We start from the raw sequence: 64,002 nt of genomic DNA, 5'->3' as shown, positions 1-64,002 counted from the left end.
CCTCCAGGGACAGGCACCCACTCAGGAGGGCTCTGCCCCACCTGTGGCCCCTCCACCCGCCATGCAGAGTACCCAGGTGGGGGGATCCAGATCCAATATCCACTCTGAGAAGCTTCCTCAGCACCCAGCAGCCCCCCTGACTGGACTGGCCACCCACAGGACTCCCCAGCAGTGCTGAAGGAGTGTATTCTGGTCCCAGTGGAGACATGTCCCCTCCGGGAGCCCCCTGACACCCTACTGGGGAGGTAGGAACAAACCTTGCATCCCCCAAGCTCACCTGGGGCTCACCACATCCTGCGGCACCTGGAACCACTCCTGCAGCTTGCTCTCCAGCCCCACGCCCACCTTGACCAGGTAGGAGCTGGGGTCCACGCAGCAGGCCCAGTAGCTCTTGCCCTGGGTGATGGCCACGTCACCGATGACCAGGTCGATGGAGAGGTGGCAGCTGGTCATCAGGCGCTCGGCGGCGAAGAGCATGGGGATGCCAGGCACGCTGCGCACCGCGCGCTGGTCCTTGCTGATGGCCAGCCGGTCCCGGTTGAAGCCCCAGCGGTTGTCCAGGAAGAAGTTGAGGACTGTGGGGAGCAGACAAAGGGGAGAAAGGTGAGCGTCACAGCACAGCAGGGCACCCCGCGCTGACCCAAGCACCCATCTGGGGTAGTCACATATCCTCTGAACAGAGAGAGACATAGTTCTCCCAAGATGTTCCTGGGAAGGTGTGAGAAGTTGTGAGAAAGCTCAGAGAAAGAATTAAAACAATTAATATCTCAATCTCTACACCTGGCAGGCAATCTCTGTTTGTCAAAGATGTTTACAAGAAGGAGCTGTCCCTTCTTGACCAACAGGTGAGAGAAGATTCCTAAAGGCCAATCAGGTCTTAGGTCTCCCATTGTTCCTATAAGAACAGTAGATTTCTAATAATAAAGTGCCTGTTTTCATGCCTTCTCATGATGAAGTCTCTACATCACCTTTGTCTGTCCTCGATACCCCTGCAGTGACAAGGTGACCCCAACCTGATCCTGTCCCCTCTCACCTGGGGCAGGTGGCGATACCCCTTTGATAACAATTGGTGACCCTGACGTGATCCCATCCCCTCTCACCTGGGGCGGGTGGCAATACCCCTTTGGGTGACAATTGGTGACTCTGATGTGTTCCTGTCCCCTCTCACCTGGGGCGTGCAGCGATACCCCTTTGGTGAAAATTGGTGACCCTGACGTGATCCCATCCCCTCTCACCTGGGGCGTGCAGTGATACCCTTTGGTGACAATTGGTGACCCCGACATGATCCTATCCCCTCTCACCTGGGGCGTGCAGTGATACCCCTTTGGTGACAATTGGTGACCCCGACATGATCCTATCCCCTCTCACCTGGGGCGTGCAGCGATACCCCTTTGGTGACAATTGGTGACCCAAACGTGATCCCGTCCCCTCTCACCTGGGGCGGGCGGCGTGTGCAGGTAGATGTCCTCGCTGTAGTCCCCAAAACCCGCCTTGTTGTAGCCCTTCACCCTGAGCACGTAGACGCTGTCGGTGTCCAGGTACTCGACGAGGGCGCAGGTGCCCCTGACCTCCTCCCGCCGCTGCCACAGCTTCAGCCCCTTGGCCTTGGCGTCGGTCTTGCGGAACTCCACGGTGTAGTGCCAGGCGGGCGGCGAGTGCTGCGGCAGCCGCCAGCACAGGAAGATCTGGTCGTAGGTGTAGGTGCGCTGCGTGTCGATGACGGGGGCCTCGGGCGCTGTGGGGAGAGGCAGCAGCGGGCGTCAGGCAGCATCCCCCACCCCGCAGGCAGGGAGGCGGCCGGACGCAGGGAGGGGGCATTCCGGGATTCCGGACGGACGGACGGACGGACGCACAACCAGCAGAGTCTAGAGGGGTCTGACTGCAGAGGACCGTGTGTCGGCACCGGAGGAGAGCGAGAGTCGGGGAGACAGAGGAGCTGCTGCTGTGGGGCTCCAGGGACCAGACAGGCCGAGTGCAAGTCAGGAGGGAGGAGAGAGAGAGAGAGAGAGAGTGGAGGCAGCAGAAGAGGAAGAGGAGGAGGAGGAGGAGGAAGAGGAGGAGGAGATGGGGATGGAGGGTGGTAGAAGGTACTGTCAGGAACAGAGGCAGGGTGGGGAGGGGAGATGAAGGTTGGCAGGTGGGAGAGGGGTAAGAAAAGGATGGGAATGGGGCAAGGAAGAGAAAGGAAACAGGATGATGAGGAAGGTAGAAATGGGGCAAGGAGAGGGATTGAAATAGGAGAGGAAGAGGACAGAAATGGGGTGAGAGTAGGATGGAAATACAGAGAGAAGGAGAATGGACATGGGGCAACAATGGGCAAGGACAAGGTGGGCATGGGATACAGAAAGGGAAAGAAATGGGGTGAGCAGGACGGAATTGGGGTGAGGAGGCAGATGGGAATGGGGTGAGGTGAGAAAGAAATGGGATGAGGAAAGGTGTGGAAATAGAGTGAGGAAGAGGAAAGAAATGGGGTGCAGTCAAGAACACAAATGGGGGAGGAACATGGACATAAATGGGGTGAAGGGGGACAAATATGAGGCAAGAAAGGGAATGGGAATGGGACAAGATGGGGAAGAAAATGGAACAAGGAGAGGGGTGGAAATGGGGCAAGGAGAGGATGAAAATGGAGTGAGAAATGGGATGGAAATGGAGTGAGACTGGGGTGGAAATGGGGTGAGACTGGGGTGGAAATGGAGTGAGACTGGGGTGGAAATGGAAAGTGGGGGAATGGAAACACAAGAGAAGAAAGTGGAAAAAGGGCAAGGATGGGTTGAAATGGGGCAAGGGAGAACGGAAATGGGATGAGGAGGGAGCAGAAAATTGGGTGATGAATGGGACAGAAGTGAGGTGAGGATGTGGACAGAAGTGGGCTGAGAGTTGAACAGAAATGGAGTGAGAAAGGGGATGGAAGTGGCAATAGGGGACAGAAATGGGAAAGAAAATGGAAAGAGCAAGAGGGGATGGAAATGGGGTGAGAGAGGGCAGAAATGGGGCAAGGAAGGGGATGGAAATGGAGCAAGAAGTGGGATAGAAATGGGGCAAGAGGGGGATGGAAATGGGGTGAGAGAGGGCAGAAATGGGGCAAGGAAGGGGATGGAAATGGAGCAAGGAGTGGGACAGAAATGGGGTGAGAGGGGGATGGAAATGGGGTGAGAGAGGGCAGAAATGGAGCAAGGAAGGGGATGGAAATGGGGTGAGAGAGGGCAGAAATGGGGCAAGGAAGGGGATGGAAATGGAGCAAAGAGTAGGACAGAAATGGGGCAAGAGGCGGATGGAAATGGAGCAAAGAGTAGGACAGAAATGGGGCAAGAGGCGGATGGAAATGGGGTGAGGATGGGGATGGAAATGTGGCGAGAGGGGGTGGGAGGGCAGGAGGAGCGGCGGCAGATGGAGGAGGCAGAGCCACCAGCTGCCAGCGCCGGCGGGCAGGACGGGGATGGAGGATGGCAGCGGAGCGGGGCCAGGGATGGGAGCAGGTTGGAGGGATGGAGGGATGGGAAGAGAGAGCGGGGTGGCTCTGGGGCAGGGGTGTGACTTGCCTCAGTTACTTCGGTGACGCCTCGGCAGCGGCCGCAGCCTATAAACAAAGAGAGGTAGAAGCAGGTCTGAAACGTGTCGCCAGCGGGTCTGGCAGGGCCACGCGGCTCCTGCCCTGTGGGAAGCGCCTGCCCGGCAGCGGGGCAGCTCCGTACTCACCCTGCGGCACTGCTGCTGCCCTCACCTGGCACCATGGCCCTGCCTGCCTGACCCTGGCCCGGATGCCCTGGCACAGGGCAGGGCAGGGGTATCTCTGGGGGCTGTTGGGGCGGGGGCGGTCCCTGACGGGGAGGGGGTACCGGCAGATCCGCGAGCAGCCCTGGGCAGCCGCAGCCGAGCTGCAGCTCCGAGGCGGGCAGGGACCCGCTCTGCCCGCAGGGGCTGTGCCTCAGCACGGGGCACAGCCGGTGCCCGGGTCCCGGTGCCTTTACCTCGGATGAAGGCCAGGTCAGTGAGCAGCTTCAGCTCCCTGCTGACATCCAGCTGGAAGTGGCTGAAGGAGGCGTTGGCTGCAGGACGGAAGCTCTGCAGCGAATCGGTGGCCCTGAGGATCCTGCAGCACAGGAGAGCGGGGATGTCAGGGTGCCACCTCGGGCATCAGAGGGTCCCAACGCCCCTGACAGCCCTGTGCCCGTAGCCCAGTACCTGTTGTGCAGCTGCTTGGCAGCCTGGACAAAGCAGGGGTGGTCAGTCTCCTTCAGCACCTCCTGGGCATAGCCCACCATGCCCGAGTTCTCCAGCATGGCCTGGTGCTCTCGGATCTGGCTGTGCAGACTGGCCAGCCGCTCCTGCTGGCACTCCTCGATGGCCTGCAGCAGCGTGGCCCGCTTCTCCTCCAGCATGGCACAGAGCCCCTGGATCAGCTGGGACACCTCTTCCTTGGCCTGTGAGCCGTTTACCTGCCGGGCACAGGCATGGCAGGGTCAGCGTGTGCACCTCCTGGGATCAGAGGGGACTGGTCGGGCTGTGCCACCCCTGCCTAGGGACAACTCAGGGACAGATGGGCACCCTCTGCCCTTACCTCTGTGTGCTTCACTGTCTCCTCCAGCTCAGCAATCTGGGTCTGCACCGTGTCCTGGCTGCTCAGGATGTAGGTGAGGCTCTTCGTCAGCTTCTCCTGCAGGAAGGTGATGAGATGTGGTGCCAGCAGTCCCCGCCCCACACTCCCCATCTGCCCTGGGGCTCTGTGGTGCCCCCAATTCCCCACAGAGCCCCAGCCTGGCCCCAGGAGCCCTTACCCTGAGGGCCTGGTAGGCGCTGAGCACCGGGGTGATCTTGTGGCTGGTGTGGGTGCGGCGCACGCGGCAGAGCTGGCACACCAGCCGCTGGCAGGTCTTGCAGTAGTGAGTCACCTCCTCCTTGTGCTCCGGGCACATCAGCCCCTGCACGGCCACAGAGGGGCTCAGTGGGGCTCTGCAACCCCTCCACCCCTGAGAGTCCCACCCCTGCACCCCAGATCTCGGGATCACAGAAATGTTGGGGTTGGAAGGGGACCTTGAAGATCATCTTGTTCTAACCCGCCTGATGTGAGCAGGGACATTCTCAACCAGACCCCATTGCCCAGAGCCCCACCTTGGCCTTGAACACTTCCAGGGGTGTGGCAGTCCCAACTTCCATGGGCAATTTGTTCCAGGATCACACCACCTCCACTACAAGAATTTTTTTCTAATTTCTAACCTAAACTTACTCTCTTTCAATCTGAACCTATTGCCCTTTATCCTGTCATTCCAGGCTCTTGTAAACAGTCTTGCCTCATCCTTTCAAAAGTTCCCTTCAGACACCAGAAGGCCACAATTTGGTAACCCCAAAGCTTCTCCTCTCCAGGCTGAACAATCCCAACACTCTCATCCCTAATCAGGGCAGGAGGACCCACCTTGGGGCGGAAGGTGAGGGTGGGGGGCGTGGGCTCATGCTGGGCTTTCTGAGTGCCCCAGGGGTGGTAGAGCTTGAAGCACTCATTGCAGAAGCTGGACTTGCACTCTGTGCAGCCCTTGGTGGCCTCCAGCTGCGGGGGCTTGCAGAACTGGCACATGATGGCCGCGCTGATGTTGATGGTCTGCCGGTAGCGCTCCACCACCCGCTCCAGGGTCAGGTTGCGGAAGAGGCTGCCCAGACCCCGCTCGCCCAGGTCCACGTCCCGCTGGCAGGCGGGGCACGGGAAGCTGACGGTCTGGGGGTGCACGGCGCCCCGCTTGCGCCCCGGGTAGGTGCCGAAGCCTGTGGGAAGAAGGCGGGGATGGGGGTCAGCAGGGCAAAAAGCCCCATCCTCACCTCCATCCCTTCCTGTCGTCCCTGCTCCCAACCCCTCCAGACACCCCTGTCCCTGTCCTTTCTTCCAGCCATCCTCACTCCCTCTGTTCTTATTCCCTCTGCCATCCCCTCCAGCCATTCACCTCCCCTCCATCCATCCCTGTTCCCTCCAGCCATCTCTGTTCTCATCCTCTCCAGCCACCTTTGTCTCTCCAGTCATCCCTGTCCCCTCCAGCTATCCCCCTCTCCGACAGCCATCTCTGTTCCATTCAGCTGTCCCAAACCCCTCCAGCCATTCCTGTCCCCATCTACTCAGCCACCCCTGCTGTCTCCAGCCATCCCTGTCCCCTCCAGCCATCCCCCTCTCCTCCAGCCATCTCTGTCCCCTCCAGTTGTCCCCATCCACTCCAGATGTCCCAATACTCTTCAGCCACCCCTGTCCTCTCCAGCCATCCCTGTCCCCATCCTCTCAGCCACCCCAATCCTCTCCAGCCATCCCTGTCCCCATCTCCTCTACCCATCCATGCCTGTCCCCTCCAGCCATCCCCCCTCTCCTCCAGCCATCTCTGTCCCCTCCAGTTGTCCCCATGCACTCCAGATGTCCTAATACTCTTCAGCCACCCCTGTCCTCTCCAGCCATCCCTGTCCCCATCCTCTCAGCCACCCCAATCCTCTCCAGCCATCCCTGTCCCCATCTCCTCTACCCATCCATGCCTGTCCCCTCCAGCCATCCCCCTCTCCTCCAGCCATCTCTGTTCCCTCCAGATGTCCCCATCCCCTCTGGCTATCCCAAACCCCTCCAGCCATCCCTGTCCCCATCCCCTCTGGCTGTCCCAAACTCCTCCAGCCATCCCTGTCCCCTTGCTGCCCCTCCTGCCAGCCCCTCCTGCCCCACCTGACTTGAGGAGGCGGTCCAGCCGGTCGGGTTTGGGGACAGCCCTGCGGCCCAGGCGAGGGCTGCGGGTGGACGGGGTGGCCGCGGGCGAGGTGGGCTCGGAGGTGGGGTCGCAGTACAGGTGGCCGTGCTGCAGCAGCACCTCGCTGGCACACACGTGGCACACGTTGTGGGTACAGGGCAGGGCCAGCGGCTGCTTGTACATCTCCTTGCACACCGGGCACACCAGCTCCCGCTCCATGTTCTTCATGCTGGTCTGCGGAGAGAGCGGGAGTGTCACCCGCTGGGGACACAGCGGGGCTGGGACCAGATGGGACCAGCACCAGGGCCAGGACCAGGATCAGCATCAGGGCTGAGATCAGCACCAGGCCCAGGAGCAGCACCAGGACCAGGATCAGGGCCAGGGCCAGGATCAACATCAGGGCTGAGATCAGCACCAGGGTCAGGAACAGCATCAGGACCAGGACCAGCACCAGGGTCAGGACCAGGATCAGGGCTGGGACCAGCACCAGGGCCAGGGCCAGGATCAACATCAGGGCTGAGATCAGCACCAGGGCCATGACCAGCATCAGGGCCAGGATCAGGGCCAGGACCAGCACCAAGGCCAGGATTAGCACCAGAACCAGGATAAACATCAGGGCTGAGATCAGCACCAGGGTCAGGATCAAGGCCAGGACCAGGATGAACATCAGGGCTGAGATCAGCACCAGGGTCAGGATCAGGACCAGGACCAGGATCAATATCAGGGCTGAGATCAGCACCAGGGTCAGGACCAGCATCAGGGCCAGGATGAACATCAGGGTTGAGATCAGCACCAGGACCAGGATCAGGGCCAGGACCAGCAGCAGGGCTGAGATTGGCACCAGATACAGGATCAGGGCCAGGACCAGCACCAGATACAGGATCAGAATCAGAGCTGGCACCATCACTAAGACTGGGATCAGGGCCTGGGACCAGCATTAGGGCCAGGGCCAGGACCAGCACTTGGGCCAGGATTAGCATCAGGGCTGGCTTCAGCACCAGTATCACAGCTGGGATCAGCACCAGGGCCTGGAATTAACACCAGGGCCAGGATCAGCATCAGGACCAGGACCAGTACTGGGACCTGGGCTGGAGACAAGGACTGGGACCATCATGAGGGCAATGATGGGGCCTGGGACCAGCACCAGGGACGGGATGAGGACAAAAACGAGGAGCAGCAGCAGGATGAGGATCAGGGCTGCCAAGGAGATGAGGAATGGAGCTGGGATCAGCAGCAGGGCCAAGATCAGGGTCTGTACTGGAACCACAGCCAGGAGCAGGGCCAGTGTCAGGAGCAGCACTGGGACAGGGGCAAGGGCTGGGACCAGCATCATGGCCAGGATCAGGCCTGGGAGCAGTCTGAGGAATGTCAGGGCCAGCAGCAGGATGAAGGACTGGGCTGGACTGGGAATGAGAGCTGGGGCCAGCACTGGCACCAGGACCAGCATCAGAGCCAGGATCAGGCTTGGGAGCAGCAGCATGGTCAGAACCAGGATCAGCACTGGGATGGGGCTGGGGGCTGAGGCTGGGATCACAGCAGGGTCAGGATCAGGCCTGGGAGCAGCACCAGAGCCAGGACTGGTATCAGGAGAAGGGATGGGGGATGATGAGGACAGGGGCCAGCATCAGAGCCAGGATCAGGCCTGGGAGCAGCAGCATGGTCATAATCAGGACCAGGTCTGGGATCAGAACCAGGATGCGACCCAGGCCTGGTGTGGGGATGGGATTGGGGCTGAGCCTCGGTTCAGACCAGTATCAGGACTGGCAGTGGAATGGGGAGGGGGGCTACCACTGGGATCAGCACCAGGATGGGCCCAGGGCTGGGATGGGGATGAGAACCAGCAGTGGGAATAGTGCCAGGATTGGGCCCAGGGCTGGAATGGGGACTGGGATGGGTGTGGGATTGGAACTGGGATGGAGAAGGAGATGGGGGCCAGGATGGTGATGGGGGCTGGGATGGGAACTGGAACTGGACCCACAGCAGAGCCCGGACCGGCCCCGTCGCTGGGACCACCGCCAGGACCGGGGTGGGCACCAAGATCGGGGCCGGGATGGGGCCACCCTCTCGGCACCCGGTGCTCCCGGCTCGACCACGGCTCGGTGTGGGGGGGTCCCGATGACGGGGGATGCTCGGGGGTCGCTGCGGTGAGTCGGGGTGCGGGTCCTTTTCCCGCCCACCCCTCAAGGGCATCGCCCTCCCCCCCAGTCCCCGCCGCGTTGCCACGGCGACCCGGTCCCGGAGGACCCCTGTCCGCCCCCCCGCCGCCACCGCGGCCGCTCACGCTGATGCGGACGAGCGCGTCCATGATGGAGGTGAAGGTCTGCAGGTCCTCGCCCTCGGCCATGGCTCCGCTACCCGCGCCCGTGCCTGCGGCGGCGGCGGCAGCAGCGGCGGCCGCGATCGCCCCGGTGTGTTGCAGGGAGCGGCGGAGCCGGGGGAAGGGCGGGGGGCGGCGGCGCGCATGCTCGGCGGCGCCCGCCCCGCCGGCACCGGAGGGCGGTGGAGACACCGGAGGGGCGGCACCGGTGTGGAATGGGGGGGACGGCGCGGGGATGCTGTCGCCGCACCCCCGCGCATCTCCCGACGAGGGACGCTCGGGGAGCGGCGCCGGTGGCGGGCTGCGGGCAGGATGAGCATGGCACCGGTACCGGCGGTGCTCCCGGGGGTGCTCCCGAGGGTGCTCCCGAGGGGGGTCCCGGTGCCGGTCCCGCTGCTGGGTGCGGGGATCCCGTCCCCGCGCTGTTCCCGTCCCCGCCGCCAGAGGGGGCTCCGAGACGGCGCGGACTTGCAGTGCCACTCCCGGCCGCCGGGGCGCGCAAGCTGTGAGGGGCGGGGCCTCCCGCGCATGCGCAGTGGCGCGGCACGGCGGTGCTGCCGTGTCCCGGCTGCGCGCGGGCGGAGTGCGCGTGCGCGGAACGGTGGCACCGGGAGCGGCACCGGGACGGGCTGGGGGCACCATGGGTAACGGGGGGGGGGGAGAGGGGGGCACGGGGGTTACCGGGGGGAACGGAGACAGGCGTCGTGATGAGAATGCTGAGGGCACGTGGGGTAATGGGGGCGTAACGGGGGTGACCGAGACGGGAGGAGTACCGGGGATAGCGGGGGGGAACGGGAAATGACGGGGAACGGGCGGTACCGGGGCACGGGGATAACGGGGCAGGGGGCAGTGGGGAGTGGGAATGGAGATGTGGCGGGGCAGGAGGGTGTTAGGAACACGGACGGGGTTAACGGGAACGGGGCGTACCGGGGATAGGGAATGGAGGTGTGATGGGGCAGGAGGGTATCGGGGGACACGGGGATAACGGGGATAACGGGAACGGGGGGTACCGGGGATAGGGAATGGAGGTGTGATGGGGCAGGAAGGTATCGGGGACACGGGGATAACGGGGATAACGGGAACGGGGGGTACCGGGGATAGGGAATGGAGGTGTGATGGGGCAGGAAGGTATCGGGGACACGGGGATAACGGGGTTAACGGGAACGTGGGGTACCGGGGATAGGGAATGGAGGTGTGATGGGGCAGGAAGGTATCGGGGACACGGGGATAACGGGGTTAACGGAACGGGGTACCGGGGATAGGAATGGAGGTGTGATGGGCAGGAAGGTATCGGGGACACGGGGATAACGGGGATAACGGGAACGGGGGGTACCGGGGATAGGGAATGGAGGTGTGATGGGGCAGGAAGGTATCGGGGACACGGGGATAACGGGAGCTGCGGGGCAGCTGCGCTGGGGGAACGGGGGCACAGCACGGGCCTGAGCTCAGCCCTGGGTCTGGCCCCGGTGCCGGTGCCGGTGCTGAGCCGGCCCCGGGGTGCAGCCGTAGGCACGGGCACGTCGCTGGCGCTGTCGTCGCTGCTGTCGCTGCTGCTGTTCGCAGGGATGCAGATGTACAGCCGGCAGCTGGCCTCCACCGAGTGGCTCACCATCCAGGGCGGCCTGCTGGGCTCGGCGCTCTTCGTCTGCTCCCTCACAGCATCCCGGGGCCACCGGAGGGGCTGGAGGGGATAGGGGGCTGGGAACAGGAGCACAGAGGTGGGGGGAGCAGCCCCCATAACACCTCCCCACTGCGCCTCCAGACTGGGCCTGATGCCCCATTACACCCCCTATGGGCCCCATTGCACCCCTAAACTGGGCCTGGTGCCCTCCTCATTGCACCCCCAAACTGGGCCTTGGTGCTCTCCCCATTGCACCCCCAAACTGGCTCTGGTGCCCTCCCCACTGCACCCCCAAACTGGCCCTGGTGCCCTCCCCATTGCACCCCTTTTGGCCCTCACTGCACCCCCAAACTGGGCCTGATGCCCTCCCCATTACAGCCCCCTTTGGCACCCATTTCACCCCCAAACTGGCCGTGGTGCCCTCCCCAGTGCACCCCCAAACTGCCCCTGGTGCTCTCCCCATTGTACCCCTAAACTGGCCTTGGTGCCCTCTCCATAGCACCCCCTGTGGCACTCACTGCACCCCCAAACTGGGCCTGATGACCTCCCCCCGCCACACCCCTATGGCCCTCACTGCACCCCTAAAGTAGCCCTGATGCCCTCCCCACATTTCACCCCCAAACTGGGCCTGGTGCCCTCCCCACATTGCACCCCCAAACTGGGCCTTGGTGCTCTCCCCACTGCACCCCCGAACTGGCCCTGGTGCCCTCCCCACTGCACCCCTAAACTGGGCCTGATGCCCATCCCCATTACACTCCCCTATGGGCCCCATTGCACCCCCAAACTGTCCCTGGTTCCCTCCCCATTGCACCCTCAAGCTGGCCCTGGTGCCCTCCCCACTGCACCCCTGAACTGGCCATGGTGCCCTCCCCACTGCACCCCCAAACTGTCCCTGGTTCCCTCCCCATTGCACCCTCAAGCTGGCCCTGGTGCCCTCCTCATTGCACCCCCAAACTGGCCCTGGTTCCCTCCCCATTGCACCCCCAAACTGGGCCTGGTGCCCCCCCCCACTGCCCCCCCAAAGTGGCCTCACACCTTGCAGCGGGCCCTTCCCTGCAGAGGGGGGATGGGAAATGAGGACAGCAGGATCCCGTTGTGTGCCTTAACTCCACACCCAGGCCTTCAACAACCTGGAGAACCTCATCTTTGGGAAGGGCTTCCAGGCCAAGATATTCCCTGAGAGTAAGTGATGAGGGAGCCCAGGAGGGGACACAGAGGTGACCAAAGGGCTGGGGGTGCTCCAGCAGTGGCACTGGACGGTCCCAGCCCTGCCCTGGAGCTGTGACAGCTCCCCTGGAGCTTTTCCTGGGTCTGGGGGAATTCTGCTGCCCCCCATCCCCAGGGGCAGCCCTGCAGCACCGTGTGTCTCCTGCTTCTCCACAGTCCTCACCTGCCTCCTGCTGGCCCTGTTCGCCTCTGGCCTCATCCACAGGGTCTGTGTGACCACCTGGTAGGTCCAGAGCTGCCCTGGGTGGGGGGGAGTGACCAAGGGGACACCAAGGGGGCATGGGGGAGGCTGGGCAGGGCCAGGAGTGCTAGGGACTTCAGGGGGCTGGTGGGAAGGGCAGGGGAGTGGGATCCAGGGGGAAATTGTTGGTTTAGAAAGGGCAGTGGAGTGGGATCCAATGGGAAATTGTTGGTTTGTTGGTTTCGGAAGGGTAAGAGAGTAGGATCCAAAGGAAATTGTTGGTTTAGGAAAGACAGGAGAATTCAATCAAATGGAAATCGTTGGTTTAGGAAGGGCAGGAGAGTGGGATCCAAGGGAGGGTGTTTAGGAAGGGCAGGGGAGGGGGATCCAGGGGGAAATTGGTTCAGGAAGGGCAGGGGAGTGGGACCCAGGGGGAAAGGTGTTGGGGTGAGCCTGGCATGTTCCTGCCCCCAGCAGCTGAGCAGCCTCTTCCCTTCTGCCCTCGTAGCCTCATCTTCTCCATGGTGGGTCTCTACTACATCAACAAGATCTCCTCCACTCTCTACCAGTCCACAGCGCCCGTCGCTCCTCCTGCCAAGGCTGTTGGCAAGGGCAGGAAGAGAAATTGATGTCCTGCTGCCCCTTCCTGGGGCAGCCCCTTCCCTGTGGCCGATCCGGGACTCCCCCCTGCCCAATAAAGCCATTTCTTTGTAGCTTCTTGTCCCCTGTGCCAACTGCCAGCCCAGTTCCTGGCCCTGCTGTGTGCCAGTGTGGCTGGAAGTGGCCCTGGAGCCTGGGGTAGGTTCCGGGTTGCCCAGGGGTGGCCAAGGGTGGGGGATGTGCTGCTGGCATCTTGTGTGCCCTGCCAGGGAGGAAAATCCCAGTGGAGCCAGGATTGGAGCAGACTCTGGAGTGGCCAGGGGGCTGTGGGGGTCCAGCCCCAGCTGCCACCAGACCGCTGGCACAGCTCAGGCTGCTGCCTTTTGGCAGGGCATCACAGACTCGTCTGTGCCCTCCGCACGACACCGGGGGGGCACCGGGGGTGCCCGGCTGGAGAGGGGAGGGTGGGAACGGTGCGGTTCCCGCAGCCGTGGGAGGGCGGGCAGGACTCGCTCCCACGCCGGGTCCCTGGCACCCCTCCGGCCGGACGTGGAGGAAACCAGATGCTTCCTGCGGCCTCGGCGGCGGCCGACAAAGCCCGGCGCTTCCTGCGGCACCGGGAGCGGGGCCGGACCGGGGCTCCCGGAGGGCTCCCGGTGGTGCCGTGCCCCGCCAGTAGGGGGCGCGTTCTGACGCCGCTCCGCCGAACTACAATTCCCGGCAGCCCTCGCGCGCGGCAGTGCCGTGACGTCATCGCCGCGCCGGGCGGGGAGCGGGACCGGCACCGGGAGCGGGACCGAGCCAGGTGGGGGTGGGGGTGGGGGTGGGTCTGGGTTCGGGTCTTTGGGGAGGGCTCGGTGCGGCTGGCGGAGGCCCAGGGGGAATTGGGGCCGCGCTCCGGTCAGGAGGTCCCGGGGGAGACTGGGCCCGTTGCGGGGCTCTCCGTCCCTCCCGGTTCCCTCCTCCTCACTTCTCTCCCCATCCCCTCTCCCCCCTTTTCTCCCCTGTTCCCCTCATGGCTCTCCCACTCTACTCTTTCCCTTCTCACACCCCTCTCCTCTCAGGCCGCCATGACCAAGCTGGCCCAGTGGCTCTGCGGACTCGCCCTGCTGGGCTCGGCCTGGGCCGCGCTGGCTCTGGCCCCGCCGGGGCTGCAGCCGCCGGCCCCGCTCCGCCAGGCGCTGCTGCCGCTGCCCGTCTACCTGCTCGTGGCCTTCGGCTGCTACTCCCTGGCCACCGTGGGCTACCGCCTGGCCACCTTCAACGACTGCGAGGAGGCGGCGGCCGAGCTGCAGGAGCACATCAGGGCGGCGAGGGACGACCTGCGGCGGCGGGGGCTGCGCCTGGCAGCACAATAAAGGACCGGGACGGTTCTGGCCGTGCTCTGTGTGACCCCGGGACAGTGCTGGCCGTGCTGTGTGTGACACCGGGACAGTGCTGGCCGTGCTGTGTATGACATCGGGACAGTGCTGGCCGTGCTCTGTGTGACCGGGACAGTGCTGGCCATGCTGTGTGTGACACCGGGACAGTGATGGCCGTGCTCTGTGTGACCCAGGACAGTGCTGGCCATGCTGTGTGTGACACCGGGACAGTGATGGCCGTGCTCTGTGTGACCGGGACAGTGGTGGCCGTGCTGTGTACAACCCTGGGACGGTGGTGGCCATGCTGTGTGTGACACCTGGACAGTGCTGGCCGTGCTCTGTGTATGTGACACTGGGACAGTGCTGGCCGTGCTGTGTATGACACCGGGATAGTGCTGGCCGTGCTGTGTGTGACCGGGACAGTGCTGGCCGTGCTCTGTGTGACCGTGGTGGCCATGGTGTGTGTGACACCAGGACGGTGCTGGCCGTGCTGTGTGTGACACCGGGACAGTGGTTGCCGTGCTGTGTGTGACCAGGACGGTGCTGGCCGTGCTGTGTGTGACACCGGGACAGTGGTTGCCGTGCTGTGTGTGACACCGGAACGGTGCTGGCCGTGCTCTGTGTGACCTGGGACGGTGGTGGCCGTGCTGTGTGTGACACCAGGACGGTGGTGGCCGTGCTGTGTGTGACCCAGGACGGTGGTGGCCGTGTTGTGTGCGACCCGGGACGGTGGTGGCCGTGCTGTGTGTGACCCGGGACGGTGGTGGCCATGCTGTGTGTGACACCGGGACGGTGGTGGCCGTGCTGTGTGTGACCTGGGACAGTGGTGGCCTTGCTGTGTGTGACCCGGGACGGTGGTGGCCGTGCTGTGTGTGACCCGGGACGGTGGTGGCCGTGCGGTGATGGCCGTGCTGTGTGTGACCCCAAAACACGGCGGGGGCTCCGGGCTACAGGCACTGGGAGCCTCCGGGGGCTGCTGGAAGGCACCCAATGGAGTCACCGGGTTCTCCCGGGGGATCGTTTGAATCTCAGGGTGTGCGGGTTTGGGGGTTCTGTGAAGGGCAGGGTTTCCACATGGGCACTGGGAGCCTCGGGGGCCGCTGGAAGGCACCCGAAGGAATTATTTTAGTTTTGCCGGGGGGATCGCTCGGATCTCGGGGTGTGCAGGGAGGGTTTGGGGTTTCTGTGAAGGGCAGGGTCTCCATGCACGTCCCCCAGCCGGTGCTGTCCCTCGCTCAGCTCTCTGGAATTTGGCTCTGAAGCGGGATGTGGCATCGGGGCCGTGCCCCAGACACATTCCCGGCTCAGATGTGGTTCACCCCCTCAGGTGGGAGCTGGAGGAGCCTCATCCCGTCCCGCTGGCCGAGTTCCCGGCAAGGAGGAGAGGGACTGGTAGGGTGGGGTTGGGCGACACAGCCTTTAAATTGCAGCATGGTGTCCCCCACGCCCCGGCAGCTCCAGGGAAGCTCCCCCGACTCCTCTGCCCATCCACAGCACCACACTGGGCTTCACTGGGAAGAGGGAGGGGTGGGGGGCTCTGTCTGGGGAGGGGCTCACTCCTGGGGACCCCCATTCCTGCTCTCTGACCCCGTGTGCAGGAACTTGCTGCCCTGGCAGCCACCAGCTCCTCCAGCCAAAATACTTTGGGATTTTAATTAGCAGCTGTGTATGCTCTGCAGAAAGGAGCAGTTGGGAGGATTCAGGTTAATTAGCAGGAGCAGCTAATTAGCTGTTTCCTGAGCAGCAAAGGCTGGTGGGAGCAGAGTGGGAAGCTCTGAGCCCTCCCTGGCACACAAGTGATTGGGAGGTGACATTGCCCTGGATTTGACCACGTGGGGCCCTGGTGGGGTCAGGACCACAGCAGTGCTCTGGGGGCTTCTGACAGCCTTATGTGGGCTACTCAGGGTCATCAGGGGCTACGCACAGCCAGGCAAGGGCTCCTTATGATCATTCAAAGGGGCTACATCTATCCAGTGGTTACTTGTGGTCATGCAGGGGCTACTCATGACTCTCTGCAGGCTACTCTTGGCAATCTGGCCCCATCCTGGGGCTATTTGTGGCCATCAGGGCTACTGACAGACAAGCAGGGGGCTCCTTGTGGCTTTCCAGGGGCTACTTACAGCCATCTGTGAGCTACCCATGACCGGGTGCAGGCTACTCGTGGCAATCCAGAGCCTGTACTCATGGCAATCCAGGGCCTCTACTCATGGCCTTCAAGAGGCTACTTATGGTCATCCAGGGGCTACTCAGGGCAATCCAGAGCCTCTACTCATGGCCTTGAGGAGCTCCTCCCAGCCCGTGTGGCAGCAGCTCCTCCCTGCATGGAGGCATCTGGGAGCTGGCACGAGGGGCCACGTCACAGCCGCTCCCGGCACGGGGCAGCCGGAGCGACCGGTTGGCAGCCAAGGTGTGGCAGTGGAGAAAGCTGCCCTTTCCCCAGGCTGTAGGGCCAGTCTGGGAGCCCTTTCCCCAGCATGTGGGGCCAGCCTGGGAGCTCTTTCCCGAGGCTGGGGGACTCCTCCCTGCTGGACCAAGTCCCTGGAGCAGCCAGAGCAGGCATGGGGAGCCCCAGCTGCAAAGGGCAAGACAGAGCACGCCAGGAGCTCGTCCTCCTTCCCTTGGTACCACGCTCAGCTCTGTCCCTTTATATGGATTTTTGCAGGCTGTGTGTGAGGTGTGCACAAGCAGCACAGCTCCTGCCAGCATCCTTCATCCCAGCTGTGTCATCTGGCTGGAGTGTGGGATGAGGCTCCTTGCTCCTGGGAGGGTCCTGCATAGGGTGGGAGTCTCCTTCTGCAAGGCTCTGGTGTCTGCTGTGTGATTTGGCCCTCCACTAAAGCATGAGCCTGATATCTTCATTCTGTATTGCTGTTAATTGGTTAATTGACAGAGCATCGATGTTTGATCCAGGCCTGCTCGATCTGCAGGGGTTTAGCAAGGATTCCCATCGATTCCTGTTGCTCTCTGTGACCAGAGAGCTGCTGCCACCGTTTCCTAGTTCTTGCCATGGTGGCTGCTCATCATTTCCACACTTCTACCCCCACACTGTGATGGGTGGCTCCCTCAGGGTGCTCAGAGCAGCACTGGCTTCCCTGGGGTTCCCTCATGGCTCCAGTGAGGCTGATGCCTACCGAGGGTTTGCCAGACCCCAGGGTGTATCAGAATGAACGCCCCCCACACCAAGTAGCCCCTGTATGGCCATAAGCAGCCCCCCTGGTTGGCCACAAGGAGCTCCCAAAGCAGCTGTAGGGCCAAGAGCTGTACCATCCTCTGAGCAACACCATCCTCTGCAGCAGGTACAAGAAGCAGGCACTGGGAAGTCTCTGATTTATTAAAAGGCACTTGAATCCATACAAAAGTGACACCTGGGCCCCTGGAAGCCACTCAAAATCCCTGCCCCTTGAAATCCTGCTGCCAGGCAGGGTCATAGGCATGGAAAACAATCCTCCTACCCTGGGGTTTGAGGGGCTTGTGGTACCCCAAAGGATTCTCTGAGAGCTCCAGGGCCTTCGCTGAAGGATGCAGGGCTGGAGGCAGGAGGTCCTTCCTGGTGTCCCACTGGGAGTGGCCAAGGGGACAGCGGTGGGGCCAGCCCAGGCCAGAGTTGGGGTGCTCCTGAGGGCACCTCTCAGGCAGGCAGGGGGCTGTAGGGCTTGTCCTGCTCTGGCCTGTACTTCTGGAAGAGCCAGAACCTCACGAGGCTGGTGACGATCCCTGGCACGTTGGGGACCTGTGGGAGGACATGGGGGGACAGTGGTGCCAGGGGAGGTTTATTGCCCCATCTCAGCTAATTAATTAAAATCAATAGACACCATGCTGAGCCTTGTCACCCTTGGCTGGGTGACACAGGCGGTGCTGAATGGGGTCAGTGCCAAGTGCTCAGCTGAGCCATGAGAGGGGAATGGGGTGGGGTGGGATGGGATGGCAGTGGGGTGGGGATGGGACAGGATGGGATGGGATAGGGGTCAATGGGGATGGAGTGGGGTGAGATGGGGCAGGAGGGGGACAGAACAGAATGGGGATGGGACTGCGTGGGATGCAATGGAGTAGGATGGGTTGGGACATGATGAGATGGGATGGGCACCCCTCAGCATTCCACCACCCCAACGCACTGTGATGTAGGGATCATGGAGCTGCAGGCCATAGAGTGTCCAGCTGCTGGAGGCCACAAGGGTGGTGACGGTCAGGGGAAAGGACAGGCACCGCGTCGACTTGCATCGGACAACCTTGGCCTGCAGGAGCAAATGTCAGGCAGGGCCCAGGCTGGCAAGCCCCAGCTCTGCCAAGCCCCACACACCAGGTCAGCCAGCGGTGAGAGGTACATGCTGATAGTGAAGATGCTGCAGAAGAGCCCCAGGTGTGTCAGGCGTGTCCCTGTGTCAACCAGGATGGTGAAGTAACCACAGCCAGTGACCACCACAGCCAGGAGCAGCAGGACCTGAAGCAGCACGGGGCGCTGGGAGGGACAGCAGGGGGACGTCAAGGTGAGGGTCCCCATCCTCCCCATCACCCCAGGCTCTTGCCCCACCTTGGCAGGGCTGTAGTAGAGATACACCAGGATGTAGAGGGTCTGCAGAGCTGCCCCGATGGCGTTGACGGTGATCACTGTCCCGTCCCCCTTCAGGCAGCCATAGCCCAACCAGCTCAGGTTGCTGCAGGGATATGGCACCGGCACTTGGCTGCAGCCTGGGGGATCCCCCCTACCCCTCAAATCTCTATGACCCCCCTCCCCAGGACCTGACCCCGCTGTACTTGGCATCAGTGGTGAGGAAGGGCAGGAACTGGATGTTCTCCACACTCTTGGTCGCCAACATCTGGCGCAGGTCAGACCTGGGGAGGGCGGAGGGCAGCATCCTCCTGGGTGCCCGGCAGTGCTGGGGTGGGAGGGCTCCAGTCTCTCCAGTGGGCAGCCAGCAGGCACTGCATCCCCCCCTCCTCCTTCCCCTGCACCCCCAGAACTCAGCACCACCCCCAATCCCTCTGCACCAGCCATCCATGGCCCACTGCACCCCCAAACTGTGCCTGGTGCTCTCCCCATTGCACACCCCTATGGCCCCCACTGCGCCCCCAAACTGGGCCTGATGCCCTCCCCATTGCACCCCCTATGGCCCCCATTGCACTCCCAAACTGGGCCTGGTGCTCTCCCCATTGCACTCCCAAACTGGGCCTGGTGCTCTCCCCATTGCACCCCCAAACTGGGCCTGGTGCTCTCCCCATTGCACCCCCAAACTAGCCTTGGTGCTCTCCCCATTGCACTCCCAAACTGGGTCTGGTGCTCTCCCCATTGCATCTCTGTGGCCTCCACTGCAGCCCCCAAAATGCCTCTGGTGCCCTCACTATTGCACCCCCTGCCCTCCCACCAGGCCCCACACTGCACCCCAAAACCAGCCCTGGTGTCCTGATCGCACCCACGAATCCCCTATGGCCCCTCCTGCACCCACAAATCCCCCTCCCCCAGGCCCCCACTGCACCCCAAAACCGGCCCTGGGATCCTCATTGCACCTTCATCCCCCATGGCCCCCCTGCACCCCCAAGGCCCCTCCATGCACCCCAAAACCGGCCTTGGGGTCCCCCCCTGGCACCCCCAGCGCTCCCGGCCCTCAGCGCAGCCCCGAGCTGGCCCCGGTGCGTTCCCCATCGCCCCCGCCCCGCCCGGGGCCGCCGCCGATCGCTCACAGGCCGGTGGCGAACATGGCGAGGGTGGCGGCCAGGCAGACGCCGGCGAGCACCGACAGGACCATGCTGGAGCCCGGGCAGCGGCGGCGGGAGCGCGGCGGGGCCGGTGCTGCCCGCGGCGCAGCGGAGCGGGGCGGGGCGGGACGCACTACCGGGGAGGGGCGGCGGGGATCCGGCTGCGAGCGGGGGGAGCAGCGGCGGCTGCACCGGCGTGACCGTTCCGCGGGCACCGGGGCCGGTTTGGGGGGGAGGAAGCACCCCCGAGGTGTCGTGTATTGAGCGCCCCACTTCAGGTCTGGGGGTCCCTGGGCATCCCCAGGGTGAACCTCATGGTGCAGATTGCACAGCTCGGGGGGTCTCACACCCCTGTGAGGCCAGCTCCCCACCCCCACCTCCTGCAGGAGTCACATATCCCTGTGACAACAATTCCCCAGGATCCTGCAACCCTGGGATCCACGTTTCCCCTGTGACCCCAGAGTGCCCCTACACATGCTGGGGGTCACTTATCCCTGGGATCCACAATTTCCCAGGATCCTGCATCCCTGGGCTCCACGTTTCCCCCATGACCCCACTGCCCCAGGTGTACCCACATATCCTGGGGGTCACTCATGCCTGAGACCCCTCCATCTCTAGGATCCCCCACATTCAGGTGGTGCCACAAAATCTCACCTCTCCAGGACCCTCCCTCCCTGCAGTTCCCAATTCCCAAACCCCTGTGATCCCAGCTCCCTGCACCTACAGTGTCTCACCCTGAGGGACCCCACATTCCTGGGGTCACCCCGTGGGGGTCCCTGGGGTGCAGCCGGGCTGTGTCCCCTGCCCAGCCCCCTCCTCGCCAGCGGTGGGATTTATCCCATCCCTTGGAGTCTGTCCCATTCCAGTGGGGCTTGTCCTGGGACAAACCCCTGCCCCCCACCTGGAATCTCACTGCAGTGCAGGGGGAGGGGTCCCTACCCTCAGGGGAGGCCTTTGTGTCACCAGATAAAGCCGGGGACAGTGCCAGCCACTGTGGCACTTTGCCACTTAACAGCCCCGTGCAAACACCAGCCAATTAATTAATTAACCAGCCCAACCCCCCACAGGGCCAGGAGAGCCTTGGCCCAGGGGGGTGGGGGAGGTCTCAGGAGCTCGGCATGGTTTTGGTTATTTATTCCCGACAATGGTATAAAAAGTCCCGTGTTAGAAAGCTGTACAAAGGGGGTGCTGGGGGGCCCCTCCGGCACCCAGCGGAGGGGAGGGATGGGGAAGGGCCAGGGGATGAAGGAAGGGGTAGGGGTGCAGCACAGTGAGGAGTGGGATGCTTCTCATAACCCCGCTCCCCTGGCTGCGGGGCATCTCCAGCCTGTCTGTGCTCCCTGGCCACTGACACTGGGGGTAAGCAGCCCCCTGCACTGGTGTCACCTGGCCACCCCTACGTCCCCGCCTGCAGGACACATTCCAGTTCCAGCCCACCACGGAGAAAGCCCCGAGGGTGGTGGGCGAGCTCAGCTGTGGGGCAGGGGTGCCAGCCCCCTGCCCCTCTCCAGTCTGGGGCACCTCAGCCCCTCCAGCTCCAGGCTCCTGCTCGGCCTCTGGCTGCCAGGAACATCCTGGAAGGGCCAGGGAAGCCTGAAGGCTCCAGCTGCTCCAATGGCTTTGGGCCCTCCAGCCCCATAATACTGACAAATCCTTTCCTTGCCCAGATGTGCACAGGGCAGGGCACCCGGGGCAGATGTGCAGGGACCACGGGGGTCCCCAATGGCCACAGCCTCGGTGGGTCCGGGCACGAGGGGCAGCTCAGAGCCCCTGTGGCAGCAGGAGGGGCAGGAGGAGGCTGATAAAGGTGAAGGGGCGGCTGCTGCTGCGCATGGCCGAGTTCTGCCCCACGCTCCTCAACACGTGTGCAGCTGCATCATCTGCAGGGGGAAAAAGAGAGGAGCCGTCAGCAACCAGCAACCCCAAAAGACAAGCTGTACCCCAAACCAGCAGCACATCCCCCCTGCAGAGGGTTGCCATCAGCTTTGCTACCTCAGCCAGCTCCAGAGCCCCCCAGGAAGGGCAGATCAGCCTCAGTGCTCCCGGCAAACCCCCAGCTGGCTGTGTTCAGGCCAGTGCCCCCCACCTGCCTCCCCACCCAGGTTCAGCCTGGCGCCCCCCAAAACACCCTGCCACCCCAGAAGGGAACCCACCCTGAGCCCCCAACACACCTGCCTGGATCCTCCCCTTCTGTGTCGAGGCTGGGGCAGGTGGTGCCGGAGCTGCAGAGCAAACAGGGGGTCACGGAGGGACGGGCAGCACCCCAACCTTCCCAAAATCCCAAAATCCCGTTTCACTGTGGGCTGTCTCCCCCCTCCCTGCCCCCACCAACACCTTCCTGGCCAAGCTGCGCGTGCCCACACCCCGGGCTGGCCAGGGGCCACGGCCAGGCCGTGACTCAGCGCAGCCAAGGCCACGCTGGGAAGGAGGGGACGCGGGGGGGCCCCGAGGGGGTGGTGATGTGGTGATACTCACTGCCTTTGCCTGTCACCATCACCTTCAGCTTCAGGCAGGCTTCACCGTGGTGGTGGATGGGCTTGGCTGTGAAGGGAGAGGCAGGTTAGGAAGGGAGGGGGGGAGCCTGATGGGAAATCCTTGCAGCACCTCGCAGCCCCCCCCCCGCAGCCCCCCAGCACTCACAGATGTAGTAGTAGCTGTGTCCCTCCCTGAACTCCTTGCCCAACGTGAAGGGAGTGAAGCGCTGGAACTTCTCTGAGAACTTCTCGGGGCCGTGCAGGGCGCTGGGCTTGTCGCATTCCCAGCGGATCTGCTCCTTGGAGCTGGGCTTGCAGGCCTGGTACTCCTCGAGCTCCACCAGGTACAGCGTGTAGCGCTCCATGGCCCGGGGGTCCACGCTGCCCTCCTCGTAGTGGGGGCAGATGATATCCAGGTAATCATTGAGACGAACCTCCACCGTGTAGTCACTCCACAGAAACCTGTGGCAGGAGGGTCGGCGGGGGGGTGTCAGCTCTGGGTTAGGGGCTTTACTTGCACCCCCAAATCCCCCATACCCGGGGGGCAGCACCCTGGCCACGGCAGCGCTGCCTGGGGGCACCCTTGGGTGCACCCTTCCCTGTGCTGAGTCTTGCAGCACCTGGAATAGCTTCGAAAGGGCAGCGCCCCCTTCACTCTCCCTCCGGCTCGTCCCCCCGGCAGTGAGAGGTGAGCGCACCCCACTTCCCAGCTCTCCCCAAGAGCCGGGGAGCAGGGAGGGGACCCGCTGGGACGCGCAGCCTGCCCGCACCCTGCCCGGCCCAGCGCTGCCGGAGCAGGAGGCGTCGCGGCTCTCGCCGTGGGGCAGCCAGCCCGGCTCCAGCTGCGCCCCACACCCCAGCCGGGGGGGGCACGCCGGGGGCCTCCGCAGGGCCCCTACCTTGCCGGCTGTGGTGGCCTCGAGAGGGCACAGCCACCTACGGGAGCACCCCAAAAACCTGCGGGGGCAGACAGAGGACGCAGCCCTACAATCTGGGGGAGTCCTACAGCCGTGGGGGGCACGGCCTGGGCAGGGGGGAGAAGCCCCACAAGCTGGGGAGGGAGTGACTCAGCCCAGGGAAGAGGGGAAGCCCCAGATCTCCTCACGGGTGCCTGAGTGTGGGGCACCCCCACAGCCTGGGGGTCTGGAGAGTGTGGGGGGTTCCCCAAAAGGCAAGGCGAACACTCCGAGAGCCTGAGAGAGCTCATGCCCTGGGAGAGCACCTCTACAACCAGAGGGAGACACGGCTGCGGCCGTGGGGGGACCCCAAGAACCTGTAGGGCTGTAGCTTGAGATGGGGTCACTCCGCAGCCCCGGCGGCCGGTGAGCGGGGGGCCCCGATCCAGGTCTACCCCCCCGCACATCCTGCCCCGTGTTTGTCAACACGGTCCCCGGGGCCGGCGCCGGGGCTGGCGCCGCGCCCCCCCCGCGGGAAGGAAGCGGCCCCTTCGCACGGCCCTGGGAACGGAAAGGCCCCCCCGGGCGCACCTGGACCGGCCCCGCCGCCCCCCGCACGGCCCCGTCGGCTCCGCACCGAGCTCCGCACCGGCCCCGCCACCTCGTCCCGCCGCCCGCCCCGCACAAAGGCCGCCGGGGAGCGGAGCGGCGCCGCCCGCGCCCTCGGGGCGGCCGGTGCCGGGCTCGGTGCGCGTTTGCGGGGGGGGGGGGGGGGGGGAATCCCGGTGGGAGGAGGGGGTCACTCACCGGGGGTTGGAGCTGTTCCAGAACACCGTGTGCCGCTCGGCCGCCGCTGCCCAGCACAGCCCCAGCCCCAGCAGGGCCAGGGGCACCCCCGGCTGCCCCATCGCTCCGCGGGTGCTGCGCTCCACGGGCGGCCCCTCGCCCGCCCCCGCCTTATGTACGGCCCCGCCGCCGCCCCGCCCCCGCCGCCGCCCCGCGCTCGCACAACAACACACGGGACAAGGCGCGGGGAGGGGGGGGGGACGACGACACACACACACACACGACACACCCCCACCGGTATCGATCAGGGTGACGGAAACCATCCCCACACCGAGAGCAGCACCGGCGGGGACACGCACTCCCGGACACCGGGACCGGCAGCAGGCGGGGGGACGCAAACCCTCCCTACCGAGACCGGCGATAACCGGGACACAAACACACCCCCCCAGAACCAGGACCGGGCCGGGGACACAAATCCCAGCCCCCCCCCCCCCCCCCCCACCGGGAACGGCACCGGGAAGGGGACCCAGTCCCCTGACAATGACCAGCACCCTCCCCACACACAACACCACCCTCCAGGTCCACCCCACCTCCACACACACCCCATCCCCCCACACGGCACCGGCACGGAGCAGAGCCACCCCCCAAAAAGTGACCCACACCGGGCAGGGACTCCGCACACACACTGGGGGCTGTGGGTGCACGATGGGGGCTGTGCGTGCACACTGGGGGCTGTGCGTGCACACTGGGAGCTGTGGGTGCACACTCAGGGGCTGTGAGTGCACACTGGGGGGCTGTGGGTGCACGATGGGGGCTGTGGGTGCACACTGGGGGCTGTGGGTGCACACCAGGGGCTGTGAGTGCACATTGGGGGGCTGTGGGTGCACGATGGGGGCTGTGCGTGCACACTGGGGGCTGTGCGTGCACACTGGGAGCTGTGGGTGCACACCAGGGGCTGTGAGTGCACACTGGGGGGCTGTGGGTGCACACCCGGGGCTGTGCATGCACACTGGGGGACTGTGGGTGCAGGATGGGGCTATAGGTGCAGGATGGGGGGCTGTGAGAGCACACCAGGGGCTGTGGGTGCAGGATGGGGGGCTGTGAGTGCACACCAGGGGCTGTGGGTGCAGGATGGGGCTGTAGGTGCAGGATGGGGGGCTGTGGGTGCAGGAGGGAGAGCTGTGGGTGCAGGAATGGGGGCTGTAGGTGCAGGACAGGGCTGTGGGTGCAAGATGAAGGGCTTTGTTTGCAGGATAGGGGCCTGTGGGTGCAGACTGGGGGCCTGTGAGTGCACACCAGGGGCTGTGGGTGCAGACTGGGGGCTGTGAGTGCAGGATGGGGCTGTAGGTGCAGGATGGGGGGGCTGTGGGTGCAGGATGGGGGGCTGTGAGTGCACACCAGGGGCTGTGGGTGCAGACTGGGGGCTGTGGGTGCAGGAGGGAGAGCTGTGGGTGCAGGAATGGGGGCTGTAGGTGCAGGACAGGGCTGTGGGTGCAGGATGAAGGGCTTCGTTTGCAGGATAGGGGCCTGTGGGTGCAGATTGGGGGCCTGTGAGTGCACACCAGGGGCCTTTAGGTGCAGGATGGGGCTGTGGATGCACACTGGGAGGCTGTGGGTGCAGGATGGGGGCTGAGGATGTAGGACAGGGCTGTAGGTGCAGACTGGGGGCTGTAGGCGCAGAACGGGGGTCTGTAGGTGCAGGATGGGGTTCTGTAGGTACATGATGGGGGGCTGTACGTGCAGGACAGGGGTCTGTGCATGCAGCACGGGGGTCTGTAGGTGCAGGATGGGGTTCTGTAGGTGCAGCACAGGAGTCTATAGGTGCAGCACAGGGGTCTGTAGGTACATGATTAGGGTCTGTAGGTGCAGGATGGGGTTCTGTAGGTGCAGCACAGGAGTCTGTAGGTGCAGCACAGGAGTCTATAGGTGCAGCACAGGGGTCTCTAGGTGCAGCACAGGGGTCTGTAGGTACATGATTGGGGTCTGTAGGTGCAGGATGGGGTTCTGTAGGTGCAGCACAGGGGTCTGTAGGTGCAGCACAGGGGTCTATAGGTGCAGGATGGGGTTCTGTAGGTGCAGGATGGGGTTCTGTAGGTGCAGCACAGGGGTCTGTAGGTGCAGAGCCGGGGTGGGCACAGCGGGCACACTGCCACTGCCTGGCAGGAGCGCGGTGCCGCGCTGTCGGCTCCCATTTGCTCTGACACGGATCCATCCGTGTCCCGGCCGGCGCGCGACGCTTCGCCGCGTGTTGTGAAGCGATAACTCAGCCGCATTTGCAAAACAACTTTCCTCTTGTTTATTCCATAATGATCCATTGATTGTGGGTAATGTTGCATGCCCTGTGCCGCAGCGGGCGCGCAGCGCTCCCCTGGCACGCGGCGGGGGCTCCGGCAGGCGCCGGCACGGCAACCCAAGAGCGGCCGTGGCTCCAAATCCTACGGGCCCAGGCTGTGGGGCTGGGTGCCCCACTTCCCCCCCACATCCCAGCCTCTCTCACCCCACCCCCTCGCTCCCAGGGAGGCTGCTTTGCTCTCATCCTCCCTGCTTGTGGCCAGGCCTGACATCATCCATAATGACAGTGCCAGGCCTCTGTTCCCGGGATGCCGGCGTTGCCGTGGCTTGTACAGGGGAGCACTCCTGGGAACACAGCTGGGAGCCCACGTGCAGGCCACGGGGATGGGTGCAGCACCAATCCTGTGGTCCTGGCATCACCCTAGTACTGCCCTCTCCACGTCAGGGATAGACTGTGCCTGGGGAAATCAAGGCAGGGAGCACTGACGGGGGAGGGCTGGGCAGCCCCTGGTGGTTGAGCCTTGTGCTGGGTCTGCCAGGGGTGTAATGAGCCTCCTGGGACACCATGCTGGATCCATCCTGTGGCACTGGGATGTGGCACCCAACCCCATTGGCCAAGGGGCTCCCCTGTCTCATCTGCCATGGCCCCAGCCCTGGAGCAGGGCCACCAGCTCACAGGGAAGGGGCTGGGAGTGAGGCCACGTGGACACACCAAGACCCAGTGTCACCACCAGAGCACCGGTGGAGGAGCAGGAGTGGAAAGACAAGACCACATCCCCTGCTGGGGACAGTTTGAGACAAAAACTGAGGCTAGAGGTGCCCCATTACCTCCCTTGGGACCCAACAGTGGGGCACAGGGTGGGCAGCACCTTGGGTAGGGTGGGTGCCTGCCTGCAGTGGCACTGGGAGTGCCAGTGGTGGTGTGCACATGGCGCACATGGTCATGGCCACGCGCCTGGGAGCGGGTGACAATGGGCTGGGATCGGTGCCTGTGATGGAGGGACAAAGGTGAAGCCGTCTCAGGCTGTAAACATCGCTGCTGCTCCGTGTGGGGCAGGTAGGGTTGGCCAGAGGCTGCCGAACTCGTGACAGTGTTTGTGGTTTGTAGGCTGGGGACACCCGGGAGTGCCCCGGCCCCTGGCTGGGCTGACGTCACCCCTGCAAGGCTGGGGGAGGAAGAGGAGCCGTCCAGTTTGTGGCCGGGAGCGAAGGCCGCGGTGACGCAGTGCCAGCTGCGTGCAGCCTGGCAGGTAGGCATGGCAGGTAGGCATGGCCTGGTGCCAGCCTGGTGGGGGCAGAGCCGCAGCCCCAGGGCTGTCCAGCTGTGCCAGGACTTCATGCCTTTGGTCAGAGAGCCCTGACCGGGCAGGGGAGCTGCCCCGAGGTGAGGCAGAGCCTAGTGCCACACAGCTGCTCCTGGCACACACTCCCCTGCCCGGATCTGCTGCCCGGGCTGTGAAACCCCAAAGTACCCAAGGGGCACCCAAACCTCAGCACTGGGGTCCCAACAATGGCCCCCCACTTGACTTGGGATAGCTGGGCCTGGGAATCTCCTCTAGCAGCAGCACCCCAGAAGACTCCTGGTGGGTCTGGGCTGTCTCCCTGTGCTCAGCCCTGGAGAATGGAGCACACCTGAGTCAGGTGCCCACCGAGCCATGGGTGGTGCCAGGCATGCACAAGAAGCGGTGCCAGGGTCGAGGCAAGTGGCAGGAGGGATCCTGCAGGCAGAGCTCTCTGTGCCAGAGCAGTGACTCCAGCTCTCACACCCCCGCAGGGCACTGGCCACCCAAGCTGTGTCAGGCTCGCCACGACACGTGCCACCAGCATGGCACCACACTGGCACAGGTGCTTTGGCCAGCCCCTGGCAATCAGCACCTGGCCGGATGTGGCCCTTGGCAGTGACAGCTGTGCCGCCCACCCACACCGTGCCCACCCTGCTCTGGGCCACCAGACAGCCGCAGGTGGCACCTGGGGACCCCGGGAGGGGATCCATGGCAGGGACCTCAGCCCCATGCCGGGCCAGGCCTGCCGGAGCGAGGGGGGGGACGTGGCGAACCCGGCGCCTGCTGGGAGGGCTCCCAGGACCCGTCTGACGGGTTCGTCGGCTCTTCCCGCACCCGGACAAGCCCGGGCCGGCGGGACACCCAGCCACCGCCCAGCAGCGCCTGCTGGGTGGGGGAGAGTGGCTGCCCTGCTCTCTGGGGCTGGGAGGACCCCCTTCCCCAGGAATCCACACCGGGAGCGGGGCCCTCGCAGCCCCTCATCCCTGTGGGGAGAGTTGCTGTCCCCTCCCTGGGGGCACTGGGCCCCCCCCAGCCCCGCAGAGCGCAGGGTCAGAAACCCACGAGTGGGGGCTGTGGGGGTCTGGGTGCCCCAGCAACACCCCCCTTTAGATGCGATCCCACCCCAAGTACAATCCAGCCCCCACATCCCCTCGGCTGGAGGTGCTGGGAGGAGCTGAGGGCGTCCCCCAGCCCGCAGGAGCCGCCAGCGTGTGCCAGATCCCCTCGGAAGAGGCAGGAGCCGGCATGCCCGGCACAGCCAGACGCGCCGCAGGGGCAATGCCGCAGTTCCCATGGCGCTGCCAGCACCCCGTGTCTGCTCGCTCCGTGCAGCTGGTGAGGATGGCAAGGAAGGTTCTCCTGCTCCCAAACGCCACCCCAGCACCCCCAGGGCTGCGTGCCACGGCCCCCCCGCGCTGCCCTTACCTTCAAGCGCTCCTGCTGTCCACGCCACATTCCTATGGGAAGCACCGCGTCCCTGCCGGCGCTGCCGGGGTTGATGGGGAGCAGAGCCAGCGGTGGGAAGTGCCCTGCATCCCTCTGCCAGCGGTACCGAGCCTCTTGTGCCTGGCAAGGAGGGTGGCACGGTGGAGGTCTGCCCTCTCCTGAACGCCTGTCCGAGCTGGAGCCCCCCTGGGACCCCTCCGAGGGCTGGAAGTGCTGCACGCCACCGTGATCCCTTTTTTTATCCTTTTATTTTTTTTTTTTTTATAGACTAAGAGCAGAATATGAAAATCACCAGCCAAAGCACTTGAAAAAAAGATCGAGAATGGTTTTTTTTTTTTGTTTTGTTTTGTTTTGTTTTTCCCCAAAAAGTGTCTGTGCGTTTGCATAGGTCGGGTCTTCACGGAAGACGAGGAAAATCCAACACGTTTGACTATGTACAAGCCAGCCCGGGGCCGGCGCGGCTGCCTATGGTACAGTATAGATATAATATCTCTGTAGTCGCTCTCTGTACAGTATGTATAGATCTATATGGGTATGTACAGACTGCCCGGCCCCGGGGGTCCCTGCTCTCATCGGGCTCGGCGCTGCCCCCCAGCCACGGGGCAGCCACGGGGCACCGGGGGGGAGCTGCGGGCAGGACCCCGCGCTGCCCGGGAGGCGAGGCGCTCCCAGCCGCATCCCTGCGGAGGTGCCAGTCCGGCCGGATGGGTGCGTGCCGTGATCCCTGCCCCGCGGGGCAGCTCCGCAGGCGGCTCTCCGGGCAGGGGGTGGTGGTCTCGCCGTGCTTCCCCGCTGGCTCTCACGAGGGGCAGCAGGTCGAGGGGGCCGCGCTCGGCAAAGCGGCGCTGGCCGGGCCCCCGCGGGCACCGGGAGCTACGAGGCCAAGAGCGTCATGAGGAAGAGCGCGGCGGCCACGGCCAGGGGCAAGTGTTCCCGCTTGGGGCTGGTGCCGCTGATGCTCTTCTCCAGCTTCGGCATCTCCGGGTTGAAGTTTTCTGTGGGGAGGAGCGAGAGGATGAGGAGGGCAGCAGGGCGGCTCTGAACCCCCACCCCGTGGCTGGGGCTGCCCCAGGGGCGGCGGCGGGGAGCAGGGACACGGCGCTGCGGGGCCGGGGGCTGTGCCTGACTCACCCAGGTCCTCGATCTTCACCTCGGGCCGCAGGGTGAACTGGGGCAGGGTGGGCGCCAGCTTCTCCCCGGAGTGCGACGCTGTGGAGGGAGAGAGGGGACGGGGGGGGGTCACGCTCCCTGGCCTGCACCACAGCCCCCACATGCACCCACCCCTCAGGAGGGACAGGGGACCCACGGGCCAGCCTCGCCGCCCCCGCTCGCCCCCAGCCCCTGGGACGGGCACGGGGGTACTTACTGGAGGCGCAGCAGACAAACACCTTCATCTTCAGGCAGGCCCGGCGGTGGTTGTGTGTCGGCGTGGCTGCAAGGCAAGAAAGAGCGTGCTGAGAGGGGCTCCGTGGCAGAGATCTCAACCCCGGGCACCCTGAGGCTTGGTGGGTGTGGACAGAGAGGGGTCTGGTACTGCCCAGCGGTGTGCTCCAGGCTGGGGGAATGCAGCAGCACCCCAAATCCTGCACCAAAGCCCTGCAGCATCACCCCAGGCCTGAACCATCAGCTCCAGCATCCCAACCCAGCACCAGTATCAGGCATCAGCTCTGCAATCCTGCAGCAGCAGCCCCTGAATCCTGATCCTGCAGCATCCTGCATCCTACATCATCATCCCTCAGCACCCCACTGTGCACTGGCACCCCTATCCACATCCCCAACCTTCTTCCCATCTTTTCCCACATCCCTGTTTCTTCCCTGCATCATGTAACTCCCCCCATCCCTTTGCTCCTTCAACCCCTCCCAGAGCTCCAGGTTCCAACTCTCAGTGGGGAAAAGCTGCCCTGTTTAGGTGAATCAGCCAAGGGGGACGCAGAGGGACCCAGCTGGGGTGGGACCTGAGGGGACCCAGCTGGGGTGGGACCTGAGGGGACCCAGCTGGGGTGGGAGGACCTCAGGAGACCCAACTGGGGTGGGACCCAAGGAGGGTTTGGGGGCTGTGTGGGGGTTCCACCCCAGCGCCCCACATACACATGTAGTACTACTCACACGTGTAGTAGCACTCACACGCGTAGTAGCACTCTCATATGTAATAGCACTCTCATATGTAGTAGTACTCACACATGTAGTAGTACTCACACCTGTAGTAGCACTCACACGCGTAGTAGCACTCTCAAATATGTAGTAGCACTTGCACATGCAGTAGCACTCACACACATGTAGTAGCACTCACATCTGCAGTAGCACTCACACCTGTAGTAGCACTAACACCTGCAGTAGCACTCACACCTGTAGTAGCACTCACACACCTGCAGTAGCACTCACACCTGTAGTAGCACTCGCACACACCTGCAGTAGCACTCACACCTGTAGTAGCACTCACACGCGCAGTAGCACTCACACCTGTAGTAGCACTCGCACACGCGCAGTAGCACTCACACACATGCAGTAGCACTCGCACACATGCAGTAGCACTCGCACACATGTAGTAGCACTCACACCTGTAGTAGCACTCACACGCGCAGTAGCACTCGCACATGCAGTAGCACTCACACACATGTAGTAGCACTCACACGCGCAGTAGCACTCACACACAGTAGCACTCACACCTGTAGTAGCACTCACACCTGTAGTAGCACTCACACATGCAGTAGCACTCACACACAGTAGCACTCACACGTGCAGTAGCACTCACACGCGCAGTAGCACTCACACCTGTAGTAGCACTCACACCTGTAGTAGCACTCACATATGTAGTAGTATTCCTGGCCCGCACGGAACTCGTAGCCCAGCGAGAAGGCGCTGTAGCGCTGGAACTTCTCCGAGAACTTGATGGGGCTGTGGGGCGCGTGGGGCCGGTTGCACTCCCAGCGCTTGAAGCCCTGGCTGGTGTTGCAGGTGCGGTAGCCCTCCGCGTTCACCATGTAGAGCACGTACTGCTCCAGCCGGTGCTCGGGCACCGAGGCGTTGTAGTGAGGGCAGTAGATGTCCAGGTAGTCGTTGACGTTCACCTGCACTGTGTAGCCCTCCCGCCGCAGGCTGCAAGGGAAAGAAGCGATGGGAGGTCAGGGTTAGGGAGGTCCTGCACATCCTCAAGGAGGGTTCTCCAAGGGGAGCCAGAGGCTGGATGAGGTTGCAGCAAAGGGTGGAACTCTGGGAGCAGTGGTGGCTCCTCTTCCAGCCCTCGACACAGTGGGACCCTGCACAGCCTGAGCCCCACAATGGAGCAGAATCCCCATCCTGGAGGGCACGGGTGGACCTGGGGAGGGGACAGGCGCTGCTGGGGACAGGTGTCAAGCCACATGTACAGGTGGGATGGGCATGAGCATGGGCATACGAGACAGCCTCAAAGAGGAGACGATGCACAGACAGACCTAGAAGGGCATCAGGGCCCCACAGGCACCAGGGTCTCCACGGGACAGCCCGTGGGCATGCGGGGGACCCCGGCATTCCCTGGAATTCCCCGGCATTCCCCATTTCCAGCAGCCTGGAGCCGACCCATCGCTGCCGCCCACCACGGCCCTGGCACGCGCCGCAGCTCGGAGCCAGGATTTCTCACCCTGCTCTGGCTAATCCCGTTAGTTCGTTAATGCCGTAAAGGGTGGCCCTGGGGGAGCCTCATTTACATTGATTAGGAGCAGCAATCCCCTCAGATCCACTCAGGAGAGGCTCCGCTGGCTCCTAATCCGCGCCCGACGGAAATCCCGGCCGCGGTAATCCTCGCCGCCGCGCTGACCCGCTGCTCCTGCCAATTAATTACCACCCGGCGCTGGCTCGGCACCGAGCCGCCGCCGCGGCACCGGACCCTGACCGGACCGCGCTGGCCCGCATCCCGCAGGACACGGACAGCAGCATCCCGGCAAGCGTTGCCGTGGAGCTCCCCTGCGGAGCTCCAGCTCCCGGCGCATTGCTCCGGATCGCGGCCCTTTCCCCACCTCTGAGGGCAAACCCCGCACCGTGCGCCCCCAAAGCATCACTCGGGGCTCCCTTGGCCGTGGGTGGGGGGTACGCCGCCCCTCCCGGAGCCGAGCGGCTCCCTGGGTCTCCCCGGCAGGGCTGGGCAGGCAGCGGGCAGGGCTGCGCGTGCAGACGCCCCACCCTGCACCATCGCCCCCGGCGCTGTTTGAGGAGCCCCGGCGCTCCGCCAGCGCCCGCGGCACCGGAGCCGAGCTCGGAGACAGAATCCTAACGGGACTGGGTGTCGGGCGGCAAAGCGGGGGGACAAGAAGCGCCGCCTCTGTCACCGGGCGACAACAGGGGTGGGTGATGGCAGAACTCATCACTCGTGGGACAGGGAGCGCAGCCCCACGCGGCCCCTCCCTCGCTGCGCAGCCGCTATTCCGCAGCCCATCCCGGCACCCGCCGGCAACTGCTCCGCCGGGAAGGTGCTGAGGCAGCCACCCTTGCTGAGCGGGCGCCGGGACCTTTCATCTTCCCTCTTTGATGTGGTGGGAAGGGGGGCGGGGGGAGAAAAAGGCTTGTTATTAAAGAAATGGCCCCAAGGAGAAAATTGCAATTAACTCCACGCGGGACGCAGAGCTGGGACGCCGGCGTACCCCAACACCAGCTGCCCCACACCGGGGCGGGCACCGGCAGCTGGGGCTCCCCACAGCCGGGCTGTGGCTGTGCCATGGGACAGAGGGACTAGGAGAAGTGTCACAAGTGACACTCTGTCAGGGGGTGCTGGGGAGAGGTAACCCCCCCATTCCCCTGGGGCACCCAGTGCTGTGGCACAGCCCCCTGGGACCCCAGGCTGGGGCTCGTTAAGCAACAGCTCATTAAGAAGTGTGGTTGCTGATAAACAGCCTCACTAACGAGGCACCTAAGTCTCCCCTGGGCTGGGGGACACCAGCACCCGTGGCAGGGTGCAGGAACCCCAGGTGGTGTGGCAAGGGGCCCGTGGTAGTGACTCCCACGGGCATTGCCAGGAGCCCACAGGCATCACTATAAGCTGGGAGGGGCTGGGGAATGGTCCCATATGGGGAGAGCCACAGGGTCATCACAGCCTGAGGCACATCCAGGTGACCCCAGTAGCAGCTTTGGTCACAACACCGTGTCCCTGCCATGCTTGGCTCCTGCACAGTCACTGCAGAGCAGTAACTCTAGATACCCCCGAATCCAGCAGCCCCCTCAGTGCAACGGCCCAAGTGCTCCAAGACCTCCTGACAGCATCATCCAGGGAGCCCATGGGCCTTGGTTTGGGGTGGAAGGGCAGGAACAGACACTCTGAGAGAGGGACCCTGCCTCTTTTCTCAACAGCACCCATCCCAGAGCAGGCACAGGCTGCCTGGTCCCTGCCAGCTCCACAGCTATAGGAAAGAACCTGCAACCTGGGCTGGGATGGACCCTCCACATCCCAGACTCTGGCAGCCATGGCATGGCCGGTGGGGACGGTGGGCTCTGGCAGTGCCCGAAGGGTTAAGTGCGGGAGGAGAGCGGGCAGCATCACTTCTGCACGACTGCGTTTGTAGAGCAGGGCTTGGTGAGACAGTGGTACCTTCCAGCAGCCTGTCATGCTGGGCAGATGGATGTCCCCTGGCAGCACCGGCCCCGGGCTCGGTGCCCACCGGCCCCGCACCGGAGGGACGCTGGTGGCACCCCGGTGGCACCCTGGCTACCTGGCACGCCTCAGCCACCGGTGAGCCGGGCGGCCGTTCCGCTCCCATCTGCTGCCATAAATCCGGGCTGCGTGCCGCACGCTGGCTCCCACACTGCCGGGGAGCGCCTGGTGCACTGCAGCACGCCCTGGCAGCAGTGGCACGGCGGGGCCGGACCCCCGTGGGGACCCCCCACCCTACAGAGACTCATTCCCATTGTGCTGGAGAGGCCTGGAGGGCAGCAGGGCCAGAGCTGGGCTCAGCACCCCGCATTGGTGGTGCCAGCAGTGGGGAGCAGGGCAGTGTGGTGTGTCCTCGATGTGGTGCCCCCCAGCACTGGACAGCCCCCAGCACAGCCAGGCTCTTTGTTCGGCTCCAGTAGCTTCGTCCTTTTGGCGCATCCGGGGCCCATCCATCACCCAGGGAACAAAAAAGTGCCATTGATTTACGAGTCCCCTTCCCGTCACCCCGCACCACAGCGAGAGGCAAAGGCGCATCGACCACAGTGGCCGGTCCGCCCCACCGGACGGAGGGACAGACCGACCGCCCGTCCTCCCGCACCCACCGCGGGGGAGCCGGGGGGCTCAGCGCAGCCCTCCCCACGCAGCCAGCGCTGCACAGTCACGGCGCCCAGACGGCCACGCACACGCGCGCTGGCTCGGCAGACAGCGCCTGCGACGCAGCCCACGCACGCGGGTGGCACCGAGCCACAGCACAGCCCCCCCGGCCTCGCCTGGCGCAGCCGCAAGGCGCGGGCGCTAACGGCACCGCCGGCACACGGTGTCCCCGGGGCCACCTCCCTGCGTGGGGAATCGGGGCTCCGAGGGGTGGAGGCCAGGGCTGATCCGCACGTGGAGGGAGCGGGCAGCACCGGCGGGACAGGGAGAGCCCTCCCCGGGCTCGCCGGGACTCCAGCAGCACCCTACAGGTGCCCCCCGTCACTATTGACGGCCATACAATCCCTGTAATCCCGGCTAAAGCCGGCACCTTCCCGTGTTGCTAACAAGATCAATGAGGTTTCTAATTGGGTTTTAATTAAACCATCAATCTGCAACCGGTGACTCAATTACCAGCCCGGGCAGGAGCAGGTGGCCCCGGCCCTGTTGCACCCCGACACCGCGGCCGCTTCTCCCACGGGAACGCCGTCGGTGCTGCCGGGGCTCGGTGCCGCCCAGCGCCGTGACTCACGGGGCACGGCACGCTCTGCCCGTGGGCACCCGCTCCTGCCAGAGCTCCCGCGGATGCCTGTGTGCTTGGGTTTTCTGGGTGCCCGGCCTGGAGGGCACAGGCATGGGGTGGGGGCTGGCCGAGCCCACCAGCCAGCCTCGGGATGCCAAAGGGGGTGGTGGCAGTGTCCCTACATTCAGCTCCACAGGTGGGCACGGAACTGCCCCTGCTTGGGCACGGGTGCCCAGCACCTCCTGCTGGATGCCCCCAGTTCCGCGGATCCCTCTTGCTGTGGGTGAATCCTCCTCAGCCCTGCAGGTGCTGTGGATGGGGTGGGGGGATCTGGCCAGGCACTGCCCTGGTGTTGGGGTTTGGCTGCTGCAGAGGAGCCTGGGCCCCTCCAGACCTGCTCTGCAGGGATGTGGCTCCTCTCCTGCGTGAGCTACTCCCCAGCTCTGCACTGAGGCTTTCCAGAGCTCACTCTAGCCCTCTCCAGGGCCCACTCCAACCCTCTCCAGAGCCCACTCCAGCCCTCGCTGCCTGCAACACAGCCTGGGGCAGATAAAAGCCACCTTGAAGAGGTGAGTGTGGTGGCAGAGCCAGTGCTGGGGGGAGCTGCTTGAGCTGTGTGCCTGCACAAGGTGCCACAACCTCCCTGCACACAGGTGGGCTCTGACCCCCCACACCATAGCCAGGCACCCTGTGTACCCCTGTGTCACCACACCCCCCGCTCTGCCCCCTCCATGGCATCCAGTGCCCTCAGTATGAGCATCCTCAGGTCCCCAATCAGAGTCAGTGGCACAGTGTGGTACACCCCAACCTGCCCTGGGGTGCTTCTTAGAGTGCAGCAGTGTCAGGAGCACTGGCCATGTCTGTGTCCACAAACAGGGACAAATTGCTGTCCCCATCTTGGCATCTGGGACACGCAGCAGGGACAGAGCCTCCAGCATGCCTGGGCCCAGCTTGTCTGGGGACACTCCAGGAACCACTGACCCTACTCAGTGGGTCACCCCAGGGTCACAGACCCCACAAAAGCTGGTGCTGGGTGGACACGGCCGTCCTGCACCTTTGTCCCTTGCCACCAGGCCTGTTCCTGGCAGGACTGGGGAGTGGAAGGCAGGGATGAGTCAAGGGTCATCCCACACCCCCAGGGCTTGCTGGCTGCCACCAGGGGAGGTGATGGGACAGACAGATGGAATGCACAGCTGGACTAACAACCAGGCCAAGCAGGAGCAGGATTTGAGGATCCCACCTCCACACCTCCCCTGGCCTTTGCCAACACACCCCAAACCCACGGCATAAGGGGTGCTCTGCCTGCTTGGGGACCCTTCCTGGCCTCCTGGCACCCCCAACCATTCCTTGCATGGCCAAAGAGGCTGAGCTGCCGCCAACCCCCTGCTTCCCAAGGCCCCATCGGGCTGTTCCCTGGGCTGCCCCTTGTCCCATCATCCTGCTGAGGGCATCAACAGGGGTACCCAGGGTAGCATGGCAGGAGCCACAATAAATTTGTGGCCAAGGAGTGGCCACAGCCAGCAACCCCCTCCTCCCCAGAGAGCCCCGCAGGGCCGCGCTGGGTTTGTTTATGGCTCCACTTGCAGCAGGGTTGCTGGGATTTGCAGGCTGCGGCCCAGGGAGCCTAATTCCCCCCATAATTTATCTAATCCAGACACTTTGCCGTGTGGCTATAATTGCGTCCGAGCTGCCGCACTGCCTAACAATAAATATCAGCTCCGGAGTCCCTGGGACACGGCTCTGCCGCAGCCGCCCCCACCGCGCCGCCCATGCCCTGAGCCGGACGCCGGCGGCCGCGCCAGACACGCCTGCGCAGGGGGTGCGGGCATCTGGCTGCGACACCCCCGGCTTGGCATGGCCCGGGCACTGCCACCCTCCTCCGCCCTGTCCCCCGAGAAGGGCCAGGGCAGCAGCAGGTCACAGTGGTGATGGCAGGGGGGAGTCACGGAGAGACAAGGGTGAGGGTGGCACAGCCGCCAGCGTTGTGGCGATGTCACGGTGTGGGGATGAGGCTGGGGGTGCAGGGGGTCCGGGCAGAGCAGGGGGGTGCGGGGGGATGCTGAGTGTGGAGGCACCTCGGCATTGTGCTGCGCCTCGGCACGTCGCACACACGCACGATTTATGGGGCCCGAGCTTCCGCCTGGCGACACAATCTCAATGGCACGGGAGGGGGCTGCCGGGGCTGCTCCCACCCTGCACAAAGGGGTTTGGGGTGGGGGGAGAGCCCAGGAGAGCCCCTGCACCGACGGGCGCCAGAGGATGCTCTGGCTGGATGCATGTCCCCGCCACACCCCTGGGCACTCGCACCAGAGAGGGACGGAGAGGTGGGCGATGGCAGCAGGCGCAGATCCCCGTGGAGGGGTCCACGGACGCACCACAGGCGCGCAGCCCCCATTTCCCGGGTGGGTCCAGACCAGACCGTCCCCATCCACATCGGCTCCCAGCTGTGGGTGCGCCGGCGAGGGCAGAGGCAGCCCCGGCGCAGGGTGTGAGGGAGGGGCTGAGCGGCCAAGGCCACCGACCCCCGACTGCTCCGCTCGGTGGCCGCTCCCACCCTCCGCTCTCACCCTCCGCTGTCCCCGCAGCCCCGGAGCCACCGCTGCCGCCCTGGGGGTGCCACTGCTGCCGGGCAAAGACGGTGGGGGGCGGCAGGCACCTGTCGGGCCCCCCCTCCTCCGCCGCGCCGCCGGTGCCGCTCCCGCACCCAGACATGAGGGGGGCGCCACTGGCGGGGGGAGCGAGACCCCTGCCCGCCCCGGCGCACCGGGAGATGGAAGCCTGGGGGAGCCAGGTTCTACCTGCTGCCCCCGGTGGGTCAGCGCTGGGGGGGGGGGCTCTTCCTCCGGTGCCCACGACCCCGTCGCGCCCGCACCGGGCGCCGCCGAGCCCCGCCCGGCAGCGCGGCCACGGGGACACGAACCGGCCGGGCGGCTGCCCCCTCCCGCCGCAGCCATCCCCGACTTCACGGGCAGGGCGAGGGGCACCGGGGGCACCGGCAGCCGGGGAGCGGCGGCCCCGCCCGCACGAGGGCGCCGCGAGGGGACCGGCACCGGGGGTCCCGCAGTCCCGGTGTCGCCCGCCGCCCCCAGGGCATCCTTCAGCGCGATCCCCGCCGTGTCGCCGCCGCGTCCTTCCCGGTGGCGCCCCCCACCCCGCGCGGCCCCTGGAACACCCCCCCCCCCCCTCCTCCCCCCCCCCCCGCCTCCCGGTGCGGGTCCCGGCGCCCCCGCCCGCACTCACTGCGGGTTGGAGCTGTTCCAGTGCACGGCGTGCCGGTTGCCCAGGGCCCCCGGTGGCCCCCGGCCCGGTAGCAGCAGCAGCAGCGGGAGCAGGGGCAGGAGCCCAGCCGCCATCCTGCCGCCGCCCGAGCCCGCCGCGATCCCGGGGAATGGAGGGAGAACCGAGCCCGAGCCGCCCGCGCCCCGCGGCCCCGGCGCCCAGCTCCGCCCCGCGCGCGCCCGCCGCCGCCGCGCCCCCGCGCGCGCTCCCGCCGCCACCCCGGGCCCGCCCCGGCACCGGCTCGGCACCGGCACCGGGCTCGGGGCTGCGGATCCTCGCGGATGGAGACAGCGGGGCCGGGTCCCAGGAGAACCAGGGGCCACCGGAGTCTCGCCAGGACCCCCATGAGTGGGGGGGTTACCTGTGTAGGGTCCTGCTGCCGTCGAGGTCCCACTGGGACTCCCGTGGGTGCACCCACGCCTGTCCCTGCGAGATCAGGTGCCCCTGGGATCTCCCTGGGACACCCACAGCTGGGGGCATCAGGGCCAGGAGCCACCGCGATTGGGGTCGCTGTGGCTGGGAGCTCTGGGCCTTGCGGCCGCAGCCCCTGTGGGTCTGTGGGAGCCGTGGGTGGGGGCTCAGGGCCCCAGAGGGTCCTTCCGGTGCTCCTGCCGGTGCCGTGGGGGTCACATGGGGGTTTGGCCACCCTGGAGGCACAGGAGTGGGTGGGAGGGAGTGTGCCCGTGTAGCAGGACAGCCTGGCTACCAAGGAACACAGACACAGTGCCAGGCTCTGCCGCCTGCCCTGACCTCCCTCAGGAACCAGCACTTGGCCAAGTGCCCACCCACATGGACAGGCCCTTGATCTTCCCACACCCCAAGAGTACGTGGGGTGGAGGGTCCTGGGGGGAGCCCCGGGGGCTGTGGGGGCTCCCCTGGGTGTGGGGATTGAGCTGAGTGCCAATTCCTGCTGCCCGTCCTCAGCGAGATCCCTTAGCAACTGCTGTGCAGCGCCGCCCGGCAGAGCCCAGTGCCTGGTGATCGGCACCCTGGCACACGTGTGCACGCACGGGCATGCTCACACCAGCGTGGGCACGCACAGCCCAGCGGGCACGCACAGCTCAGTGGGTACATGTAGCTCAGCGGGCGCACTCAGCTCGCTGGGCACTCGCAGCTCAGAGGGCATGTGCAGCTCACTGGGCATACACAGCTCACTGGGCACACTCAGCTCAGGGGGCACACTCAGCTCACTGGGCACCTGCAGCTCACTGGGCACACTCAGCTCAGAGGGCACACTCAGCTCAGAGGGCACACACAGCTCACCAGGCATGCACAGCTCATCAGGCACTTGAAACTCAGCAGGTACATGCAGCTCAGTGGGCATGCACACCTCAGCGGGCACACTCAGCTCAGTGGGCACACGCAGCTCAGAGGGCACACTCAGCTCAGTGGGCACACTCAGCTCAGCGGGTACACACAGCTCACTGGGCACACGCAGGGGCCACCAGCACCAGCCCAGCAGCCTCTGCCCCGGCAGCACTGGTGTCGTGCATCACCTGGAGCTTTGGCAGCCTTGAGGAGCTTGTGAATGAAACCAGGAGATTCCCAAAGCTGTGGCTGGGCTTGCTGAGCCGGCCCGAGCTGCTCCTGCCGGGAGCTATCTCGCTGGCGTGGTGAGCGTGGCCAGGGTGCTGCGGTGCCAAATGTCATGTTCCCATGTCCCCTTTAGGCCTGGTGACTCTCAGGCCTGGCCAGGTGCCCTGGTGCTGAGTCTTGGGGGGTCTCCTGGCTCCCCAGAGTTTTGGGAGGAGATCTGTGTGGAAGGAGAGCCAATGCATTTCTTCTCCGGTTCCCTTTGGCCATGTGGATGCTGCCCCAGGCCATGGAGGGGGACAAGGAGGATGATGATGGGCAGGGCCCCTGGTCCCACTCAGCACTGTGGGAGACCCAGTGCTGTGATGCCCACGGCAGGGCTGTGCCCCACTCCCATTCCCCATCCATACTGGTGGCACTGGGAGCCCAAACCCCTGCCAGAGTCCTGCCAGGAAGGGGGAGGGGGGCAGCGGAAGGGCCCGGAGGACCAAAAAAGCCTCCATTAATTATTCATCCGAAGAAGTGAAGTGAAGAAAACACAACACGTGGAAAAGGGCTCTGACTGCCTGGGGGTGGGAGTGGGGGAGAGCTGGGGGCGGGGGGGGGGAAACACAGGGGCCGGGCCACTCCGGTACCGGGGTGAGGTGGCAGCGGCAGCGGTGGCATCCCAGGGTGCTGCACACCTCTGGGAGGACCCAGAGCACCGCGCTGCCACCATGGAAACGCCTTGGCTCGGCAAACCCATGGCAACACCCACCTCCACATGGAAACCCCCCCGCTCATGGCAACGCACGCTCCGCCGTCAGCACCCGCACCACGGGGGTCCCCCCGCCACGCACAGCCGTGTGCGGGGCCACGGAGGGACACGGAGGGACACACCCAGGGCTCCGGTGGGGGCGAAGGCACCCGGGGGGCAGAACACAGCCCCGGAGCATCGCGCTGTGTGCAGGTGTCAGCACTCACCAGGAATTACTCCTGGGATTACACACAGAGGGGGTTTGGCCGGGTTTTGGCACGACAGGAGGCGGTGTCTGGGGTTTGATGGTTGGGGACACACCCTGGTGGCTTCGCTCTCGGGGGGATGTGAGGCCTTGAGCTGTCCAGAGCTAGGGCATAGAGCAGCCCTGGTTCCTTGCTCTGTCTTCACACTGTGCCCGTCACAAGGACCGGCAGCTTTTGGCGTCAAAGCGATGGGGACAGCCTCCCACCTGCCATCCATGAGCCCCGAGGGGCTGGAGCGAGTCCCCGGCAGGGCAGGGGACCCGCTTGGCCCGCCTGGGTTAGTGTTTAACCGCGGCTTCCTGTGACAGAATGTCGCAACCGCAGAGCAGAGCCGGCATTCAATAAATCATCGCGCCGGGCTGGGAGCTGGGCTGGGGGAGTGTGGGGGGGCGGGGGGGGGCAGCGCCCAGCCGAGCGAGAGGGGGAGCCGATAAATAATTCATTAAATAAATAAACATGGTGAGAGTGCAGGGAGGAGGCAGGAGTGTAACCAAGAAAGGGCTCGGTGAACGCGGGCATGAAATATTCACCAGCCACACCTACCAGGGCCCAACGCGCTGAGCTCAGGGCTCCCGGCCCGCCCGCGGGAGCCAGGTGCCGGCACGTGTCCAGCCAGACACGGCGAGAACAAGCCAAAGGCATGCAGGGAGCATGGCCTGGGTCGGGGAGCAGGTAGCTGGCAGTGCTGGTGTGGCCATGTGGAGATGAACTGTTCTGGCTCCTGCCAGCTCCTCCTGGCAGCGTTTGGGGCAGCTCCTCACAGCCCATGCTGGTGTTTGGGCACGGGTCTGCCCCGCCAGGCTGGCACGCCTCGGGCACACTCAGCGCACACCGTGTGTCCAGCAGCCCTGCTCCTCCCTGCCCCTTCCCTTTTATATCCCATGTCAGTCGTTAAATTTGAATGAAGCCTCATGGATGGTTGCGCCAGCGCCTTGACGAGCGCTGGGCGGGCATCGCCTCGGGGAGGGCACAGGGGCTGAGCCTTCCCATTTCCCAGGGAGAGGGGGAAGACCCAGCTCTGGAGGAATCCTGGGGGACATCCTGGGGCTGGGGCTGGGCGTGCTGGCAGCGTGGATGCTGGAGAGGTGAAGATGGATGGCCAACTCCCTGGTGAGCTACAGGTCTGGGAAGAGCAGCCTCTAACCAGAGGGACCAGAGCGAGCCCTACTGCTCTGAGGGACATGGGAGAGATTGCTTAATTAGCGGCCTGAGTTAATTTATGTGGAGCTGGATTCTGTGGCCTGGCAGAGGAGGGTTAGTTGCCACCATGGCACCGGCCACCAGTGAGGGAGCAGCGGTGCCAGGCGGTGGTGCCAGGGCTGTCAGAGGAAATCAGCTTCCTGGTGGAGCCGCTGGATGAAGCCGTGCGTGGTTCCAGCCCCGCTGCTCCCACTGCCCGGCGGGAGGAAGCTGCAGGGTTCCTGCCCTGGGCGCCAGACGCCTGTTTGCCGGAACCCTGGCTCCAGCAGCTGTGCCAAATCTCACCCGCCCTGGGTGTGTGGGCACCCAGAGGTGGCGGGTGAGAGGTGAGAGCCACCACGGCTCCCACGGCTGGCAGCCACGGTCCCAGGGTGACCCCAGGTAGGAAGGGGTCACCACTTGGTGCAGCACAGCCATGCACACTGCCAGTTTAGCCCACCCTGGGTGCTGGGCTGGTGTGCCAGGCAGTGCCGCGGTCCCGTCTGTCCCCTGTGCCACATCCTTGTCCCAGCAGCCCACGCCGGCAGCGGAGGTTACCTGGCAGGAAGCGCCTGAGTCAGCAGCCGGCACCGGGTGACTCAGCCGGCTCCTCTCCTCTCCTCCCGCATGGCAAACCTCCCTCCTGGCCTCAAGATCACTCCAATATCATCCGCCGGGGGCAGCCCCGGCCTCACTCCTGTCCCCTGCTGCTGCGACATGACCACGGCGTGGATGTGCTGGAGGGTGTGAGGGCTGTGCGTGGTGGGAGGCTTGGGTAGGGCAGGGCTGGCACATGGCCCCACTGCAGCCACAGCTCTCTGGGGAAGGGACAAAGACACAGAGGTGGGTTTGTGGCTGCTAGCCGCAGCACCTGGCTCCCCACTGGCTCTGAAACATGCTCTGCTCATCCCAGCCATGCCACCCTGGTGTCCCCTGTGAGGTGTCTGGTGGTGTGTAAGTGACGTTAATCTGATGAAGGAGTGACAAGCAGCATCGATATCCTGCTCCCACTGTACACAGATCACACCACGATCAGCATCTGGGAGCACTGGCAGAGGTGGCAGTGAACTGGGAGGTGCCAGGGACAGACCCACAATGTGCTGCGCTCTAGGTTGTCCCCATCCTTCTACCCTGGCCCTGCTGGTGATGGTGCCAGGGGTCCTGCAGTCCCTCAGGCCCAAATGAGGGCTGGGGATGGGCACAGGAAGCACAGGAGTCACCCTAGGAACCCCAAGCTGGCACTGAGCTTGGCACTATGGGGCTGCTCTGGTTCTGCCACTGGCAGTGCCCACCTGCCCCTCGGGAACTGCCTATTCCCATCCCATTCCAGGCCGGGTGACTGTCCCCAGGGAGAAGGGCAGGGTGACACCGTGCCCCTGCCGTGCTGTGGCCGTGGTGCTGGGCAGAAGCACAGGGAAACAAAGGAACCAATAAGCTGGGGGGTGGGGGGGGCAGAGGGGGACTGGGGCTAAATGTGCAGGCGCAGGAGATTTCAGGGCCTGAAATATTCATCAGGGCTGAGGCGGCGCCTGCCGTCACAGCGGCCGCGAGCGATGGCACGGGGGGGCTTCAATTATGCATCGCTGGAAACGGCTCACCAGAGGGGCTGGGGGCACAGAGAAAATGGGGGTTCCCTCCACTGGCTGCAGCTGCCCCAGACCTGTGCTGCTGGCCAGGTGATGGGAGCTGGCTGCTGGACAGGGGATAGAGCAGGAGGTGCTGCTGGCATTGCCAGGAGAGCACCAGGAGGTGCTGGCAGGTGTGGGGTGCCCTGTGCTGCTGGCAGCCACCACCCAAGGGGCTGGCAGAGGACCCTGGGTGGGTGCAATGTCCTTGCAGCCTGGCAGTGTCCAGCTGCTCCATCTGGGCTAGGTGGGGTCTGGGTGTGAGCGTGGCCCCATGCCCCCCATGCTGGTGTCGCTGTTGCAGCCACTTTGTGCTCCTGTGCTCAATAATTCAGTGCATCTGTGCTGAATTTGCCTCTGGCCACAGGCTGGCCACACCGGCCAGACCTCCTGCTACCTGCTGGGACTGGCCTGTCCTGTCCCTGTCCCCGGGCTGGGACCGCAGGCACCCGAGGAGCTGCCCTGGTGCTGGTCAGGCAGCTCCAGGCTCTGCCGTGGCTAACGAGCTCTTTGCCAGGGAAGCTTGTTAGCAGCTTGATGATCAAAGGAGCTCAGGGCAGATCAGTGGATGCGGGGAGCAGGGCCCAAGACACTCCAGGGCTCCACCTCCACCATCCCCACAGCATCCTTCCGCTGGAGAGGCTGGAAGGCAGTGCAGGTGATGTGAGCCCGGTGACACCTTGGCACAGAGCACCTCAGCATCCACTCAGGCACCCTTGGGAAGTGCTGCCCTGGGTGGGCACCTGCCCCAGCCTCTGCCCCCATTGTCTGGCTGCCCTGGAGACAGGGACACTGTGCTGGGGTGGTGCCCCGTGTCATTGAAGTCCTAATCATTCTCCCCAGGGATGCAGAGATTGTCCCAGCGTGAGGACCATGCGGGCCCTCAGTCTGCAGCAGGTCCAAGCAGAGCTGGCAGCAAGGGCAGCTCCTGCCCATCCCTGCTCTGACATTGTCCAGCAGGATTACATCACACTGGGAGCGCACTCCAGCACATGCAAGGACACAGGCATGACAGGACAGACGGACACAGGCATGAACAAACAGCCACCCTGGCCCAGAACAGTGATTGCACAGGCAACATCTGTGCCTACACCCCTGCACACCCAACAGTGCCAGGCTGTCTCACACACACCGACTGCCACCCTGGCCCCTGGAGCGGGCACACCTGGCAGCTGGGACTGGCCAGCTGCTCTCCCAGCCCCCCGGGGATGCAGGTGGGATGCGCCAGCTCCCTCCTGCTCCGGTGCCCGCGCCCTCATTGCTATGGCAGGAGCGGGCTCGGCGCGTGCAGCTCCGGTTAATTAAGCGGCGCGGGCCGGCTCCCTCCAAGCCCCCGCTGAGTGTTTTGCTCAATGATAACCTTGACGAGGCGCATCATCAGGAGGCTGCTCGGGGAACGGCCGCTCCGGCTCCCGCACCCCCTGCTCAGCCCTGCTGCGGTGCTCTGGAGCTGCCCGGCCACGGGGGCATCACAAAGAGGTGGCATCACGAAGAGGTGGCATCCCTCGGAGTGCCCGGGTAATGAGGGAGCTGGTCCGAGGTGGGTGATGGGCTCTCAGGGTCCTGTGGCCAGTGCCCGGTGTCCAGTCCATCGTGCCCAATGTCTGGCATTCCCAGTGCCCTGCTCCTCAGGGCTCAGCGTGCGTGTCCCCTCAGCACACGTGTCCCCTCGGCATGTCGAGCCAGTGGCCCCGTTTCCATGGTGACACGGAGCCATTTCCCATCTCCGGGATGCTCTCGACAGCTCTCAGGGTGGGCGCTGCCGCCGTTGCCTTTCGCCCATGGGGAACAGGCAGGGATGGGCCCCACTGCCCTGCGGGGCTGTGCTCCCCCCTGTCAGCCCTCGGGGAGGGGCACCGTGCCCCGTGTCCCCCGTGTGTCCTGGGGCTACCCCAGGATGGCTGCAGAACCTGCCCTTATCCTCGTGCTGGGGTGATGAGGGGTCTTTGGGGCACGCTGAAGCCCCTGCCACGGCAGGGTTGGGTGGGGCAGCATGGCTGGGTGAGGGATTTGGTGCCAGGAGTGGGAACACCACAGAGATAAAGGGATTGTGCCCATCAGGTTCATCCCAGTGCCACAATCCCTGTTGTGACAGTGAGCCAGGCCATGAGGTGGGCACAGCCACACTGTGCTCCCTCCTCAGTGCCTGCTGTGGCTCCCAGCCCCTGGCACGACACGGCTCTTTATCCTGCTCTCCATCTCCCTGCTGCCTATTACCATTTCCCATCACTTGCTATTCCAGATGATAAATTTTTCCTTCCTACTTTCTGAAGGTTTAACTCCCACCCACCTAGGGCACCCGACATCCTCACCCCACACTCCTCCCCATGGGCACCCCAGCACCCTGGGGCTGGTGTGGGTGGCACTGGGAGCGCGTAGGGGTGGCCCCGAGGCTGGGGGGTGGCGAGACAGAAGGGATGGGCTAATGGAGCCCATTCCTTGAATAGATTCAATTTCTGCCGCGGCGGCTGCGGGGTGCGGAGCCATCAATTGGATTCAGGGGACGGGGAATCTGATTTGGAGCGGCCGCGCCATCAATTAGCCGTTATTGATGGCATTGCTCATTGGAAGTCGATGGGATTTGAAGCTGGTGGCAGCTCCTGCATACCAAACAACACCGGCTCAAGGACAGGGCCCAGACCTAGCATCCACTCTGGGGGTCCCACAGGGACTCCTTGGCCTTGTCTGGGAGTCCCTGAGGGTCTGAGGAAGGGGCGGTGCAATGGGTAACCCCCCCTGGAATCCCTGCATGGGTTTGTGCAAGACACAGCCTGCCAACATCCCTGCACAGGGGGCCTGCAGGGCACAGCTGTCCTCCAGCATCTTTGTGTGGGGGTTCTTTGGGGGATGCCCCCATTCAACATCCCTGTATGGGGATCCCACAGGGCCTGGTTGTCTTTTTGAATTCCTGCATGGGGGTCCTGCAGGGTACAGCCCCTGATCATCCCTGCATGGGGGTCCCACAGGGCATGGTTGTCCCCTGGAATCACAGCATGGGGGTCCCACAGGGCATGGTTGTCCCCTGGAATCACTGCATGGGGGTCCCACAGGGCCCGGTTGTCCCCTGGAATCCCTGCATGGGGGTCCCACAGGGCCCGGTTGTCCCCTGGATCCCTGCATGGGGGTCCCACAGGGCCCGTTGTCCCCTGGAATCCCTGCATGGGGGTCCCACAGGGCCCAGTTGTCCCCTGGAATCCCTGCATGGGGGTCCCACAAGTCATCATCACCCCAACATCCCCACCCACCATTCCTACAGGCCCCATTGCCCCCCAGCATCCCCCCAGGTGGGTGCTTTGGGGGATGCCCCACCCAGAATCCTACACGGGGGTCCCTTGGGTACGATGCCCCCCACATGCTCTCACCCCTCCTGGGGGGGAGGGTCTCACAGCAGATGCCCCCCCCCCCGCACTAGGCAGCCCCTGTGTCCCCCAGGGGGATGGGGCACCCCTCCCTGCAGGGCGGGGTGCAGGATGGGGTGCAGTGGGGGAAGGGCAGGCAGCCGAGCGGGGGGAGGGGAGCGGCACGGTCGATGCTTTCGCTCAGCCTCTTGCCAAGCAGCTTCTTTCTCCCAGAAGCCATAAAACCTGTCTGACGTGCCCGGCACCACTGCGGCAGGCGGCCGGCAACGCCTGCACGGCGAGGGGCTGGGGGGCCCTGCTGCAGGCGGCCCCGGGGGGGTTTGGGCCCCTCTCGAGCCCCTCAGGAGGGCGAGTGGGGGGCTGCACTCATGGGATGGGGAACTGAGAGAGTCGGGGAACTCTCGTGCTGGTCGGCAAGGCTGGGGCATGTGGCAGAGCCATGGCTCTGGCAGGGACCTGGCTGTGCCATGGGATCAGCCCCCACTGATCCCCCTTCCACTCGGGAAGGGGGAAACCCTGCAGCACCCCACACCCCCCATTTTTGGCATCTTACGGAGAGATGGACAGAGAGCAGCTGCTCTGTGGACACCCCAACCACGCCCAAAGGTGGCAAAAGGGACCAGGGTGCCTGGCTGGGGGCTTTGGGTGAGTGACCCCCAAGCCCACTGCCCCCTCACCCCCTGTCCCACTGCTCATCTCCCCACCACCAGGTTCTTAATTACCAGCAGCTCGTCTGTAATTAAAGCTCTCCAGTGACAGGAGCTGACGACTCAATATGAAACTGCTGCAATTAAGCCCTTGGCCATGAGGGCTGTGCAGGGAAGAGGGGCAGGGACACCCTGGAGGAGCCACCCTGGCACCCGTGCAGGGACGGGGGGCACGGGCAGGGGGACGGCGGGGGCTGCACAGCCGGGGCGCAGCGATCTTGCAAATATTGTATTGCTCAGTCACTACCAAGGGTTAAAACCAAACTGAGGGCATGGAGGAAGGCGTCTTCCCAGAAGACAGATCAGCGTGTCCTCGCCGAAGGAGGACACAGCAGCGGCGGATGCCGCCATCGGAGCTGCCCCGCTCCGGGGTCGGGGGTCCCTGGGCCCCAGGGGAGGGGGTCCGTGGGGAAAGGCACGAGATGAGGTGATGGCCGTGGGGCAGAGCAGGCGTTCGCTGAGGGGACCCCAGAGCCGGGCCGGTGGCCGGTGGGGCAGTGCCGGGGTGTGGCAATCCCAGCGCGAGGACTCGCGGCAATCCCGACGTGCGGCGATGCGATGGCCCTGGCAGGGAGAGAGCCCCGTCCAGGGATGCTTCAGGGCAGCACGCAGGTGCTCACCCAGTGCCCCGGAGCTCCCCGCTGCCCCTCACCTTCCAGCCCGGAGCTCCCGGCCCCAGCTCGGCTTTGCGGAGGTCCAGCAGGCGGGTCATGGCCTGGGGCTGCCCCACGGGCTCGGGGGTTTGGCTGGGAGGAAGACTCTGGAAGCGGCGTTGGGGCAGAGGAGCCCATCCCCCCGCCAGGGACAGCGCCGGGGTCAGATCCAGAGCAGGGCCAGGAGCACGAGCGTCAGGCATGGGGTGCAGGGCTGTGATGGGACCGCGGTGCCCCGGGCAGGAGACACATCTGCCAGGGCAGAAGCAGTGGTCAGGGAGAGCCGGTTCCCGACCTCCCAGCCCCGCCCCTATACTCACCTTCGGGGCCCCCGCGCCCTCGGGGCTGCGAATTCGGCACCTCTGTCACCGGCTCTGGCGCTGAAAAAAAACCCCCCGTAGTCAGGGAGCGGCTCCCGTGGGTTACGTGGAGGCTCCGGTATCCCGCAGTAGGGACTGGTGGAGCCCCCGAGTTTTGGGGGGCAGCCCCCACCCAGCTGGACTCACTGGTGCCTCGGCAGCAGACGGTGACGCGAAGCTTCAGGCATCGCCCGGCGCTCTCGGGGCTGGGCACGGCTGGGCAGGGGGGGTCAGCGGGGACCGGCTCCGGTGCGGCCCCCCCGGGACCCCCCGACGGCGGCTCCGCGCGGGCCGGGGGCGCCCCCTCCCGGCGGAACGCGGGGACCGCGCCCCCACCCCGGAGCGAGCCCCCCTCGCACCCCGAACCGGGGGTCCCTCGTGCTCCCCGCTAGAGTACCCAGAGTCCACCCTACACCCCGAACTGGGGGCACCCCGAACCGGAGACACTCCGAACCAGGGACACCCCGAACCGGGGGCACCCCGACCCCTCATGTCCCAACCCCGAACCACCCAGAGCCCACCCTGCACCCCACCTCCCCACACGTCCCCCACCCCAGGATATCCAGACGCCACCCATGCACTCTGATCCCCTTGTGCTCCCCTCCATGGGCATCCAGAACCCCTTTGCACCCCACACCTCCATGAATCCCCCACCCCAGGGCATCCAGACACCCCCTGCATCCCATCCCCTCGTGCCCCCAGCCTTGGGACACCCGCAGCCTCCTGCACCTCAGCCCTGGCATCACCCAGAGCCCCCGTGTTCCCCTCAACCTCAGCAAAATCCCGGCTGTACCCTGACCCGCCACACGCCCTAAACTCGGCTCCAGGGGGATCCTGGTGACACCCAACACTGCGGAGCTGCACTCAAGACCTCCCGACACGTTCTGACCCCGGGGACCGCACCCAGCGCCCAGTGACCCCAGCACGGCCCCCGCGGCCCCCCGCGGGGACTCACAGATGTAGTAGTAGGTCTCCCCCGGCTGGAACTCGAAGCCGAGTGAGAAGGGGGTAAAACGCTGGATCTTCTCGGAGAATCGGACGGGCCCGAAGGGCGCCCGGGGCCGGTTGCACTCCCAGCGCTTGAAGGCGCCGGGGGTCTCGTAGCAGCCGCGATAGCCCTCCCGATCCACCATGAAGAGCGTGAAGGTCTCAGCCCGGCCGGCGGGCACCGCCCCCTCGTAGTGCGGGCAGTAGATGTCCAGGTAGTCATTGATGGCCACCTGGATGGAGTAGTCGTCCCGCAGGAACCTGCCGGGCAGGACAAGCCGGGGGTCCCTTGGGAGGGGTGCCTTGCTGCCCCAGCGGAGCAGGGAGCTGGGCTTCTCCCAAAAAACCCCCGACCGGACACCGCCCGCGCCACGCAGCCAGGCATCAGCTCGGATTAGCCGCAGGCCGCTGGAGCTGAATGGGCTCGGCCACCGCGGCCAGGGGGGTTTGTGCAGCCACGCTGCCCGGGCACAAAGCCCCTCGCCCCAGGCACCCGCCTGGCCGCTGATCGGACATGACACGCTGGTGGGGGACCGTGCGGCGGGACGCTCAGGCCCCGGCACGGGGCTGGCAGGGGGTGGCGGCCGGGGCAGGGGGCACGGGGCGGGCAGGGCACTGGGGATGATGCTGTGAGCTCATGGTTGTGCCGACAGCAAGCGCGGCCAGGCCGGGGTGGAGCAGCTGTGCAGGCACACACACGTGTGCACACACATGAACGTGCACATGCGTGTGCACACACTTGGTCCTGAGTGTCTGGGACTGGCGATGGAAAAGAGGGGCTGGCAGGGAGACCTCGGCCCCCACGCTGGCCCCAGTGCAGCCAGCGTTCACAGTCAGTTCTGGCAGAGTCCGGAATATTCATCACCAGGATGGCAGCGCTGGCAAGGGGGGACTGAACCCCTGACACCCCACTCAGGCTGGGGGCTCCCCGAGGGCAGGATGGAGCACAGACTCCTGCTGACTCAGAGCATCCCACGGGTGACGCTGGCTGGGACGGGCCCGGGCAGGGCCAAGGGCTGGGGGGACGGGGCCCTGCCTGACCCAGCAGATGGGCACACAGAGCCCCCCTTCCCGGGGCATCCATGGGTGGTGGGGCCTCCCCTCTCCCATCTGCAGGATGGGAGCAAGGCAGCGTCTGTAACCACAGCCCTGCCCATCATGTGCCAGTCTGCCCCAGGGCAGCAGGCCCAGAGCCCAGGACCTCCATGGGGGAGGCCCCAGGATCCTGACCCTGCCTCCTGCTCCCTGAGAAGCCCCGAGTTGGGAAATACCTAAAATGGAGGAGGTTGGGAAGAGTGATGGAGCCAGACCCTGGCCTGCTGGTGACAGCCAAGCTCCCAGGCAGCGCCAATGGCAGGGTGTGGGCTGGAGTGCCCCCACCAAGGAAACCCACAGCTCCAAGAGTGCCACCCACCACCCTGATGCCACGAGACGATGCCCAGAGTTCAGTGCCACCAAGGGCATTCAGGCTCAGCACAGGTGGGTACCACCAGCAGACTGGCAGCACCAGGACTGCCCACCAGCTCGGTGCCACCAAGGGCTTGGTGCCACTAGGAGTGCCCACTGGTCTGGGGGCAACCAGGGCTGCCCACTGGTGTGGGAACACCCAGAGCTTGGTGCCACTGAGAGAGACTCACGAGCTGGATGCCACCCGGGGCTCAGTGCCACCAGCAGGGCCTGGGGCTAAGCACCACCCAGGTGTGCTCGCTGCCCCGGTGGCACCCAGGGATGCCCAGTGGCTCAGTGTCACCGGGAGTGCTCAGGGCTCAGTGCCCCCCGTGGGCACCGGGGGTCGGTACCGGCAGTACTGGCTCGGTACTGCCCGGGGCTCGATACCACCGGGGGTGCCCGGTGCTGCTCACAGCCTTGCATCGCCAGGGGTTCTCACCCGCTCCACAACGCCCAGGGCTGCCCGGTGCCTCGGTACCACAGGGGCTCGGTACCACCGGGAGGTACCACCCGGGGCTCGGTGCCGGTGGGGATGCCCGGGGGCTCGGCGCACTGGGGGCCGCTCGCCTGCTCAGCATTACCTGGGGGCTCACTGCTGTCGGGGATGCCCGGGGGCTCGGTCCCACCGGGAGGTGCTCCCCGGCTCAGTCTCGCCCGTGGGAGCCCGGTGGCCCGGTGGCCAGCAGCCCCGCCCCCCCGGAGCCCACCGCCCGCCGCCCCTCCCGTCCCGTCCCGTCCCGTCCCGTGGCGGCGGCGCGGGCCCGGGGCTCGCTGGGGCCCGGGGCTCGCTGGGGCCCGGGGCTCGGCGGGCCCGGGGCGTACAAAGGCGGCGGGGCCGGCGGCGGTACCTGGGGTTGCTGCCGTTCCAGTGGACGCCGTGGCGGAAGCCGCGCACCGGCGGCGCCCAGAGCAGCGGCGCCCAGAGCAGGAGCCCGAGCAGCGGCGCGGGGCGCATGGCTCCGCCGGCGGCGGGGGGCGGCGGGGGGCCGCGGGCGGGGCGGCCCGGCGGGGCTCGGCACGGCCCGGCCCGCCCCGACAACTTCGGGCCAATCCCGCCGCGCCGCCGCCCGGCAACTTCACCGACTGCCATTAACCCTTGGCGGGCGGCACCGGCACCCACCGGCACCGGCACGGCCATCGAGACCGGCACAGAGACCGGTAACTGCCCAGCGGCCGGTACCGCCCGCCACCGGGACCGGCACCAGCGGCCACGCCCCAGTCTGGCACCCCCGGTACCGCCAACATCCAGCGGCACCGGTATCCCTGGCAACTCCCCGGTACCTCTCCCAGCCCGACACCGAGCCGGTACCGTGAATATCCACCGGCACCGGGACCAACACTGCCCGGGCATGTGGGCTCAGCATGCCCGGCAACAGCATCCCTGGCACCGGCATCGACAGCCCTGGCATCCATCGGCACCGCCCCTGGCACCGGGGGCTCCGGCCCAATCTGGCTTCCTGCTAAAACCCAGCCGAGCTGGCACCGCCCCAGTACCGGCACCGGCAGCGCTGGCTGCTCCCGGCCGTTACCGGGACAGCAGCCACCGGTACCGGCACCGGCACGGCTGGCTGCCCCCGCCGTTACCAGGACAGCAACCACCGGTACCGGGACAGCAGCCACCGGTACCAGCACCGGCAGTGCTGGCTGCCCCCGCCGTTACCAGGACAGCGACCATCGGTACCGGCACCGGCAGTGCTGGCTGCCCCCGCCGTTACCAGGACAGCAACCACCGGTACCGGGACAGCAGCCACCGGTACCGGCAGTGCTGGCTGCTCCCGGCCGTTACCGGGACAGCAGCCACCGGTATCGGTACCGGCAGTGCTGGCTGTCCCCGGCCGTTACTGGGACAGCAACCACGGGTACCGGGACAGCTCACACACGTGTATGCCCCGGCCCACCGGGCAGCTCCTGCCCACGCGGGGCTGTGCCCAAGAGCAGCTCTTGCACACGTGTACCCATACATACAGGACAGTTCTTGCACACACGTGTGCCCGTGGTGGTAGCAGCTGCTGGCCACGCGTGTCCCTGCCCACCAGGCAGCTCTGGCACACGTGTGTGTGTCTGTGTCCTCAGAGCAGCTCCTGCACACACATGTGACACCGGTGTCCTTGCCCACCAGGCAGCTCTTGCACACTTGTGTGTGTCTGCACACACGTGTGCTCAGGTGTGACAGCTCCTGCTCACATGTGACAGCTGTGACCAAGCCTATAGGGCAGCTCTTGCACACTTGTTTTGTGTCTGTGCCCTCAGAGAGCTCCTGCACAGTCGTGTGCTCATGTGTGACAGCTCCTGCTCACGTGTGACACCCGTGTCCCTGCCCACCAGGCAGCTCTTGCACACTTGTGTGCCCAACATGCTCAAGCTCACACGTGTTCCTGCCACATCTGTGCCCACACAGAGCAGCTCTTGCACACCTGTGCCTGTTCAGGTGTGGGTGCCTGCCCTGCACACACACGTGGTGAGCACACAGGGCAGCTCTTGCACACCTGTGCCTGTTCAGGTGTGGGTGCCTGCCCTGCACACACACGTGGTGAGCACACAGGGCAGCTCTTGCACACACGTGTACCTGTGGGCTAGCAGGTGGCTTGCATACGCATGTTCCTGCCCAGAAAACAGCTCTTGCACAAACTTGTGGCAGCTCCTGCCCGAGCACGTGCCTGTGCACACAGGACAGCTCCTGCACATGCGTGTGCCCAGACCCACAGGGCAGCTCTTACACACACACACGTGGCCATTAGTGTGTGGCAGCTCCTCCTGATGTGTGCTCCTGCCTGCCAGGCAGCTCCTGCACACGTGTATGCCCATGAGTGTGCCCATAGGGCAGCCCCTTGTGTGACCAGGTATGACTGGTGTCACCATGCACACACGGTGGCTTTCACACTTACACATCTCTGTCCACCAGGCAGCTCTTACACACACACCTGTGCCCATAAAGCAGCTCTTACACACACACCTGGGCCCATAAAGCAGCTCTCACACACACACACACACACACACACACACACACACACACACACCTGTGCCCACACAGACTGAGCAGCTCTTGCACACCCGTGTGCTCCTACATGTAGCAGCTCCTGCCCATGCCTGTCCCTGCCCACCAGGTAGCTCTAGCACATGTGCGTGCCCAAAGAGCAGCTCTGGCACACTCATGTGCCCACGGAGCAAATCTCACACACTCATGTGCCCACTGGGCATCTCACAGACTCGTGTGCCCACGGAGCAGCTCTCACACACCTGTGTGCCCACACAACAGCTCTCGTACACTTGTGTGCCCATGGAGCAGATCCACACACTCGTGTGCCCACCAGGCAGCTCTCACACATGCGTGTGCCCACGGAGCAGCTCTCACACTCTCGTGTGCCCACGAAGCAGCTCTCACACACTCGTGTGCCCACTGAGCACCTATCACACACTCGTGTGCCCACGGAGCAGCTCTCACACACCAGTGTGCACACGGAGCAGCTGTGGCGCACGCGCACGCGCACACACACACACAAACACACACGCACACAGACACACACGCACACAGAGACACGCACACACAGACACACAAACACACACGCACACACACTCGCGCACACACACACACAAACACAGACACATACACACACGCACACACAGACACACACACAGACACGCACACACACACCCGCACACACACACATAGACACAGAGACACAGACACACACACACAGAGACACGCACACACACGTGCCCACTCGCGTGTGTCCCCCCGTGTCCCCCCGCCCCGCCCGTGCCCACGTGGCTCCCCGACACCGCCCCCGCTGCAGTTGCCCGCAGTCCCCGCCAGGGGGCGGCGTCGCTCGGGAGCCCTTTCCGGCGCGGGGCCTGCCGGGAGTTGTAGTTCCGCCCCGCTCCCCCCCGGTGGCGGTCGCGGTGCCCCGGTGTCGGTGCGGCGGAGGCAGCGCAGAGGCGGCTCACAGCCCCTTTATTGACGTGGCGGGAGAAAGACCCGGCGACGGGGCCCGGCGGGGTTCAGCCTCTCCCGCGGATCCAGCGCTGAGCATTCCCTGCCCACGGCTCAGGCCTCTGGCGGGGCCGGGGCGGGCCTGGCAAGGGAAGGGAGGGCGCTGCGGTGAGGGTGGGGTCCGCACAACTTCCCCCATCAGCTCCCCCCGTCCGCTGCTCTGCATCCCCACCCTGACTCCCTCCTTTCTCCTCTCCCGCCCTCTTCTGGCCCCTCATTTCTCTTGGCTACCCTCGCTCCCCTCAGGCCTCTGCAGGCCCCCATCCTAGCACCCCGCATCGCCCCCTCACGCCCCCCCGGAGCTGCCAGCCCCGCGCTGTCCCCCCGCGCTCACCTGGCAGGAATCACGGTGACATAGGGGTGCCCAGGGGGGGTCTCACTGCGGGACACCGAAGGGCCCGGCGGGTCCGAGGGCAGCGGCCGCTGCGGTGGGGGAGGCTTGGCTGGACCTGGGGGCTGCAAGGGTATGGGGGGGTCAAAACTCGGTGGTGGGCTGACCCCCCGACGGGCTGGGGGTGGGAATCGGCCTCCAGCCCCACACGCAGGTGCTGCTGCCGTTACCTGAGCGCTCAGCAGCACAGGGTCTGCAGGCAGCGGGCGTGTGGGGGGGGGCGGCCTGTCCGAGGGGGGGGCCTGGGCAGAGAGAGAGGGACAGTGTGACAGCGGGGGACAAGTGGGGGAGCGTGGGAACCAGCCTCCCGCTGGCCAGGAGGGGTTTGGGGACAGCCGTGTCACACAGGTCCCCGAGAGCTGGAGCGCAGCCAGACATGCAGCGGGTCCAGGGTGGGCTGGGGGGTACCCCCCGCCCTGCCCGGGCATTACCTTGGGCACAGGGTCCGGCGGGAGAGGCCGGGAGGGCGGATCAGGCCGGGCTGAGCTGAGGGCAGCCGGCTGCGGAGAGAGGGAGAGGGGGGACAAGCCATGCAGCATGCGGAGACCCCCCTCCCGCCAGGCAGAGACAGAGACCCCCCTCAGTGCACAGCCCTGGCTGGGATGGGCTCCAATCCTGGCTGTGCCAAGTGGCTGTGCCAGGCTGCTCCGCGTGCCAAGGAATGGGATCCCACACGTGGGATGCTCTGAGCTGGCACCCCAGGACCGGAGAGAACTGGGCACCCGCTACCCCCATCCTCACCTTACTGCCATGCATGACCTGCAGCTCCGTGGCCTGCTGCCACCGCGGGGGCCGGGGACGCGCAGGGGGACCTTGGCTGCTGCCTGATGGGGGCTCAGGCTGTGAGATCCTGCAGGGAAAACCCAGGATGAGACCCTGCTCGCTCTGGGCACTTGGGGGACCCCGCACGGCCACCGAGCGACACCGACACCAGCAGAAGCCCAAGAGAAACGAACCCCTCGGCGCTGGAAGATGAGACACCCCGCACCCCGGGGCTGCCCCGCACCCCACGGGCACTGCCAGGGGAAGAGCGCAGCACCGGAGGCCTTGCGAAGCAGGACGGCTCGGGGACAGCCCCACGCCCGGGCGCCGGCGGTGACGTTACCCGCTCCAGCCGTCTGCGGCTCCGGGACCCAGGAACCGCACCCGGGTCTCAGCACTGTGGGGAGAAGAGTGGGGGGCTCAGCCCAGGGCTGGGGGGCGAGAGGAGCCGCGGGCATGTGGGGTGACGGGGCTGTGACCTGCACTGGGGATGCACACACACACAGGGACGGTCGCTCTGCGGTGACACGGGTGCACCGCGCTCGGGTGGCCACCGTGGGGGACACGTGTGCGTGTGTGCTCACATGCCAGGGCACACGCATGCAGGACTGAGCGTGCCACCTGCGTGCCACATGCAGAGGTGGGCGTGCCACCTGTGTGCTGCAGCACGCATGAGCAGAGTCGAGCAGGCCGCTGATGCGCCACGGCGAATGCGTGCAGAGGTGTCGTGTGCCACCTGTGTGCCTTGGCACGCACGTGCAGAGGCCGGCGTGCCATCTGCATGACACGGCACACACATGCAGAGAGGGCTGTGTGCCACCTGTGTGTCACAACACACATGTAGAAGTGAGTGTGCCACCTGTGTTTCATGGCACACGCATGCAGAGGTGAGCATGGCAGCCGCGTGCCACCGGTGTGCCTCGGCATGCGCATGCAGAGGCGAGTGTGCCAACACCCACGTGCCCCCCACGTACCCCCAGTGTGCCCCCCACGTGCCCCCCTATCCCCGGTACCTGTACTGGCAGGAGGTGCCTTTCCCAAGCTGGCAGAGACGCTTGTGCAGGCCGGCACGGCGGGCACGGCACAGCCCCAGTGCCAGCGCCAGCCCCAGCAGCGCGCTCAGCAGCAGGGCCGTGGGCAGGGCGCTTCCCCCTGCGGGAGAGCGGCACGTCAGCCCCCGCCGTGCCCAGCACCCCCCCGGCACTGCACAAAGCCCCATTCTCTGTGCTGGCCTTGTCCCTCACCTCGCTCAAGGCCAGCAGGGCCGCTGTCCTGGCTGCCCCCCACTCCGGGGCTGTCACAGCTTGGGGGGGCCCAGCCCCGCTCACAGTGGCAGTGCCCGTGGTTGTTGCACACCTGGGTGGGTGACACTGGCTGAGCTCAGCCCCTGAGGGGCAGGTCCCCACTGCCCACAGCTTCTCCCCAGCCCTGCACTCACCCCGTGCCCGTGGCATTTGCTCTGACACTGCTGGTCACCCAGCGTGGAGATGTCCTGGCACCGGTGCTGGAGGCACATCTGTGGGGTATGGGGTGTCAGCACTGGGAAACTCCCTCTGGACCCTTCCCTGTCACCTCACTGCTCACCTTTCCAGGGCCACAGGCGGTGCCAGGCAGCACCATGGCCGCATCAGTCACATCCTCATCCCCAGGCAGGGTTGTCCCGGGGCAGGAGCCTTCTGGGCTGTCCCCACGGGAGCTGCTGCGCTGGCACTGCAGCATCCCACAGCTGGTGTCCCTGCAGGGACAGAGGGGTCAGGGCAGGGGCATGGCAAGGGGGACATGAAGAAGGATGGGGACCTCACTCACTGCTGGGTGCAAGTGACATAGGAGCCATTGGGGAGCTGCCCACAGTGCCCACGTTCATCCCCTCTTGTGTTCAGGGCGGACATGCAGGAGCTGGAGACAGGACTGGCACCTGCAGTGGGGGCAGAGACCCTCAGCACCCCTACCTAGCTGCCAGCACCCCACCCTGGCCCTGCTCTACCTGGCCCCAGCAGCAGCTGGCACTGCCCCTCATAGGTGGCACAGGCCCCGCTGTAGCAGCGTGCCCGCCCATTGGCACAGGGCTGCCCGTCCTGCAGGAACGTGTCAGGGGGGCAGCGCCGTGAGACCCCGTCACAGAACTCGGGCAGGTCACACTCGCCCAGCGGCTCCCGACACACGTGGCCAGCACGGCGCAGCTGTGGGGGGACATGGTCAGACAAACGGGGTGAGTGGGGGGGTGGTCAGATAAAAGGGGTGACTGGGGGACATGGTCAGATAAATGGGGTGAGTGGGGGGACACGGTCAGATAAACGAGGTGAGTGGGGGGGATATGGTCAGATAAATGGGGTGAGTGGGAGGATATAGTCAGATAAACGGGGTGAGTGGGGGGGTGGTCAGACAAACGGGGTGACTGGGGGACATGGTCAGATAAATGGGGTGAGTGGGGGGGATATGGTCAGATAAATGGGGTGAGTGGGGGGGATATGGTCAGATAAAAGGGGTGAGTGGGAGGATATAGTCAGATAAACGGGGTGAGTGGGGGGGTGGTCAGACAAATGGAGTGAGTGGGGGGACATGGTCAGACAAATGGGGTGAGTGGGGGGGGTGGTCAGATAAATGGGGTGAGTGGGAAGGTATGGTCAGGTAAATGGGGTGAGTGGGGGGATATGGTCAGACAAATGGGGTGAGTGGGGGGGTGGTCAGATAAATGGGGTGAGTGGGAAGGTATGGTCAGGTAAACGGGGTGAGTGGGGGGATATGGTCAGATAAATGGGGTGAGTGGGGGACTCGCCCACCATGGGCAGTGGCTGGTGTGCCCATGGCACGAATACCCATCCCCACACACCTGGCAGTCCTCACAGCAGGCGTCCTCAGTGGCACACACGGCCCCTGGCATCAGCTGGCAGGAGCTGCTGTTGCAGCAAGGATCGGTGCACTCCTGCAGTGGGGGGGCTGCAGTCAGTGGGTGCCACCAGCACCCAGCACTGGGCACTGGAAACCACCCTGCCAGCCCCAGACATCCCAGGGCAGAGCCATGGAGAAATGGGGTGGCTTCAGGGCTTCAGGCCTACCCAGAGCCCCCCGTACCACACTGAGGCCGCAGTCACATTCCTCGCCCAGCTCTACGAAGTGGTTCCCGCAGGTGGGGCTCCCGGTCAGGACCTGGGGCTCAGGGACATTGGACAGGCACCAGCCCTGGCCCTGCTGCAGGCTGCGCTCCAGGTCCTGCCGGCTGCAGTTGCTGAAGCTCAAGCCAGGTGTCAACCTGCAGAGGCAGGAAGGGCCTGTGAGGTGAGGTGAGGAAGGGGCTTGGCCCCAGCTCCCTGAAGGGCTGCCCACTGCCCTCACCCTGTGGGCGGTGCCATGATGCAGCCGCGGTCGTGCCGGAGGTCACCGCAGTCGCACAGGCGCCCGGCGCTGTCGTGGCGCATGCCCAGGTTGTGCCCCAGCTGGTGGGCCACAGTGGAGGCCACGACAAGGACACTGACAGAGTGGTCCTGTGGGACAGGAGGGTCAGGGAGGGCAGCTGGTGGGAGGATGGGCTGGGGGGACAGAGGTACTGACCATGCTGACCCCCCCGGAGCGTGCGGGGGAACACACGGAGGCTTGAGTCGACATCCCCACGGAGACATCATCAAAGTGGGCACCCCTGGGGAGAGAGCACAGGGAGTTGGGGGACTGCTGCAGCCTCATCCCCCTGTCCTCACCCTGTCCCCAACTCACGTCAGGAGCTGGGCATTGTCGTGGGGCAGCTGGGGCAGCAGCTCCTCCTGGCGCCAGCGCAGGAACCGCTCCAGCACAGCCCGGGCGCTGCCGCCCACGGCCATCTTGTCACCCTCACTCCAGACCTCCACGGCCAGCAGGGCCACCCGCACTCCCAGCGGGCGGAAGAACTGGGGGGGCACAGAGGGGTCAGAGCCCCCCCAGCACTGCACAGGCAGGGGCACAGCCGGGCACCGGGCTGGGATGGACAGACACGATGGTGACTCACCACATCCACCTGGTTGGCAATTTCCAGGGTCCGGGTGTGAACGCGTTGTAGGCTGGGGTAATTCTGGAACTGGGGAAACAGGGAGAGGGGTCAGAGGGGTGGCTGTGGGAAGGGCAGCCCCTGTTGTGGGGACACTGCCCAGCACTCACCGCAGCATGGTCCACCACCATCACCAGCTCCACAAAGCGCTGCTCTGCTGCTGCCCGCTTGCCCTGGGGACAGAGAGGAGTCAGAATGCTGATACACAGACACTCTATGGGGCAAGACCCCTGGGTGACCTACCCTCTGTGGCCAGGGGGGCTCTGTTGCCTCTGCCCCAGGGTGGGAGCCCTCCCTGCAGCTCTGTGGCTCCAGCCGAAGCTGGGACGCCATGTGCTGCCCTGGGGGGCTGCTGGTGTCTGGCTCCAGTGTGTAGCTCCTGGTGTCCGACAGCCAGAGGCGGCCACTGGGGAAGGACAGAGGAGCTGGGATATGGAGCCCATCCCATCATCAGCACAGTGGGAGTGAGCTCATGGACCACTGGACTTGGGGGCTCACCTGAGTCCAGCGCAGGCACAGAGGTTGGCCCAGGAGCCGGGGAAGCCCTGCACTGTCCCCTGGTAGCAGCAATGCTCCTGCAGCAGAGAAGGGGGCTCAGGATCCAGCCCCAGGCTGGGATCCCCGTGGGGAGCAGGGACAGCTTGGGGACAGCACAGGTGACAGCCGTGCTGGAGGCCATACCTGCTCTCTGGGCTCCTGGATCACCCGTGTGCCATCGGGCAGGTAATAGAGCAGTGCCCCAGTGCCCTGCACCAGCTCCCTGCCAGAGACTCGTGTCACCCACAGCAGGAACCCCCTGCTCACCCTGCCCTGAGCACACCCCGGCAGGAAGGGAGGACTCAGCACCTCCCACCCTGCTGTGGGTGCACCCTGGGGCCCCCACCCCACCTGTGCCATGAATGGAGACAGAGAATAAGGGACCCCCACTCGAAGTGCACCATGGACAGAGGCAGAGCCCCATGGTCCCAGCAGGACCCCCACCCTTGCATGGGTCCAGGAGCTCCACCCCACACCCTGCTGTTGCCCCCAGAACCACAGACTCACCAGTTCTGCTCCAGCTCCAGCAGCAGCCGCACCCCCTCCAGCTCCAGCAGGACTGTCAGACGGGCGGGGAACCCCCCCTGTCACGGGCCGCGGTTAAGGAGGTACCCCCTGACCCAAGCTGCCCCCTTCCCACGCACCCCCAGAGGCACCGCGACCCGCCCGGCCCTGGCGCGTGCCCGGAGGGAGCGGTCGGAAGGGATGCCCTGCCCACCCCGCAGGAAGCGTCCCTCCCTCCCGGGCTCATTGTGTCGGGGAGAGGGGGGGTTGGACCGAGCGGGGCCCCCACCCCGTTCCCCCCGCTCTTCCTGCCCGGTGCAGCGCTGCGGAAACATCGGAGAGCCTCCCTACGGCCGCGGGGTGGGATGGGCCCTTCCGCCCCACTCGGAAGGGGCGCGGGGTGGGTACCCCGACCCAGAAAGGTCCCTCCCAGCATCAGGAGGGGAAGGGGGATTTGCTAAAGCCCGCCCTCCCCACCGCTTCTGGGTGCTGGGGACCCCGGGGATGTGGCGCCAGGACACCGCATGTCCTGCACCGAGAAGAGGGCAGGGTGAGGTGGCAGGGTGCAGGCACTGTCACAAGTGTAGGGGACCGCGGGGATGTGGGCGGGGGCTCACCTGGGTGGCTTCTGCCAAGCTGAGTGTCCGGTTATCCCACAGCACCCACGGGGTCACTGACCAGGAGTGTCCTAATTCTTCACTGTGCTGCTGCTGCTGCGAGCTGTCACCTGCACAGGGCCCTCACCACTGTCACCCAGCACAGCCCAGACCCCCACGGTCACCCAGCACAGCTCAGACCCCTCCCAGTCACCCAGCACAGCTCAGATCCCTCCCAGTCACCCAGCACAGCCCAGACCCCCAAGGTCACCCCTGGACCCCCAGCCAGCACCTTGGTCACCCATCAAAGTCTGGTCACCCAAAGCATTACAACCCCCTGCTGTCACCCGCTGCAGCCCCCCAGGACGGTGGGAAGCAGTGACAGGAACCCCCACACTCACGGCACGGGGGGGAACCACGCTGTTTGGGGGCTGCAGGAGGACGGGATGGGCTCCTGGGCCAAGCCTTGCATCACCTCGGCCGGCTGCCCAGTACAACCAGCACAGAGACTGGGCAGGGCTGGGAGTCCGGCTCGGCTGACTCAGACCCCCCCCCTCCCGCCAGATTTTGGGGAACCCCCGCCCGCCCAGGGCCCCGGGATGCGGGAGGGGCTTTGGAGAGAGCACCAAACCCCGCTCTGCACGGCCACACCAGCCCGGGGAGCGCCGGGGACAGAACCGGGGGAGCACCGAGCATCCCGGGGAGGGATCCCCGAGCATCCCGGGGAGGGATCCCCGCGTATACCGGTGGGCGCACCGAGTGTACCGGGGGGCGCACCGAGCGTACCGGGAGGACACACCGGACATCCTAAGGAGATGGCAACGAGCTTCCAGAGGGCTACGACTCCCGATGCCATCCCGGTCCTCCCGTGGGTATCCCCGCGATGCCTCAACCGAGGGCGAGCCGCGCTCCCCACCGACCCCCCCCATCCCACTCGGGACCCCGGTTCCCCGCTCACCTGCAGCGCTCCCGGTGCCAGCGGCGAGCAGCAGCCCCGCGGCGAGCAGCAGCCGCGGCCCCATCGCCCCCATGGCCCCTCCGGGTCGCGCTGCCCCGCCGCGGCCGCCCCCGCCGGCTCCCGTCGCGCATGGCCCCGGCACCGGCACCGGCACCGACCCCGCCCGGCCCGACCCGGGGGCGGAACTTCCCTGCTAGCTCCGTGGCCCCGTTCCGCTCCTCCGGCACCGCCCAGGCCGGGGCGGAGCGGGGGTGGTTCCCTGTGCGCCGGGAGGGGCGGCTGGTGGCCGGGGTACCGCTGGGGAGCCGGTGGTGCTACTGCCTGTGGGACCCATCCCCATCCCGAGCCCCCTGCCCTCATCATCCCGCAGAGTGGAGACCCCCACCTTCACCCTCCAGGAGAGC

At 65.4% G+C, this 64,002-nt stretch overlaps 8 protein-coding genes and 1 long non-coding RNA gene across 26 annotated transcripts in view; 3 read left to right on the top strand and 6 right to left on the bottom strand.

Annotated features, from left to right (window-relative positions):
- TRIM46 (tripartite motif containing 46) overlaps positions 1-9,124 on the bottom strand; it is a 9,894-nt gene extending 770 nt beyond the window's left edge. The window contains exons 1-11 of one of the 2 annotated variants that reach the window (XM_050984340.1): positions 8,949-9,124; positions 8,396-8,412; positions 8,099-8,107; positions 6,683-6,965; positions 5,411-5,754; positions 4,776-4,919; positions 4,559-4,654; positions 4,183-4,436; positions 3,969-4,090; positions 1,436-1,735; positions 278-575 (exon numbers count right to left, since the gene is read on the bottom strand). In XM_050984340.1, coding sequence (XP_050840297.1) covers positions 278-575; positions 1,436-1,735; positions 3,969-4,090; positions 4,183-4,436; positions 4,559-4,654; positions 4,776-4,919; positions 5,411-5,754; positions 6,683-6,965; positions 8,099-8,107; positions 8,396-8,412; positions 8,949-9,048 — 1,967 coding nt within the window. In that variant the 5' untranslated portion in view covers positions 9,049-9,124. The remainder of the gene's footprint in view (positions 1-277; positions 576-1,435; positions 1,736-3,968; positions 4,091-4,182; positions 4,437-4,558; positions 4,655-4,775; positions 4,920-5,410; positions 5,755-6,682; positions 6,966-8,098; positions 8,108-8,395; positions 8,413-8,948) is intronic. The other variant, XM_030231220.2, reaches the window with a different exon arrangement.
- A 419-nt stretch (positions 9,125-9,543) lies between these two features.
- Positions 9,544-12,763, top strand: KRTCAP2 (keratinocyte associated protein 2). Its single transcript, XM_050984338.1, has 5 exons — positions 9,544-9,665; positions 10,525-10,679; positions 11,761-11,824; positions 12,026-12,092; positions 12,559-12,763. The coding sequence occupies exons 1-5, from the start codon at positions 9,662-9,664 to the stop codon at positions 12,677-12,679; spliced, it is 411 nt and encodes a 136-aa protein (XP_050840295.1). The 5' UTR covers positions 9,544-9,661; the 3' UTR covers positions 12,680-12,763.
- LOC127060613 (uncharacterized) lies at positions 9,681-10,518 on the top strand. Its single transcript, XR_007779793.1, has 3 exons — positions 9,681-9,984; positions 10,068-10,231; positions 10,309-10,518. It is a non-coding gene; the product is annotated as an uncharacterized LOC127060613 (long non-coding RNA).
- A 618-nt stretch (positions 12,764-13,381) lies between the features above and the next one.
- On the top strand, positions 13,382-14,050 carry DPM3 (dolichyl-phosphate mannosyltransferase subunit 3, regulatory). Its single transcript, XM_050984339.1, has 2 exons — positions 13,382-13,455; positions 13,715-14,050. Exon 2 carries the CDS (start codon positions 13,721-13,723, stop codon positions 14,006-14,008), a length of 288 nt encoding a protein of 95 aa, XP_050840296.1. The 5' UTR covers positions 13,382-13,455; positions 13,715-13,720; the 3' UTR covers positions 14,009-14,050.
- Positions 14,051-17,321: 3,271 nt separating this feature from the next.
- SLC50A1 (solute carrier family 50 member 1) lies at positions 17,322-19,800 on the bottom strand. Of its 13 annotated transcripts, XM_030231240.2 has the most exons (6): positions 19,688-19,800; positions 18,764-18,841; positions 18,540-18,663; positions 18,309-18,467; positions 18,124-18,243; positions 17,322-17,741 (listed from the first exon to the last, which is right to left on the bottom strand). In XM_030231240.2, exons 1-6 carry the CDS (start codon positions 19,750-19,752, stop codon positions 17,640-17,642), a joined length of 648 nt encoding a protein of 215 aa, XP_030087100.1. In that variant the 5' UTR covers positions 19,753-19,800; the 3' UTR covers positions 17,322-17,639. The 13 variants fall into 13 exon arrangements, with proteins under 13 accessions (XP_030087100.1, XP_030087101.1, XP_030087098.1 ...); XM_030231241.2 differs by lacking the exon at positions 18,309-18,467; XM_030231238.2 differs by lacking the exon at positions 19,688-19,800 and having other exon boundaries at positions 18,309-18,449; positions 18,764-19,650.
- Positions 19,801-20,820: 1,020 nt separating this feature from the next.
- EFNA1 (ephrin A1) lies at positions 20,821-24,008 on the bottom strand. Its single transcript, XM_050984336.1, has 5 exons — positions 23,880-24,008; positions 22,343-22,638; positions 22,178-22,243; positions 21,874-21,924; positions 20,821-21,582 (listed from the first exon to the last, which is right to left on the bottom strand). Exons 1-5 carry the CDS (start codon positions 23,978-23,980, stop codon positions 21,464-21,466), a joined length of 633 nt encoding a protein of 210 aa, XP_050840293.1. The 5' UTR covers positions 23,981-24,008; the 3' UTR covers positions 20,821-21,463.
- Positions 24,009-29,108: 5,100 nt separating this feature from the next.
- EFNA3 (ephrin A3) lies at positions 29,109-39,132 on the bottom strand. The gene is made up of 5 exons (XM_050984335.1): positions 38,953-39,132; positions 31,686-31,975; positions 30,246-30,311; positions 30,011-30,088; positions 29,109-29,874 (listed from the first exon to the last, which is right to left on the bottom strand). Exons 1-5 carry the CDS (start codon positions 39,063-39,065, stop codon positions 29,753-29,755), a joined length of 669 nt encoding a protein of 222 aa, XP_050840292.1. The 5' UTR covers positions 39,066-39,132; the 3' UTR covers positions 29,109-29,752.
- Positions 39,133-48,610: 9,478 nt separating this feature from the next.
- On the bottom strand, positions 48,611-50,866 carry EFNA4 (ephrin A4). The gene is given in 5 exon segments (XM_050984337.1): positions 48,611-49,301; positions 49,370-49,429; positions 49,556-49,624; positions 50,364-50,739; positions 50,742-50,866. Coding segments are annotated over 5 exon segments (633 nt in total). The 5' UTR covers positions 50,781-50,866; the 3' UTR covers positions 48,611-49,212.
- A 4,913-nt stretch (positions 50,867-55,779) lies between these two features.
- Positions 55,780-63,755, bottom strand: ADAM15 (ADAM metallopeptidase domain 15). 5 transcript variants are annotated; one of them, XM_050984319.1, is made up of 25 exons: positions 63,599-63,755; positions 62,662-62,771; positions 62,048-62,124; positions 61,685-61,763; positions 61,502-61,578; positions 61,247-61,409; positions 61,114-61,176; positions 60,965-61,033; positions 60,697-60,866; positions 60,538-60,622; positions 60,322-60,470; positions 60,061-60,238; positions 59,819-59,911; positions 58,973-59,168; positions 58,795-58,903; positions 58,573-58,723; positions 58,427-58,504; positions 58,233-58,344; positions 58,002-58,140; positions 57,332-57,385; positions 56,968-57,076; positions 56,658-56,726; positions 56,397-56,468; positions 56,170-56,291; positions 55,780-55,917 (listed from the first exon to the last, which is right to left on the bottom strand). In XM_050984319.1, exons 1-25 carry the CDS (start codon positions 63,669-63,671, stop codon positions 55,890-55,892), a joined length of 2,625 nt encoding a protein of 874 aa, XP_050840276.1. In that variant the 5' UTR covers positions 63,672-63,755; the 3' UTR covers positions 55,780-55,889. The 5 variants fall into 5 exon arrangements, with proteins under 5 accessions (XP_050840276.1, XP_050840278.1, XP_050840277.1 ...); XM_050984321.1 differs by lacking the exon at positions 56,658-56,726; XM_050984320.1 differs by lacking the exon at positions 57,332-57,385.
- Between the last annotated feature and the right edge of the window lie 247 nt (positions 63,756-64,002).

The sequence above is a fragment of the Serinus canaria genome, chromosome 25 (genome assembly GCF_022539315.1).
Source record: "Serinus canaria isolate serCan28SL12 chromosome 25, serCan2020, whole genome shotgun sequence".
In the NCBI taxonomy this organism is placed as follows: Eukaryota; Metazoa; Chordata; class Aves; order Passeriformes; family Fringillidae; genus Serinus; species Serinus canaria.
This window is presented reverse-complemented; position numbering and strand designations above follow the sequence as displayed.

Excerpts from the sequence above, each read along its gene's own strand:
- KRTCAP2 (XM_050984338.1), top strand. Across the intron at positions 10,680-11,760 it reads TCTTCGTCTGCTCCCTCACA|GCCTTCAACAACCTGGAGAA; the intron begins GCATCCCGGGGC and ends CTCCACACCCAG. Across the intron at positions 11,825-12,025 it reads GGCCAAGATATTCCCTGAGA|TCCTCACCTGCCTCCTGCTG; the intron begins GTAAGTGATGAG and ends GCTTCTCCACAG.
- DPM3 (XM_050984339.1), top strand. The coding sequence starts at position 13,721 with ATGACCAAGCTGGCCCAGTGGCTCTGCGGACTCGCCCTGCTGGGCTCG.
- SLC50A1 (XM_018924305.3), bottom strand. The coding sequence starts at position 19,049 with ATGGGGAGAGCACCAGGCACAGTTTGGGGGTGCAGTGGGCCATGGATG. Across the intron at positions 18,468-18,539 it reads TCTACTACAGCCCTGCCAAG|CGCCCCGTGCTGCTTCAGGT; the intron begins GTGGGGCAAGAG and ends TGTCCCTCCCAG. Across the intron at positions 18,244-18,308 it reads TCTCACCGCTGGCTGACCTG|GCCAAGGTTGTCCGATGCAA; the intron begins GTGTGTGGGGCT and ends TTGCTCCTGCAG.
- EFNA1 (XM_050984336.1), bottom strand. The coding sequence starts at position 23,980 with ATGGGGCAGCCGGGGGTGCCCCTGGCCCTGCTGGGGCTGGGGCTGTGC. Across the intron at positions 22,639-23,879 it reads TGGAACAGCTCCAACCCCCG|GTTTCTGTGGAGTGACTACA; the intron begins GTGAGTGACCCC and ends CTCCTGCCACAG. Across the intron at positions 22,244-22,342 it reads ACACAGCTACTACTACATCT|CCAAGCCCATCCACCACCAC; the intron begins GTGAGTGCTGGG and ends CTCCCTTCACAG.
- EFNA3 (XM_050984335.1), bottom strand. The coding sequence starts at position 39,065 with ATGGCGGCTGGGCTCCTGCCCCTGCTCCCGCTGCTGCTGCTGCTACCG. Across the intron at positions 30,312-31,685 it reads CCAGGAATACTACTACATAT|CCACGCCGACACACAACCAC; the intron begins GTGAGTGCTACT and ends CTTGCCTTGCAG. Across the intron at positions 30,089-30,245 it reads GTTTGTCTGCTGCGCCTCCA|CGTCGCACTCCGGGGAGAAG; the intron begins GTAAGTACCCCC and ends CTCCCTCCACAG.
- ADAM15 (XM_050984319.1), bottom strand. The coding sequence starts at position 63,671 with ATGGGGGCGATGGGGCCGCGGCTGCTGCTCGCCGCGGGGCTGCTGCTC. Across the intron at positions 61,177-61,246 it reads AGCCCCCCTGGCCACAGAGG|GGCAAGCGGGCAGCAGCAGA; the intron begins GTAGGTCACCCA and ends CTCTGTCCCCAG. Across the intron at positions 57,077-57,331 it reads GCCGCAGACGGCTGGAGCGG|GATCTCACAGCCTGAGCCCC; the intron begins GTAACGTCACCG and ends TTTTCCCTGCAG.